The 72,089-nt window shown below is 34.3% G+C and overlaps 5 protein-coding genes across 7 annotated transcripts; 2 read left to right on the top strand and 3 right to left on the bottom strand.

The window, feature by feature from the left end:
- Positions 1-27,162: 27,162 nt before the first annotated feature.
- Positions 27,163-32,260, top strand: LOC115989655. 2 transcript variants are annotated; one of them, XM_031113470.1, is made up of 6 exons: positions 27,163-27,360; positions 29,221-29,326; positions 29,559-29,908; positions 30,615-30,710; positions 31,488-31,547; positions 31,686-32,260. In XM_031113470.1, exons 2-6 carry the CDS (start codon positions 29,224-29,226, stop codon positions 31,725-31,727), a joined length of 651 nt encoding a protein of 216 aa, XP_030969330.1. In that variant the 5' UTR covers positions 27,163-27,360; positions 29,221-29,223; the 3' UTR covers positions 31,728-32,260. The 2 variants fall into 2 exon arrangements, with proteins under 2 accessions (XP_030969330.1, XP_030969322.1); XM_031113462.1 differs by having other exon boundaries at positions 27,210-27,360; positions 29,048-29,326.
- An 8,345-nt stretch (positions 32,261-40,605) lies between these two features.
- Positions 40,606-43,094, top strand: LOC115953392 (putative serine/threonine-protein kinase-like protein CCR3). The gene has a single exon (XM_031071054.1). It carries the CDS (start codon positions 40,606-40,608, stop codon positions 43,000-43,002), a length of 2,397 nt encoding a protein of 798 aa, XP_030926914.1. The 3' UTR covers positions 43,003-43,094.
- A 3,106-nt stretch (positions 43,095-46,200) lies between these two features.
- On the bottom strand, positions 46,201-47,111 carry LOC115953571. The gene is made up of 2 exons (XM_031071305.1): positions 47,044-47,111; positions 46,201-46,918 (listed from the first exon to the last, which is right to left on the bottom strand). Exons 1-2 carry the CDS (start codon positions 47,109-47,111, stop codon positions 46,201-46,203), a joined length of 786 nt encoding a protein of 261 aa, XP_030927165.1.
- A 4,687-nt stretch (positions 47,112-51,798) lies between these two features.
- Positions 51,799-63,850, bottom strand: LOC115989648 (phosphoinositide phospholipase C 2-like). The gene is made up of 9 exons (XM_031113451.1): positions 63,125-63,850; positions 59,543-59,739; positions 58,729-58,864; positions 58,418-58,648; positions 58,128-58,312; positions 53,740-53,857; positions 52,804-52,959; positions 52,621-52,707; positions 51,799-52,256 (listed from the first exon to the last, which is right to left on the bottom strand). The coding sequence occupies exons 1-9, from the start codon at positions 63,437-63,439 to the stop codon at positions 51,957-51,959; spliced, it is 1,725 nt and encodes a 574-aa protein (XP_030969311.1). The 5' UTR covers positions 63,440-63,850; the 3' UTR covers positions 51,799-51,956.
- Positions 63,851-66,068: 2,218 nt separating this feature from the next.
- Positions 66,069-71,299, bottom strand: LOC115989630 (phosphoinositide phospholipase C 6-like). 2 transcript variants are annotated; one of them, XM_031113425.1, is made up of 9 exons: positions 70,780-71,299; positions 69,757-69,956; positions 68,741-68,876; positions 68,423-68,656; positions 68,103-68,320; positions 67,862-67,979; positions 66,974-67,126; positions 66,797-66,883; positions 66,069-66,535 (listed from the first exon to the last, which is right to left on the bottom strand). In XM_031113425.1, the coding sequence occupies exons 1-9, from the start codon at positions 71,098-71,100 to the stop codon at positions 66,242-66,244; spliced, it is 1,761 nt and encodes a 586-aa protein (XP_030969285.1). In that variant the 5' UTR covers positions 71,101-71,299; the 3' UTR covers positions 66,069-66,241. The 2 variants fall into 2 exon arrangements, with proteins under 2 accessions (XP_030969285.1, XP_030969294.1); XM_031113434.1 differs by lacking the exon at positions 70,780-71,299 and adding an exon at positions 70,383-70,522.
- Between the last annotated feature and the right edge of the window lie 790 nt (positions 71,300-72,089).

Below are 72,089 nucleotides of genomic sequence, written 5' to 3'. Positions count from 1 at the left end.
ATGTGTTGTGTTGTGTTTACTGTTTAGTTTTTAGGTTGTGTAGGTGGTGTAGGGTGTTTAGTGTTTTGAGGAGTGGGGTCCAGTGTTCGATAGAGGAAAGGAACACATGTGACATGGCGAGCAAGCATAGATTCTTCAATCTTCCTCCATAAAGGAAAAGATCTGGTTGTTTGTTTCTATGGGTATTTAGCTTTCTGCTTTTATTACACCAATTCAGTACTACTTTTGTGAGAGAGAGATGGATAATTTAGATAGATGCCTCGCCCACTGACAACCAAATGGGGGCAATGAATTGAAGTATTGAACGATGGATACTGGCGCCAAGGGTCAGTGTCCAGCTTTTTTAATTTGGGGACTCTTTTCTTTTCTTTTTTTGAGCAAAAAGATACGCATGTGATAATGTGATGCAAAACGAGGGAACTAAACTTACATCGTTTAAAGGGGACCCCAATCCCAAATGGCTACACTCTCGATCACCACCACACGTAGATGCTTTGTCTCACTATCAATCAACTTATTATTGCTCTATGTTTTCTTTTGTTATCGTTAGCTTTTGTGATGGCCCCTATTCAACAACCGACGTCCTAACTTTGATATCTCAGTCTGCGTTCTGTATTGCTTTATGGGTTTCTATCGCTGCCTTTTTTTTTTTTTTTTACTATTTATATATATTTATATTATACTATCTAACAATAACATTGAACATTACTTTGATTTCAGACAATTCCCAACCCCAGGGAAAAGGGCACTCAACAGTTCTTGAATTCCAGTAATTCATAATTGGTTAAATTTTAATTTTGTCGGTTGGGTTGAGTCATTCACCTTATAAACAAAATAAGTGGATCAATCTGGGTTTTCCAGCCAAATTTGTTAACAAACATTATTTTAATAACTCTAATTAAGATGGTTGACTTCTTAAGATTAATTTAAAATCATATATAATTTACAATCCAAAGTTCTGTTTGGATACTGTTTCTTTTATTAAAATTGAAAACTTATTACTAAAAATAATATAGATAAATGTTAAAGTTAATTAAAATAATATAGTGAGGTTTATAAATAATATCAAAAAATACAGTAAAGTAATAATAACAAAAATAAATTAAATAGTAAAATAATTTTTATTTTTTATTAGAATGTTATACATTTCAACACTTTGACACATATGAAACCCAAAAAATAAAAAATTGAGACATTTTAAAACACAATTTTGTTGAGGTATCTCCCCCACTGCCCCAAAAGAACTTATTGCCAAAACAATCAAAATGACTGTACGTAGCAGTTCAAAAAAAAAAGAAGAGAAGAAGAGAGAGAGAGAGAGACTGTACGTAGGATGGGAGGCCCACTAGACAAGGTCTTCGGGACCTTTTCTTTGATTGGACCTGTTGTTATCAATTTTGTTGTCATAGGCACAGCAGACGGGTGTGAACAAGGACAAAGCTGAGGTGAGCGGGCGAGGTTTCTTATATTACATAATTAATACTCATTACTCATTATGCTTCGCTTAGTTAGAACAATATCAAAACTTATGATTCAATAACTAATGAAAAACAATCATTTAAAATGTAAATTACCAAAAAAATTTGCTGACTTTTTTTTATTAATTTATCGAAGGGCATCATTTGGAGGTATATTGGCATGTGTGTGTATATATTTATATTTTAACACTTTGACATTGGTTGAAAAATAATTGGTATCTTGTATTTTGGCGTTGGTTTGGTGTACTATAGTTTGAAATCGTGGAAGAGATAAGAAAAATTCCTTTAGAATAATGTGATATGTATATACAAATTCAACTATGTATGTAAAAGTAAAACACAACTAGCTTTTGACTAAATGCTAAATACACATTAGCTGAATTAGTATGATTGTCGTTTTCCAAAACAGGACTAGTCCTTTACTTGCTACCTCAAGTTCCTCATGATGGTGGGAGCTGTGCCTTGGATAGTGAGAAGAAGAACCTGGTTAGCTGTAGTCTTGACATAAAGTTGATTAGGACCATTTTCTCCCTCAACTCGTTAACTTGGAGCTTCTCACTATTAAAGCAGTCGACATAACTCCTCATATATAGCTCTCATGGCCCTTAACTATGATTAAAAGGTGAGTCATTGGCTTTTAATGGGATCGACCTCTGATGAAATGGTTGATAAGACTGTTTACTAAGATCAACAAAGGTAAACATAAAGTTATAAATGAATCAAACTATTTATAAACAGCTAAAACTTAACTCTAAAAAAGACTTGTTTATATTAATTTGTGTAGCATACGAACCAAGCTCAAGTTTAAGTCTAGGCTCGACAATTAAATAGGTCAACCTTAATCTTTTCTTTTTTTTTTTTTGAGAAAGAGGTCAACCTCAATCTTAATAATGTATTTATGAACAACCTCGTGAATATGGGGCTCAATTCAACTATATAAAATATTATATTTTTATATGTATATTTGTTTTTAAAATATTTATATGAACATGAGATTGGATTATATAAGTTTGTAAATAAGTTCATATGATATTAAATTATTATTTATATTCAATTGATAATATAAAAAGTTCATTCGTAATAAAAAAATTCATAGATTTGGGAAGAGTAAAGAATTTTAGTAAATGTTTTTATATATATGAGAAAAAAAAATAACTTTACTAAGTAGTTTGTAAAAAAAATTGAATTTATTCGACAGAATAATGAACAAAGCTTAAACATATAATTTTGTAGAAACTCCCCATCAAACAAGGTGGTGATTTTTTTTTTTTTTTTTATAATCTTGAATTTTTTACTAATGATATTATAGATAGAGGGTGGGAGAATTATTTTTTTCGTGGTGTTGATCATGGTTGTAAATAATAGATTTAATTAACATTGCTCATCTAGGCAAAGAAATAAACTTTATTTGCCATCCTTCTATCTATACAGTGACCAATTCTATCTAAAATATGTCGATACGTTTGTTTATTTATCTTGCCAGTGATTAAAGGAACGCCTATACAATTACTTAAACAAGACTATTAAGTTATTTATTGGAGAACATTTTGGAGGAAGATTTAGAGAGGATGAGGAGTCCTACTACATATCACTGATTTTGATTAGAACAAAGTTTAGTTATAAAACTAGCTATAGCAACTTTACTCAATAAAATAAACATTACTACATATTTTGAAAAAAACCCTTAGTCTACAACCAATTTTGCTAGTGAAACTGGTCTTGTGTCTTTCATCTTAGAGGGGGAATCCAAGATCACTATCGACACCCTGGTGGGGGCCGACACGAAGTATGCTGATTTTGAAAACTTTAGTAGAGGAAGCTAAGATATTGTCAAGTCACTCTGTTGATGTGAGTTATAGTCATGTTAGGAGACAACGTAATTGTGCCACCCATAACACTGCTAGATATGTTAGCAAGTATACGGTGTGGATAGAGGATGTTTCTTCACATTTTTTTGCTGTAATTCAAGCCGATTTGGCTTTTCTTGGATAACATTACAGTGTTTTTTCTTTAAAAAAAAAATATATATATATATATATTTATATATAACACTAAACTTTGTCCGATTGATTATGGTGAACTGGATAACTTGCCTACATAATGACAAAAGTTTTGAAATAAATTCATAAAATTACTACAGTCTCCAATACACTTCTTTTAAAGAAAAGAAAATATCATCCCTGAAAGAAAAGAAATAAAGGACGAGAGAATTAGACCAATATCCCATTCCAAGTGGAGACTTGTTTGATAAAAATGGATAAATGATCAATACATAAAATAAAGTGGAGAAGTGACAGCTTTTCAACTTATTAGATGTTACAAGTGAGAGAGAAATATTTCCATGATATCTCATTCCGAGTAATAGCCATGGAAGGAGATAGACACAAATTTATTAAACTTCATAAATGATAAGAACGTGTTAAGAACCTTATCATTTACCTAATACTTTTTTAAATTTTCACGTCTACAATTTAAATCCTCCATCATTTGTTGTAACTATAAAATAAATGATAAGGGTGTTTTAATAAAAATTAAAAATCATTAAAACATTCTTATTAAATATTAAATCTAATAAAGATAAATTTTTTTTTTTTTTTTTGGGTAGAAATTTTTACAAGTTGATCTAGTCTCGTGGAATTACTGTTTTTAGCCCTCAGTCTTGCAGGTGATATGATAAATTAAAAAAATATATATATATATATATTGACTATTAACTCTTTTTTTTTTTTTTTTTTTTGAGAATGTATTGACTATTAACTCAAGACTCAATAGACCTATGATAATAATCTATAAATGTCCACCGAAAGTAAGAAAATAATTGTTTGCATCTAATTTTCCAATTGAGACCAATTCAGTATTAACAAGTGGCTCAGGATATGCAATGACTTGCACTGATAACCCCTCTTATTATAAATTAATAGGATAAACTCCAAGGAAGCCAACCCATGAATTGCATTGGTTAAACAACAACAAATGGCAATCGTACAAATAGACTCAACCCAATTTGGCTTTCTTCTCTCCCAGTTGAAAGGTAAAAAGAAAGAAAGAAAGGTGTTGATTTTGACGTGCCTTTTCGTTTTGTCCCATTGTCTAGTCTACTCCCCCACGCCCCCACATTCATTATTCTTTTTCATTTCTATTCAAAAAGTAGATGTTACAACATTATCCTTTTTTTTAATTTCACACCTTCATCCTTTCTTTTGGTTAATCAAATGATTTTTGAAGAAAAAATGTGGGTACTATAAGCACTGTCATGTAATTTGTAATTTTCTTCAAAGATGAATAAGTCCGTATTTATTCCGCAAAAAGAAAAAAGAATGAGTCTTTATTTACTGAAAAAGAATAGATCCTCTTTTTTGGCACTTCTCATTGTTTGATCTCTTTGTATAAAGCTCCTCATTGTTCTGTCGATTTTTATATTTAGACCAAGAAAAAGGTTTTTAAAAAAATTAATGATATATTGTAGTTGTCAAAAGAAAAAGAAAAAAAAAAAAAAAAGCATGTAACCCTACCGTAATTATGGAATATATGCATAAACTAAGTCTATAAATACTATTTTTTTTTTCAAAGCTATTAAAGTGATAAATTACCAATAATAAACAATAAAGTAATATTAATAGTGTAGACTTATATGAAATTAATATTTCATCTATGGGCATTGTAGAAAGGATAAAATATGATCATAATGTTATCAAAAAAAAAAAAAAAAAATCCTAATCATTCTTCTCCGATCTTTCTAGTTTGATGGATCTGAAATTTTTTTCTATTGTTACTACCCGTTATCATTTTTTTTCCTCAAAAAATAACCCTTTTTTTTTTTGGGCATATTGTAATTTTGTAAGTCATCTTTCCCACTTGAGTGAAGGGCCCAAGGCATAAATATAATAACATCTTTCTTTTTTAGAAGGAATAATAACATCTTTCATATGGTCTTCTAATGAATAAATAATTCTAAAGTTCACTAATTTTTGCTTAAAGTAAAATCATAATTTCACAACTTTATGCAGGGGGGATAAAAATAAATAAATAAAAGTTGACCACACACACCTATCTCTATCTCAATCAACTTCTCTAAAAATGATCTCTCTCCTATAATGTGAAGTGTTAGGATGACTATGGATCTTGGGACCTAATCGTAATCTTGTGTCGCTTTCATTTAAATATGATTCATATATACGGTTGCCCTCTGAATGGCCTCTAAGGTCATGCGCTCCCCAAAAAGTTCTATGCTTGTGACATCTCGTTTGGATTTACATTAACCAACTTGCACAAAAATATTAACCCACTGCCACGTGGAAGACTTCTAAAGGCCCGTGTGAGCCACTCTCGGACAACGTGTAGATGCGATGTTAAAATCATGAGCGCGTGGGAATGGGATTGAAATTTTCCCCCAGGACTGAGCGGTTTCCAAGTTCCTTATTGGTGCTACACCCACAATAATGGAATTGAATTGAGAGCAATGGAGGAGAAAGAAAGAAAGAAGAGAGAAGTGTGTAAATGTGTTGTGTATCTAAGACTCAAAACACCCTGATCATGATAATGAATAATAATCTCACTTTCCACAAAAAGTAGTTTTTGCTTTGCTTAAATTAGAATGCTTGATAGTTGATGATACCCCGTTTCGGTTATCTCTCTCTCTCTCTCTCTCGAGCCTAGACCAAATCGAAGATATTATTATTTTTATTTGTTTTAAGGAAATCAGACATATTTATGGGATCCTGTTTTTTCACTTGAAAATGCAGGCCCTACTCAAAATTCATAAATGGAACAAACTCGAAAAAATGAATGGAGGAAAAATTTTAGAGTTAAATAGTAAAAGATTATTAATAGGCAAAACTATAATGTTAGTTCTTCAAGTTTATTATGTGTGTGTAATTGGTCTCGTAAGTTTTAAGAGAGCACGATTAGTCCCTCAAGTTTTAAAACTAAGTTGCATTAGTCATTTTATTAACTACCGTTACTTATGTGATTAACGAAACAATGACTTAACATTTTTTTTTAATGGTGTAGCATTTTTTTATTAAAAAGTTATAAAATAAAATTACATGTAAGAAATTCACAAACCAATACCAAATTAATACCAGTATTGCAACTAATTCACAAACCCACATTTCTAAAAATTTTGCAAAAAAAAAAAAAAATCACAAACCCACCTAAGGGTCGTCAATGGGCCGGGTCAAGCCGGCCCGGCCCATGGGCACAATGGGCTAGGCATAATGGGCTATTAACTAGTTAACGGGCCGGGTCAGACTAGGCCAAAAGAGAAAACCTCAGCCTATGACCTTACCCATGGGTAATGCCCATTTGGTCTTTAGCGAGGTGGGCTATCAGGTTGGGCCTAATGGACTACCCATGTACTTGTGTTAGCATATTATTTTATTATTTTTATAAGGAAATAATCAATTTTTTATAAGGAAATAATCAATCTATTTTTTTTAAAAGAAATAATTAAAGAATTTAATATTTAATTACAAATTTTTTTACAGTCAAATCTATTTAATTTTTTGTTTTGTTGATGGAAACCTATTTAATTTTTTTATTAAGGCTTTAAATATTTTTTTTATTTTTATCTTTAATAAAAAAAAATGTCAAATGGTTAATTCAAATTTGCTAGACTACTAGAAAAATATATATTTAGTAAACTAAGTTTAGCATAATTACTTTGAGTATCTTAGTGGTTGAGGGAGTTCTCTTAAAAAATTACTCTATAATATCTCAGGATTAATCCTTCATACACTTCCTATATATTTTTGTTATAAATTATGAGTTATTGGGTTGGGCTGGGCCAACGGATTAGGCTAATGGGTTTGGCAACAGGTTGGGCTACTGGGCTAGCCCACCGGGTACCCATAGGCATAAAAACTAGCCCACGGCCTGACCCACTAAGCTAGTAGGCTACCCATGGGTCTTAATAACAACGGGCTAGGCCGTCCATTAGCCTGGTAGGCTGTCGGGTTTCTGGGTCGAGCTGTGAGCCATGAGCTATTTGATGACCCTTAAACCCACCCACAAGAGAGAGAAGGGGACTAATCTGCCGTCGGTGGAGACCCAAGCCCTAGCTGCTGTTGGCGACAGCCCAAGCCCTAGCCACTACTAGCAACAACCACTAACTGGAGTCCTTACTTCTCTCGCACATTGGAAACAAACAAATCTATTACTATGTCCAAATTGGAAACAAATTCTAGTTCATGACCTTATTGGAAACAAACAAAAATGAAGATTTGTTCACCTCATGATCCACCCCATGAACCTCATGGCGGTCCAATATAGAAGGGCACACTAGTGAAATCACCACACCAGCAATGTTGTGCATTTTTGTATAAAAACGTAACCATTAATAATATAAAAGAAATAAAGAAAACCATATAGTTTCTAACTTTTTGGTTTAATTGTACTCTAACTAGACTCCCATGGCAACCGGAGTTTCGATTACTTCAAGTGCAAATGCAATAACGCGTTGTTTCAAACATAAGACTTACCTATAGGTTCCAAAACCCTTTTCTGCCCTGTTCTAAATTAGATTGGAAATATTTAATGTTTTTAATGTTTTTGCTTTTCTTTCTGTTTAAATATATGGGGATTAACTTAATCAATTTTGATGATTAGGATGGAGAAATTCCCTTATGTATGTAAATGTTTGTTTCCAATCTGGACAGAGTAACAGTGGGATTTGTTTGTTTCCAATGTGCAAGAGAAGCAGGGATGCCGGTCAGTGGCTGTCGCCGGCGGCGGTTAGGGCTTGGGTCTCCACTGGCGGTGGGTCAGTCCCCTTCTCTCTCTCATGGGTGGGTTTGTGATTTTGTTTTTTAAAGTGTGGGTTTGTGAATCAGTTGCAATACTGGTTTTAATTTGGTATTGGTTTATGAATTTCTTACATGTAAATTTATTTTGTAATTTTTTAATAAAAAATGCCACATCATTAAAAAAATGTCAAATCATTGTTCCATTAGTCACGTAAGCAACACCACTAACGACAATCAATAAAAAGACTAATACAACTTAGTTTTAAAACTTGAGGGACTAATTGTGTTTCCTTGAAATTTAAGGGACCAATTATACACATAGGGTGAACTTAAAAGACCAACATTGTAGTTTCGCCTTATTAATAAGGATTTTACTAACAACATCCTTTAAAGAATCAGTTTTTTATATATAAAAAATTTATAGAAAATAAAAAAAAAAAAGTTATTTTTTTCTTTTTCCATAAAATGTTTCTTAAATTGGTTCAATAATGGATGCCCTAAAGACACTAGCTAATCAGACCCAATATAGTACTTGTTTTTAGAGGTTTTAGAACATTCACATCCGGAATCTTCAAACTATTCTATTTTACTATCTTAAAACCTATTTTATCATTTATATCATACCATTTTACAACACTCTCAGCATCCTAACTTTTATTTTTCTATTCAACTCATTAAAATAATATAACTACCTAATAAAATAATACTAGTCCAATCTCTCTCCCACCTTTCTCCTCCATTAGTGTTTATCTCTTTCTCACTATCTCTCTCTTTCAGCCACCATCACCACCACCTTTGTCACAAGAATCCCCCCACCACCACCATGAAATAACCCATCAGATACAGATTGACCATCAGATACAAACCCACTGACCCAGACCACCCCATCAGATTCAAACTCCCACCAATACAAACCCATTAGATACAAACCCACCAATATATATTCATATTTCTGAGCATATTATATATAACTGCTAGACTTACCAAAAAAAAAAAACACCCACCGATACAAACCCATCAAATACAAACTCACCGATACAAACCCTTCAGATTAATCCACCATCACAGATTACCCTAAACCCACCGAGCCAGACCTACGTTGCCACCATTGGTCTCTTTACAGATCCCGTACTGAGCGAAGAACGAGTTGAGTTGCTCATTGCCGCCAGACTCCATTTTCTTGATTTGAATCTCAGACTAGGAGTCTATGGTGAGGGATCGAACGAAGGAGATATGGAAGCCGAGGCCATGGTGCTTGCCAGAGCACTCTGAGCACATGAACACGCCGTACAACACCGACGCCCATTGTGGATTCTTTTGCAAACAGTCCATGCAGATCTTGTTCCCCGCTTGCGATTGCAAATCCCATAGCCGTCTCAACACTGCCATTTGGGTCCGATCCAACCATTTTCAAATCAGATTCTACTAAACCGAATCCAAAAAAATTTAAAAAAAAAAAATCAGGGCAGAAAGAGAAATGAATTGAAATGAGAGAAAAAAGCTTTTGGAAGAATCAAAGAGGGAGTGAAAAAATAAATAAAAATAATAAGAAAGGAAAAAAATTGAGTGGCTGAGGGAGAAAGAGAGAGAAAAAAAAAAAAATATATATATATATATATATATAACTTATGCAAGATGCTACAGTACCATCATAAAAGTAAGACGGTATTATAGCAGTATTGGAAATTTTTTTCCAAGTTTACAAGTTTAGAAGACCGGATGGAGTGGGTTTTTTGTGCTTTAATGGTAAAATAGACCAACATATGGCATATGGCATGCTAGGTGTGAATGCTCTTAGTTCAGAAGCAAGTGCTACTATTATAATCATGCCCAAATAGAAAAGCCACATTAATCACTCTAACCATTTTTTTTCTACCATAAAATCAAAACCATACTTTTTAGAATTATTGCAATTAATAAATGATAAAATGATGTTAAAGGTGAATAATCTATGTGAAAATTATGTTGTATTTGCTACAACTTGTGACTCCAACATGTTATTAGAGTTTTAAAATTCAAGAACCAAAAGAGCTTAGTAAATAAAACTTAGGAACTAACAAAATTCACATCTGGGTCTTTATAATTTTTTTTTTTTTTACACAACTTAATAGGCTACTTTATCTATTACAAACTCATTTTACCATACACCCTACATCTCATTCTCTATATTTTCATACAGCTCATTAAGAAATATATACCCTACCCAATAAAATAATATAATCCATCTTTCTCTCTCTTCTCCCAAATCTCTCTATTTCTCTCTTTCTCTCCGTCTCTCTCTTCCAACCACCTACCGCCCACCATCCAAACTTACACTCTGATCAATGCATCCACCACCCACCACCCATCCAACCACCGAAACTCAACAAACACCATCAACAGAAACTAAAAAATCACCATAAACCAATGCAAATCTAACCACCAACAACCAAAGCAGCCACCACAACCAACCACAAAATCACAATTGCCACCACCATGCCAACCACCAAAACCCATTAACTAAAAAAAAACACCAAAATCCATTAAATCAAAAACCACCAAAACCAAAACCCAAATGAAACCCTATACCAAAAACAACATACCCTATAGTTTTGAGACAAGAACAACACCACCAACCACCGAACTAGCATTACCGACCACTGAAACTTTGAAACCAATCCAAGATCCACAACTCATCGAAACCCACCACTTACAACCTATTCAAACCCAAGCCTCAAACGCTGATTCAAACCCAAGACCCATGGTGGCAAACCCACGACCACCATAGAACCATCAAAACGTTGATTCAAACCTAAGACCTAAAGCAAACAAAACCCAGAAACGACCCATCTTCAAGCTGCCGCTGTTGTCATCTTTAATCTTCAAGCCTCTGTTGTCGTCGTCGCCATTGTCATCGAGAGAGACTTAGCTAAGAGAGAGAGAGAGAGAGAGAGAGAGAGAGAGAGAGAGAGAGAGAGAGAGAAGAGGAGAGTGAACTTTTTTTATTAAAGGAGGAGAGAGAAAATTACTGTAGAGAATAAAAAATTATATTAAATTTTAACAACTGGCTATAGTAAGTTGGTATCAATACGAACTTACTATAGCAAGTTAGCATAATTTTTTAACTATAGCAACCAAGATGTTGCATGTTTTTAATGGATTGGGTTGTAAAATAGAAATTTTGGGGGAAAGGGGGGATACCAACTTACTATAGCAAGTTAGCATAATTTTTTAACTATAGCAACCAGGATGTTGCATGCTTTTAATGGATTGGGTTATTTTGGGGGAAGGGGTGGGGGATTGGGGAGGGGGGGGGTTAATGCTCTAAGAGTATTAGCATCCGGTTTCTACAAATTATCCTATTTAGCATCATAAAAGTTACTATTATATCATACCATTTTACAACACACCCAACATCTCAAAACTCTTTTTTTTTTCTTTTTTTTTCCATTTTATTTAAATATTCTTTTTTATTTGTTTTTACTATCTCTCTCTCTCTCTCTCTCTCTCTCTCTCTCTCTCTCTCTCTTCCCTAATGCAATTAAAAACCACAACCAATTAGCAACACCAAAAAAAACCAGACCACACTCACACTCATCAAACCCACCACCACCACCAATCACCACCCACGGCCAAAACATCACCAAAACCCATTAGCAAGCAAACCCAACACCGCCCATACCCACGGCCAAAACCCAACAACGATCTCACAACCAGAACCATGCCGATCCAGCAACCACTAGACCTACACTGATCTCACAACCACCAGGCACCACCATGGCAACAACCTACCCCCCCACCACCACCATGGCAACACCCGTCAAAAGCCACCCAAAATCAAACTCATTCCAAAAATCCAACCTAAACCTATTGGAACCTAGTCATAATCACGATTACCCAGCCACAACCACGACCCCACGCCACCACTGCACCTCCACAACTAAAACCCCTATGCCACCACAACACATAACCCCACAACCTAAACCCACCACGCTGCCGCCACCCACCGACCCAAAACCCACTCCTACACAAATCAAAACCCCACACCTACACCATCAAACCACATCATAGACCAGCACACAACCCAAATCAGCCCATGCCCATGCCCACGCCCACGCCTACCTCTGTCGCTACCACCACCACACAGATTTTGGGTTTAAGACAAGGGGGTTCGGGTTTGACGAGAGGAGAGAGCAGAATAAGTGAGAGAGAGAGAGAGAATAAAATATAATAAAAAATTACAGAAGCTTGCTATAGTACCATCATATATTTTAGGATGGTACTATAGCATAAGTGTAAAATTTTTTACTATTGGAAGACTGGGTAATGGGATTTTTTTGGGGTGCTTTGACGCTAAAATATACCCTGATATACCATATATCATGCCGGGTATTGATGCTCTAATAATGTATAGGAAAATGTCTTTTATCTTTTACATACATATCTATCACTGGGAGTTGCGACATATGCAATTGAATTTGTAATATTGAAAATGATCTAAATAAACTCAATTTTTTTTTAAATGCAAAAAGGTTATTTGATTGGATGGAATTGTTGTGAAGGTGTTGACTTCAATAAAGTCAAGCAAACAGGCTCACATGTATAATGTGTTTATTATTATTCGGTGGAATACAATATTATTATCTTTATATTATTAGTGGTAATTGCGTTAAAAGACTTCTATCTAAATATACATCAATGTCAGTTTCTTTAAGATATTCTCTCTTCTGTGTGTGTGTATGTTAAAATACTTAGTATTCTAAAAAATAAAATAAAAAACACTGTTTCTTCTCTTTTAAGAGGAGAATCATGATTTAAATTCTCTTTTCCAAATTTTGTATCTATAAAATTATCAAAGAAAAAAAAAAAAAGAGAGAGAAGAAGAAGAAGTAGTGATGACTACATCTACAAGCATCTTACTAGGTTTTGATATACAATTAGATTAAACCATTGATATAGTCTTAGAAATAAGGAAAAGTTATATAATATATATATATATATATATATATAGAGTTTTTCTTTATCAATTCAATTGTTACATACATCAAATAAGGAGAAGAGATTCGAATTTTAGTTGTCCCAATGGTGGCTCCGGGACAAATATTTAGGGGGGTTAATTAGAAGATACATTTTGGGTAAAAAAAAGTAAGTCTTGCAGTCTATATGATTTATTTATTACAAAAATTTTCATAGTACATAATAGCAAGAGAATAAAAGATGAGAAGTGTTACATTCACAACATTTTCACAACACTTTTCTAACAAAATTTAGATCATATATTTTTATTAGTTATAATTTAAATTCACTACTGAAACTACTTTTTTCCATCAGTAACAGCTAGTAACAATCAGCCACTTAAATTTTGTTGTGAGCGTATTATGAACATAGCGTTTCTCATATAAGATAAACTATAAGTTCATTGTATATTGTTTATTAATATGGTGAAGATACTAATTATTATTGTTAAGATTAACTCTTGGAAATCATCTATTGTTTGTAAATACAATCAACATATGAATTATTGTTGTTAAGTGAACTCTAAGCGAGATCTAAATACAATAAAATTTTATGTATTAGTTTATTTTAAATTTGTTAAGATCTAAATGATTTTTTTAAGATTTAAGATAAACAAATTTATATTTTTGTTGTTAGGTTTACTATTTTTCCCTCTTTTTTTAGATCAAATTGGTTTGTTATTGGGTTTTTTTTTTTTTTTTTTGGTTTAAAAAGACCAAGAAGTTGTCAATATGATTATATTCAAGTTCATTTCAACTAGGCTTAAAAAAAAAATTAGGTTTAAGGGGTTCAAAATTTATTTTAGGAGCCTCAAGTAAAAAAAATTAAAAAATTATATATAAATTTTCTTTTGGGCCCAGTTCAGGGAGTTCAACTTAGGGGGTTCAAATCTGTACCTAGAGCCGCCTGTGAGTTGTCCTTATAAAGGATTCCAAATAATACCACTAAAACTATAAATTTTTTGAAAAAACAAAAACAAATAGAATTCATAAAGAATACTCGAAAAGAAAACAATAAATAATAGCTTTAGTAAAGTGTAAGTTTTTAAAAATTTTATTGATGATATATATATATATATATATGTATATGGTTTATCCTGTTTGGACTTTTGGACACATACAAATATTAACTTCCAGATTTTTTTTTTTTTTTTCCCTTTAAAAATATGCTTCCAGGCTTTCCAGTTTCCACATGTCACTCCATTTTTTGTTTGGAACATAGATGTCACGCCATTATGTGTTTGTACTATACTGTAAATGATTGTGCTAACTTCAGTCAAAAGAAAAAACTTTTGCTAAATTTGTCAACTCATGGTTTTAATTTTTAATTTTTGACGTTTTGTAATTTGTCTTTAGTTGACTATCCCGCGCTTAACTTTAAAAAAACGAGTTTCTCAACAAAAAAAAAAAAAAAAAAAAAAACTTTAAAAAATCGAAGGCTTTAAAAATATGGTCAATTGCAAACAGACCATCAATACTTGAAATTATGTGTGTATTTAAACTATTATAAATGACAAAATTCATCTCTTTATATCACTTCCATCAACCATGACCGACGAAAGAAGCTTGATTGCTTCATTGTAAAAAGATTACTATTTTTTTAGTAAATATATATTGATTTTAAAATTTACTTTCACATTTTAAAATAAAATTTAATAACTTTTCTTTTTTCTAAAATTGAATTCTAAAAAAAGGAAAAAAAAAAAAAAAACTCTCTCTCTCTCTAAGAAAAAGGCCAAAAAAAAAAAAAAAAAAAAGGGAACTACCTAAGAGTACAAATTTGGTACACCGATGAATTGAGCGTGCGCCGCGTGCCTAAGATCAACTTAAGTCAGGTTAATCTCCTAAGTTACGTTGTTTACTCTTACCTTAAACTCGTCGGATGGGATTTCAAGAGTAAGAGTTAGATATTTCTCTTCGTTGATTTTATTTTTATTTTCAATTTAAAAAAAAAAAAAAAAAGAGAGAGGAAAATTCTAGACTTGACATGAAGATGGAAGAAAAATTAAGTTAGATATTTTTTCTTGTGCCTGTGAACATAGTAAAAAATATGGGGTATAACATTTAGGTAAGACTGTAAATGAACAAAGCTTATTCATAAATAACTTAGGTTTGGATCGAAAAAAGTTTGTTTATAAACTAATTAAGCTTAAATCTTAGTTTCAAGCTTGTTTAATAAATGAGTCAAACTCAAGTAAAAAAAATTGTTCATGAACGAACTGTGAACATTAAGACTCGATACAAAACAACTAAGTCTAGAGTGTGTTTGGATATCCTTTATGGCTGAAAACTGAAAACACTGTAGCAAAATAATTTTTAAATGTGTGAATAGTGTCGTGAGACCCAATTTTGAAATTGTTTTTACTGAAAAAAGTATTTGTGGGTCCTATAAATAGTGCACGAGACCCACTGAAAAACGTGAGACGCACTGAAAAACGTGAGACGCAGCTGAAAAGTGCTTTTTAGCACTATCCAAACATACACCTAGGCTCATTATGGGTTTGGTAAGAAGCCTGATATAAGTTCCACAATTAAACAATTATTTTACTAAGATTTTAAGTGATTGAGAGTTGGAATTGCTCGTCCAAACCAAATGGGCTTAATAATAAGCTTGATGTAGACTTGGTAATATACTTGTGTTAAATCTTAGGCTCGAAGGCTTGATATTGAGCTTAAGTTTAAGCTTGATATTAAACTCGAATTCGAACTCAATTTGACTAATGAATCAAACTGAGCTAAGCTAAACCAAGCCAAGTTCAAGCTTTTAGATTTGTTGACGAGCTTGATCTCAAAAATCATTTTTAGGCTTGGTTTGAGTTCGAGCTCGAGCTAAGCTTGAACATTATACATTCATTGTCGAGCCAAGGTTGAACACTCACTACTTAACAAAGCTCAACTTGTTTACGATCCTACATTTAAGCTCCATTTGGTTTATTGTAAAAATATTTTTAAATTAATTTTTTATAATAATAGTTTAAAATAACTGTTAATATTTTACATTAATAAAAGAAAATCTAAATTAATTAGTTAATTGAAACTAAACTAAACATGGCATAAATCTCCAAACATTTTTTATGACTGAAATTGATATTTAACATGACTAAAATCTTGAAATGGTTAGTTTCACATAAACAAAGAAAAGCAAACAAGACTGGAAAGGGAAATCAAAATACATGTGAACAAAGAATTTGAGTTATGACTTTGAGTATAGTTGACGTATGTGTTAGGAATATGAAATAATTATTATAATCCCTTTAATTAGGTAGTTAGCTAGTTGGTTGAGATTATGATGAGTTAGTTAGGATTTAAACACATGTAGCTCATTTAACACATGGCTTAATTCAAAGAGCACCTGTTGAATTAACTAGCCAATTATCTTGAGCCATGTGGATCAATAACATTAGAGCTAATCTCCTATAAATACATGATTGTAATTCAACATTAGATATCAATTGAAGAATGAACCTAATCATTGCTTAGTGCATTTCCTCTCTCTTTCTCTCTCTTTATTTCTCTATGGAGGGTGACAATATCGAATTAAGTCAATTTTCCTTCAATTCTCCTATAATTCCTATCCATTCCCATTAGGAACCACCAGGTTCCTAACAGTATGACACTTCATTTTGGTGTACTTCAGCACACAAGATGGTGTACACTTATGGATTAGGCATACAATTATTTGGTTTCAATAAAGGCTCAAATTTCTCAATTTTAGTGTCTATTTGGTATGATTAAATTTGCCAACTTATTTTACTATTCAACTTATTTTTGCTACTATTCATGGGTCTCACTGTACTTTTTTGTACTATTTATGGGTCCTACTGTACTATTTCAGCTAATTTTTATTTTTATCTATAATACTTTCAGCAAAAAGTTTTTAGTTTCAGCAAAATAAATGAATCTCAAACAGACTCTCAACCCGCTCTTGTTGTCATTTTGGGAGTGCCCGTGGGTGCAGTGCGTACATGAGAATAAAAAAAGAATAGCCAATCACAAATAAAATGCATAAAAAGAAAGAAAAAGTGATCATGCATCATTCATGAAATGGAAAATGAAAACTAAATGAACATAACATTTAGAGAAAAGGTAAAGATTGTGAGAAGGAATTCGTACCTCTTCCTCAATTACTTGGAGTAAACAATTCATCGGCCCCTCAATTTTTCATTACCACGACTCAATTCTTAATCAGGTATGAGTTCAAGTCCAAGATAACAAAACGCAAAGAAACGATTAATAGCTTTCACAAACATAAAATAAAATCGAAATCTTTTGGTTAGGAATAGGATGTTTGCTTTCGAAAATAGATCTATTCATCCTTATGTCGGTATTCATTGGGGACTCTAGTTTCCACCTATGGTCACCATGTACACTTATCCTTACCTCATAATTTCTCCATGCCATGATCCCCATCATTCACCTTCATCCTTGCTTAAGGGTGGCAAAGTAAGCCCAGACCCATTTGTCCACCTAAACCCACCCATTCTAATTGAACCCAAACCCACCCAATTATTAATTGGGTTAAATGGACATCAACCCAATTAGACCCAATGATTATTGGGTTTTAACTAAGAACCCATTGAACCCCATTTAACCCAAAAATAATATACTCAAATTCAACCCAGCCCTTTTCATATATTAAAAAAAAAAAAAAAAAAAAAAAAACCCCAACTCTTAGACAAAATTAGACTCTAATTTTCTTATTTTGTTTCCCTAACTTTCTCGGCAACCAAATAGATTCCAATTTCATTAATATCTTTAACAAAAGCATTAAAAGAGAGCTCACTAGAGTCCATTTCTAGTGGTTCGAAGCATCGAAGGAAGCATTTTCCAAACCTTGAGAGAAATTATAGACGGAATTGAAGCTGGAAACGATTGGATGATTGACGAGAAGAACCTGATTGGGGTGAATCTCGTTGATGACGACAACGCCAGCCAATGCATCAACGTAAGTCGAAATCGGAAGCTCTCACTCTAGCAACCACTCGTGGCTCCGCTGCGAGATCTGAACCTTAAGCCTTCGATGATCTGCCATTGATGGTGAAGCAAAGGAAAATTCGACAAACATGGACTCGGTGGACACGACAAACATGGACTCGTCGAGGCATCCCTAAATGTTCTTCGGCGAGTCAATAAGGTACTTGACCCGACATGCGATGCCATAGATTTGGGTTCAGGCCGGGTTAGGATGGATGATGAGCTTGGGGCTTTCGAAGGAGAAGGAGGAGAAAGCATTTTTTTTTTTTTTTTGGGTGTTGGTTTTTAGTTCATAGATAATTGGAATCCAATTTTCAAAATTCATTTCCTTATTTTTCTAAATATTATTAGCAACCAAACGGTGGACATTCCTCTATTTTCCTCTTTGTGCTGTTACTGTGTTTATGGGCATTTTGGTAATTTTGATAATTGGGTGGGTTGGGGTTTACCCATTATAATTGAGTTGGGTTGGGTTGGGTTTGGGTTAAAAACAATTAGTTAAATGAGTTTTAATGGGTGAATGAGTTTTATATACCTAACCTGATTATGTCCACCCGAAACCCACCCATTTGACACCCTATCCTCGCTCAAGGTCAGGTCAACATGCAAAATCTCTAGTAGGGGCTATTATAAGATGTTAATCCAAGACTACCTTGATCCCAATTCCCAACCATTTGTCTCAAGAAGTGAGTTCTCAGTGGGTATAAGCCATGACAAAATGAGACGTCTTTTTCATTTATTTATTATTATGAATTAAAAAATAATAGGAGGGAGTGACGAGAGTGGCTTCTCTACCTAAGCGTTATCATAGTAGCATCTTATCCGTTGGATCCTAACCTGTCTAAGTTCTTTATTTGTCTTAATTTCATTATTTCCGGCCTAGGTTCATACATGGACGAATTAAACAAATCAGAATATCTCCTTTGAAGAAAAAAAAAAAAAATTATATATATATATATATCTATATATATGTATAAAAAAGCTTATCCCCTCAGTCTTAAATGAGATTGAACTCAAATGCTCCTTTCTTGGACTAAGTCCTAGAGTTAGGTAACGACGTAAAGAATCTTGAAGACAATTCATCCATCACATAAATATGATAAATATTTGAAGGTTATTTAATAGTTTAATATCTTTAAATTAATTTTTTATTTAGTTTGTGAACATTACCCTCCCTGCATTCCAAACTCATTTCTTTCTATCCAACAAATAAAGTTGAACTACCAATTTCAAGCTATTACTTCTTTAATCTCTCAACATCTTCCTGCTTGAAATAACTATTTATTAAGTGTTTTTTTTATAACCTCTGATGGAACATTTTAATTTAATTTAGAGACATAGTACAATACAACAAGTGTTAACAATGGTTATTATTTTTATGAAATGAAACTGAAGTGTTGTTTTCAACCAACTTAAGCATCAGATGATGACCACAAATTTGGCTGAGGCTTCTTGTCCAAAAACTGGTCTTAAAGGTGTCAGCCTCAATGAAAGTGCATTATTGGGCTTAAAAATTTTGACGGGGGAAGTGGGGGCAAAACATGACTTGTGTCCCTAATAAACAGCCTAAAACTAGTTAGATTTATAGGGTGTATTAAAGGAGAACCAAATGTTTGGAGTTTACGCTTTGGAAGGTTAACGATAAGATAGGTCACTTGGCCACGATGTGACACCATTCTTTTGTAAAAGGGACTTGAATGGTGAGATAAAATAAAAGGCTGAGAGAAAATTATGAAAATGAAAATGGGTGGGTCTCGGTCTGTGGGGGGACTCAACGTCCTTCCTGATTTTGTAAGATTCTTGATGAACATATTCAACCTTCCACTCACTCCATTGCTGAAAACCACTTAGCCACTTTTTTGATAAGCAACCACTTAGCCACTTGCTTTGCTTAAAACGAATTCCATTCTATCCAGTGTATCTAGAATATCTTTTGGGTCTTAGGATTTATTATTATTAGTATTATTATAATAAAAGCCAAACGAGTTTAATAAAATTAATTAGAGTTTACTTTTAAGGGTTTATTTATTTATTAATTATTACACTAATGAGTTGCAAACAATTTGTTGAGTTTAAGGAAGTTACGTAAAGTAATATCTTACTTAAGTTCTGTTTGGATACAGTTTATTTTGTTGAAAATTAAAAATTGAAAATAATAATAAAAAATTTACTATTCACTATTTTTTTACTGTTCATATGCCTTAGTGTTTCATGAACAGTGCACCGGCGCTAGTCTTAAAAAAAAAAAAAGATAAAAAGGAAAGAAATGTAGACGCAGATATGGGAAGCGCAAAATACACTTCCCAAACACACTCTCTGTGTCCGTTTGGATAACTTATTTTTTACCCGCTTATTTTACTATTTAGCTTTGTGGGGCTAGAGAACTTATGACCTGGCCCACTTTCCATTAGAACCCAAGGCCCGTGCCGAGGAGAGTAGTTGCCGAGGACAAGTAGTGAAAGACCAAATAGCCTAGAGATGCAGCCGATGATGACCCTGTCCTCGGTGTCCCAAGACTTAAAAGGGAAGAACGACATGTCATCAAAGGCAGCCTCCAAAGCGCCCCCAGAAAAAAAGGCGAGTAGAATGGGACTCACATGAGGGTACGGAGTGGGAGTGGTTCAAGGAAAAGACGTCACCTCTGCATTGAATGCGCCAACAAATGTCCTAACCATATTGATGGGAAAAGACTCCTGAACAGTGTGGTTTCGGTTATTGCAACTAACAGAAAGTAGGGGGAGGCGGCTGATGAGACAGGTACTTGAGTATGTGCCTGCCTGATCAACAGATGGAGGGTTAGGATCAACCGAGAAGGACTATATAATGTAAAGGTTTATGCGCCAAAAAGGGGGGGGCCTGAAACCAAGGTACCCAAAAAAGAGAAAGGAAGAATAGGAACATTAAGCTTCATGGACAAGATCCACGGACAACCTTAGCTCACCTCTATGCGTCCACCATGAATACCATAACTACCCATCGTCCGGTGACCGAGGTCTAGCATTTCAAGCCCACGCTTTACAAATTATATTGTTTGGGCCCTTAACGTGCGAACCCAATACCATTTTGGGATCGGTACAAATTGAGTCCTTACAAGCTTATTTTTGTTATTATTCATAGGCCACACTGCACTTTTTGGTACTATTCATGGGTCCCACTGTACTATTTCAGCTAACTTTTACCTTTATCTACAATATTTTCAGAAAAACGTTTTCAATTTTAGCAAAATAAGTGGATCCCAAATAGATCCTATATAAAAATTTTGGATTTTTTTTTTCTAAGGAAAGAATTTTATGTTAAATTTGATAGAAGTCCTTAGAGTAAATTGCAAATTACGCCCTTAAAGTTTGAAGGTGATTGAATTTTACTCCCCGAAGTTTCAGAATTTGAATTTTATATCCTAAAATTTGAAGTGCTTGGATTTTATACCCTGATGTTTTATAATTTAGATTTTATCTCCTAAAATTTGAAAGCATTGGGGTTTTATACCCTAAATTCTAAAACTTTAGAGTGTAAAATCCAAATACCTCAAAACTTTAGGAAATAAAATCCAAACACTCTTAAAATATAGGGGGTAAAATTTAAATTCTAAAATATCAGGGTGTAAAATCTAAACATTTCCAAACTTTTGGGGGTAAAATCCAAATTCTGAAACTTTAGGATGTAAAATACAATCACCCTCAAATTTTATGAGTGTTATTTGTAATTTACCCAAGTCCTTATTACCAATAGTCAAGAGGTAACATTATTTAATTTTTTATTTATTTAAGTGTGAAAATACATCTTCACTATAGTTAAGGTGAGTCAAACTTGCCTTATTTAGTATTTTGCTAATAAGGCATACCTTGTAGACATTTTTTTTTTTTTTTGGACATAAAGAAGTGGTATTTCAAGTTCCAACCTTTGGCCAGATTGTAAGTTCAAGTTAACTCAACTATTAATGTCTCTAATATTATGCCATAAGTTGGAATTATATATATATATATATATATATATAAAACCTTTGGCCAAACTAATCCACTCCCTATTTATAACACTCTCCTAAAACTTCATAATTTGATAATGTGTTGTATACATTATTATAACTAGTGTATAATTCTGTGCATAAACACGGGTACATTTAAAAATAATCACAATTATATATATACTCTTCTTCTTCTTCCATTTTTTTTTTGGTAAAGGTTAATAATTTATATCCATTATAATTTGATATTACTATATTTTTCAATCACAAATATACCTAGGGGTGTGATGAAACGCATGTGCTCAAAGGCTAGTGGACAATGAAGGATTTGATATTGTCAATTTAGATAATTATATGAAGTTAAGAGCAATTAGTTTTTTTTAAAAGAAGTTAAAAGTAGTTTAAATTGTAATCAAACGTGTGTGTGTATATGTGTATATATATAGTTAATAAACTTGAGGATTTTTTTTTAAAATTTTTTTTGATAGGAAGATAAACATGAGCATGATTTTTTATTTTTTGTTTAACTTGTTTTTCTATTAAAAAAAAAATGGTAAACGTATACTTATTTTGAAGAAGTGGGTTAGTGGGAGAGTAATCTTATTTTGTAGGAAATATTTTAGATGAGAGTTAGAGATATATTTTTATAGTGTTATTCTTAAGTTTTGCCCCTACTTAAATGTAGGCTGTATGGGCATTTTGGAATTAAAAAAATGCCTAGTCCAAACAAGAGAAGCTTCTTAAATAATAATATAAATATACACACACACACACACTAGCCTCTAAGCACGCGCATTGCATATGCTTAGAAACTCTTCTATTATTTTTTTGGGTAAAAGTTAATAATTTGCATCTATCATAATTTGGAAATATATATTTTTATTTTTCAAACACATAAAAATGATAAATTTTAGAGATAAGCATTAACTGTAATATTTATTTTTTGAACGTGTTTGAAAGTGGTGTAGTGATATAGAGAAAAGTTTGGGTATATAGGAAAAATAAGATGAACGTGAAGGGAAAGAAGGCTAAATTTTAGGAGTTCTCTTTTTTATTTTTTAAATTGGGGTGTTTTACTTTTATTGGATGACAAAGGTTATCAGCCTTACAACTACTACACAAGACTTATGGAAAGTATTGATGGGACAAATATCAACATCAGCCATCTAGCATGCACGTGGAGGACAAGGATGAGAGGAGAAGGAAGTATTAAAGGAGAGATAGGTAACAGGAGAAAGGGATCAAGAAAGAAAGAGAAAATTACTGTAGCATTAAGGACTGACTTTGTAATCAAATCTAAAAGAAATATATAAGAACAGATCTCCTCGGACTTTGCCGATAACAATTTTCTTCATTATAAACTTGTCCATTTACATCTTCTTGTCGTAAAAATCTACTTTTGTGTTTGTCTGATTCATTAGAGCCCAATTTTTCAACCCATTCTCTACAAATTCATTGTTTTGGGTTTTTTAGGCCTCAATCCATCCATCCATCTATTGGGCTAGGGATTTAAATCTGGTCCTTACAAACGTAAAAGGAAAAAAAAATCCTAAATTTTAGGAGTTCTCTTTTTGAATTCAAAATGAAAATTTTTATTTGACATTTATAACCCTATTTATAAGAGAAGTTACTTTTCATTAATGATGAGGGTATTTTTGAATTACATAAAAACCTAGTCCAAATAAGGAAATCATCTTATATATATATGATTTAGACTCTTCAGTTTTTGCATCCAATAATTCACTTGCAATAAAAATTAAAAAATTATATGGGATACATGGCGTAAAATTGAACTTTAATTTAGAATCTAATTGAATTTAAACTTTTTGATTTTTGCACCTAATAATTCACTTGACACACAAATTTAAAAATTAGATCAGACATGTGGCGCAAAATTAGACTTCAATTTAGAATATGATTGGATTTTCTCTCAGATTTGTGTATGTGTATGTATATATCACTTTTTTTTTTTTTTTTCGAGAATGAAAACTTCAACCTTTATTAATCAATTGGCAAATCTGTCTGATAAGCAATTAATATGTGTGATGGGACGTCGTCCATCCATACTGAAAAATCAGTAACATGACGTGCATGCTTAGTTAGGTTGTGAGCTATCATAGTACCTTCCCTACGAACATGAGAAAAACTAATACATTGAAAAGATTCAGCTACAGCTTTTACTTCTTTGATTAAAAGACCAAACGAGGCTAAATGTAGCGAATCCTCCATCAATGAGTTCATTAGTTCTTCACAATCTCCCTCTAAAATATCCGAATCTAGCCCCAATTCTTGAGCAAACTCCAAGGCTCTTGCTGCAACCATAGTTTAAGTCTCTAGCACAGTAAGAGGCGGGGAAATGGAGTGAGACAAAGAGGCCATGACCAAACCTTTACAGTCCCAAATGATTACTCCTATCCCAACTCTGTCCAAAGTGGTAAACAATGTTGCATCAAAATTTATTTTGTATAAGCCATCAGGAGGGGCTGTCCATCTCAATGTCGGCCTCACTACTTGTGGTTGGACTAGTGATTGGGCTGCCTGAAAATCTTGAAGACCATCGCTCGCTGCAGCACTTGATCAAGTGGAAAATTTGGCGATGAGAAGCTAGCTTTGTTGTGCCTAAACCACATAGTCCAAGTTAGCATCGCAAACAGCTCAATGTCACACCTCGATTCCAGCACCGTGGATAGCAACTGAGCAAAGTCTGAATGTGAAGAGCCTTGTCTAAATTGCCATTGTGGGTCTACATCCCAGATTTGTGATAAGCTCGGGTAGAACCATAGTGCATGTATAACATCCTCGCCTTGGTTGGTTCGTGCAAGAAAGACAGGTTGAATCATTGATCACGCTTCTTCTTACCAAGTTCACTTTCGTTGGCATGCCCACGGTTAAAGAGGGTTTTTTTTAGCCAAATCTACATTAGTGGGACCAAGGGCAGCAACTAAAGAGTTATGATCCCAAGTACGAGAAAAGGGATCAATTAAAGTACTTACAGCAGCGTCTTGGAATTCTGTCGTCAAAGGACCGTGCACTCCAAAGTTGTTTATTATAGGCAGCTAGTTATCGCCCTAAATCTTAATTGATTCACTATTCCCAACTCTCCATTTCACTCCTCTTCTAATCATATCTTGACATTTCAAAATACTTTTCCAAGCATAAGAGCCTCCATGCCCTTCTTTTGCATCCATGATTGAACAATTTGGACAAAACCTCGATTTAAAAACTCTATAGAACAAAGAATTTTTATTATGCAACAAGCGCCAAGTTTGTTTTGCAAGGAGTGCTTCATTAAAAAGGGATAACTCTTTAAAACTCATTCCTCCTTCTGACTTTGGATCACACCTATCACTTCATTTTACCCAATGAATTTTTCGAGAGTCTCCCCTTTGCCCCCAGCAAAACTTACGTATAAGCCCCTCAATTTCATGAAAAAGGCTTTGTGGAAGCATAAAACAACTCATTGTATAAGTTAGAATGACTTGAACCACCGCCTTTATCAGAATTTCTCTACTTGTGACAATAACTTCTCTTTCCAATCCTGTAATTTCCTCCACACCATTTCTTTGATGTAATCAAAACTTGCTTTTTTGTGTCTATCAATAAATGATGGCAGCCCCAAATACTTGTCATAGTGCAAGATCTCCAGTATCCCTAAAGCTTCCTTTATTTCTGTTTTTGATGCATCTGTGGTTGACTTGCTAAAAAACAAAGTTGTTTTCCTCTTGTTTATTTGCTGCCCCGAAATACTTTCATAAGTAGCCAAAATTTCCAACAACTTTTGACAATCCTGTTGATTTGACTTGTAAAAGAGCACACTATCATCTACAAAATGCAGATGGGTTAGTCTTGGATTTCTTCTACCAAGGTAGAACCCCTTAATAGCGCCATCATTTCCGGTGCACAAAAGGAAAAGAAATGGTGATACAGGATTGCCTTGCCAGATGCCCCTTGTAGGATGGATTAATCCTTTTGGTTCACCATTTACTAGAATCGAGTAAGACATGCTTTTGGCACAAATCATCATAAGATTAATCCATCTATCTTTGAACCCTAATTTCTCCATAATTTTTTCCAAGAAAGACCACTCCACCCTATCATATGTTTTGCTCATGTCTAACTTAAAGGGCCATATAACTAGTTTTGCCATTTTTATGATTTTTCATGCTATGGAGAGTTTCGAAAGCAATAAGAATATTGTCACAGATCAAGCGGTTTTTTGTAAAGGCACTTTGATGTTCTGTAATGACTTGTGGTATAATTTTTTTAAATCTATTTGCTAATACCTTAGAAAAAAATTTATAAAATACATTGCATAGGCTTATAGGTCAAAGATCATTAACAGACTGTGGGTTTTTTATTTTTCGTATTAAGGTGATGAAGGTATCGTTGATGGGATGGGGAAGGGTGGCCGAATTTAGGTAAGATAAAATGGTTTTTTTGACATCACTACCTACCAAATTCCAATAATTTTGATGGAAGAGAGGGGGCATAACGTCAAGACTTGGGACTTTCACTTGGTTATTCTCAACATATGTAGTTCATTTTCTCACGTATAGCAAATAAACACCTGCGTGGATATTTAAGAATGGTCCCAAAGACGTAGTTGGTCAAACTTATGATTTTTATGGTTAGAAATCATGAGTCCATGAAATCACTAGACTAAACTCATTAATCATTATAATCATTATCATAAATAAACTCTTATTTACCCAAAAAAAAAAAAAAATTACAAATCCAATTTTCTTTTAGAAAGTCACTCTAATCACTCCCTCCTATCATTTAAAAAAAAAATACAAATCCAAAATATAATCCTGATTTCAAAATTCAATCTCATATGTATAGTAATTTTTTTTTTGATAATTCCATCATAGTCCGTCTTTTTTGTTTTTGGGATAAGATCACCATCATAGTCTCTTCTTGGACACCAAAATACTAGATTTTTATTTTGGGCCATAGAAGACTTATCGTAATAGGCAAAAAAAAGAAGGCCCAAGAAAAGATATGTGTATAGCAACCAAAACCCAAAAAAGACCGTTGCTTTCGGCAAAACTGTGTCGTTTCATGATAGCCTCAATCCACTCCAATTTCTCTTTCGCCAAATCGAGAAATGACAGAGATCCTCAGTCTCTACTCTCGAAAAGTCTCTTAACAGTAAACTCTCATAACCGGTTGCAGCGGTCGACTCCGACCACCTCAGCGGTCGCTACGAGGTTTTTTTTTTCTTTCCTAGTCGAACTGTAAATGCAAAATAGGTTTATGTATTGGAATGACAACAACCAAGCTTCATTTACTATTCATTGCTGCTCACTTAGACTTGGATTTGTAGCTTTCTCATTTATCTTATATTGGTTACGTATTTGTTTACACACTTGTACTTGTATTAATGCCTATTACCAAGAAATTTCAGTACAGCCCAATAATTTTGAGAATGATTATATAAATCTATGTAGCTAGGATTTTTATTTGCAATTTCATTTTGTTGTTGCTGTTAGATTTATATTTATATGGACTCTGTGATCTTTTGGTTATGAATGAATTGTATGTGTGTGTTAATAGTGCATGATGATAATAATGATGGTCGTGGTGGATTTGATTTGAATTATGATATTGATTTGAATTATGTTTTTATGAAATGACTATTGAGACTTGTTATGTTACCAAAATTTAAAACTTATTTGTTGTTTGGATGTAATGAAATTTAGAACTTATTTGGTTTTATTGAGTGATTATTATCTCTATGGTTAAAGATGATTATTTTGTAATGTTACTATGTTTAGTTACATTTTTTTTAAAATTTTTTATTTCTTAAATATAAGATGTGATTTTTTTTTTTTTTAAAACTAAACATTAGTGATTATAATTATTATATATTTATTTTTATAATTTAAAAATCATTAATTAAATTATTTATGACAAAATTGGTTTGACCACCGGTCTGACTAGAGAACCAAGAATCGCTTATTTTTCCAATTCTTTGACCAGTCCAGTTCTTAAAACCATTATTCCATCTCTCACATTCTCAGTATTTCTTCTCCTTTTTCTTCTCTGTCTTAAGGGGGCGTTTGGTTTGCTGTGATGTGCCCTCAATGTAATACACATTACGATTATGTGACATTAAGTTTTTTATTTATTTTATTTTTTCTAACATTACCATAATCTAAAATTATAAAATATATCACATCACCTTTTTAAACAATGTAATGTTGTATTCTTATATTGAGATTACATTAATGTAAAATTATAATAATGTAATATTACAGTGTAATGTAAAATCACAGCGAATCAAACGCCCCCTAATTGAATATAAGCATGACCCATTTCTCTCTCTCTGTGTGTATATATATATATATATATATATATATATAGGTGTAGGGACACGATTATTCACGACCCAAGAATGACATTGGGCTCGTATGTAAAGGGCCCGAACAACATAATTTGTAGAGTGTGGGTTTGAAAGGCTTGACCTTGGTCACTGGACAGCGGTCTAGTCGTGATTTTTACGGAAGCTCATACGAAGGTGGGCCTGGCGTGAATGACAAAACCTTTCTTCAGTGCGACCTATGGGGTTTTTGTCCTCGGATCCCGTCCGAGGAGTTTAGTGTTCTTCTCATTCTCCCTTTTTTAGGACTTCTCCCTCTGGGGGATCCCCCTCCCCCTTGGTTCTTCTTCCCTTTTATACTAGTAGTTACTTTTCTTTCAATGTCCACGTGTAAGTTTCACTTTCTAGGATGGAAACTTGTCCTATCAGCCCATACCTAGAGTGGTTGGGAGTAGACGTAAAAGTTGAATAGCATGGTGAAGAGCATGGGTCTGTCAGACGCAGAGTTCTTTATTACAGTATTGACAGCTTTTTCACTTGTCCTGCCCCTGTACTGAATTTGTCATTTTCTTTAGGTGTTTTGTGAGGTGCTAAGCATAAGATCGTCCTCGGCGGTATTCTTAGGCCTTTTTTGGACTTTCACTACGCGTCCTCGGAAGTTATTTTCCTCGGCTTGGGTCTTGGGCCCTACTGTGAAGTGGGCTGGGACCGCAAATAGGAAATGAAAATTATTCACTTTGCCTTTCAGGAAATGAAAATTGTTCACTTTGCCTTTCGCTCCTGTCACAATGGCTTATTGCGGAGATTTCAGCGACCACATATAGTTCGAATTCTCTCTACAAATGCAACTGCAGGTATTTTCTTTTTATCTTTCATTTGTATTTGCATATTGCTTGCTTTTTGAGACTAAGTGCTTGTGGTTAATGCATGTATATTAAGGAGAAATTTCATGGAGCTTTCATGAATCAATATGTGTTATTTTGTTCTAATCTGGGTCATGGTTTTGGTTTTGTTTTTCTAGATTTTCTCGGGTCCAGCTTTGTAAGCTTAAAAATTATGATTTTGGTGCATTTGATCTTTAAACAGGGAGTGGTGTTGGTGATAAGCAAACTGACTCAATAGAGTCTGCTGACGAGTTTGAGCGTCAGATATTTGGTGACTTTTCTGGGGGTAATTTGAAGTCTGATGCCTTTTTTGAAAAGCTTGATAGACTTGGGAAGGCTCGTGACAGGTCAGGTTCTAGAATGGGCGAAGGAAGTAATTCCCAGATTTTAGATGGCCTAGATGAAAGTTTTAATACATTATCGGATGGAATGGATGGGAAGTTGAAGAAAGCAGCCACGTATTTTGAATTTGATGAGCAAGAAATAGAGAAAGATGATTATTCATTTAGACCAGATATGAATTTTAGGCTCGGAATGACTTATGAGACAAAGGTATGTGCTATATGATATCAGCTGAGGCCTTTGTCTTCAGCTATTACAGTTTTTTAATAATCAAGGTTTTAGGCTAATTTGAAAATATTAAAGCTTACCTTTGAGCTACCTGGTTTGTTCAGAGTGTCTAATGTATTCTCTAATGAAATATGTTCAATCAGGGAAGTCATAGAATGTGAGATTTATATGTGGCATATATTTTTGGTTCACTTGTTTTCTATTTTGCTTTTGCCCAAAAATCTCATGAACTTGTGCATTTTTACATTTGAACATGCTTTTGTGTGTGGATTGTGGACACTTTGTTATTTTTCTCAAATTGAGTGAAATCAATGGATGTGCCCATTCTTGATCCATGAGATGATTGTTATAAAAAAATCCATGTTTTTGTTCTTTGTAAAGTTAACAGTTCTTAACTTTTTGATTGGGAGGGAAAACAATAAAGTCTACTGGTTATATATTTAAGGTAATTTGAAACAGTAATTCTTCCCTTGAAAATATATACAATTGGTTCAATGATGTCATAAGTTAAGGGTGTCAAATAATCCATAGGCCATTACCCACAATTTCATTTGGTATATTCTACAAAATATTATAGTTGTATGTTTTTGTTTCAGTTTATTGTTGCTGCTATGACCTGCTTTGCATTTTCTTTTTACCATCATTCATGCTGAATTGTCTTGTTTAAGCAGTCCCTGGCTTTATGCAGGACCTTGATCTTACGAAGCCAGGAGTAAGGAAACCCTTCAAAAGGACTGAGTTTGAAGTTACCACGGAGGAGGTTTTGAGAAAGGCTGACTTTAGGGTGAGTCTGATTTAGTACACTCCCTCTCATATGATGAGTATAGAATTACATTATGAATAGATATATATTCTTTTAAATGCAATCATGGAAGTATGATTGCCATGCTGTATAGTGGTAGGTCCAATCACATCCCATGCTTATCACTAATATTGATCAAGATCTAAACTAGAGTGATAAAATTCTAATGATTGTGATTTAAGATTATTGATCATGTAAGAGTAGGTGTGACCACTGGATTGGTGGAATAGTGCATTTCAATGTCTTAAATCTTTAAAGTTGAGCTTTTTCCCCATTTCTTTCATATGCCAATTTTAATTAATTGCATTTGGTCTTTGGGTCTAATTGTATCCCTTCCTCATATACAAAGGTAAAGAGTAAGGTCATGGATTCAATTCCATATGGGTTTGTGAGTTGCGTGAACCTTAAAAAATTGTAATTGATTCAGTTACTATTTTCTTAGGAAAATCGTATATATGAACAGTAAAAAGGTAGATGGAGGTGGGTGAAAACAAATTGTAACAGGGTTATATTGATTTTGATATTATGATTTTTCTTGTCTGCTACCAAAGACTGTCAAAATTAGGTTTTGGCCTTTTCTTGTTTGATCTGGTGGCTATTGAGATCTTTCTTTATTGCCCTCTGATTGAGCTTATATTTCTATGATATACATTAGCACTTTTTTCTCCCTTTGTAAAAATCATATTGACTACTGCAGTGATTTTAATTTCAAATTAGGCTATGTTTGCCTTCTTAATCTTCGTTATTTGTTCTATGCAGAATGTCAGATTCCTTGCAAACTTCATAACAGAGGCCGGAATCATTATCAAGAGGAGCAAGGTAAAAAGGAAGCAAATACAAAAGGAATGATGCCTGCGTCTTTTTGAAATTCATTAAGCTTCTAGGGATTAAATTTGATTTTGAACTGCTGCTGACAATGACGTGAATCTTCCTGTTATTTCCTTGTTCATTGTGCAGACTTGCATTAGTGCCAAGGCCCAGAGGAAGGTTGCTAGGTAGATCAAAACAGCCCGAGCTTTTGGTTTAATGCCTTTCACAACAATGGGGACAAAATCGTTTGTTTTTGGAAAAACAATGGAAGCTCGTGATGAGGATTTTGAATATGAAACTTATGATAGTCGTATCAGTGCTGATGCAGATGCTAAAGACCCTCTTTGAGCCTAGGCTATGAGGTGAATGTTAACTCTCTACACTCTTTTTGGCAATGCCACAATTGACACCTTTTTTTGGGGGGGCAGGGGGGTTGTTGGGGAAGAAAAATAGAAGAAAGTAAGGGAAAAGATATCTTGACAATTTGTTGTGTTGAAATTCTAGTGTATCCTTTAATGCAGTCATCTAGTTGGCGTGTTGTGTATCAAAAATTTTATTGGTACAGACAAACTACAATAATAACATAATCATTAGCCTGGTCAACTCTTGGCTGTAAGGATACATCATTTTGAGAAAATGAACCTCATTGATGGCTAAAATTCAGATGTCCAATTTGACATGCTGTATATTCACTGCAGTAGCAATTATTCTCATTGGCTCAACTGGTTTAAGAGATTTCTCTTTTTGACTTTATAGTCATTGTACCAATAGCATATCTATATGAATATATTCTCTTTAAAAACTAATAAGACCTGGCAGAATCAATGGATGCTCTCAGAGTTACCATATTTCATTGTTATTCTAGTGAACCTTGACTCAGACTGCTTGATCCAAAACATGGAAGATTTTCATTCCAATATGCTCATTTTTAAGCTCAACTTAAAAAACAATTGAGCTTTTTTATTTTTATTTTATTTAACAATAAGTTTTTGCCCCTATGGGATGGGGAAGGGGAGATTTGAACTGGTAATCTTTGCTTCATGAGCCGTGTCCCCAGCCAATTGTCCTGTTCCTGGGGCTTCTTTTTTTTCTTCTCTCTCTCTCTCTCTCTCTCTCTCTCTTAAAACCCAACTACAATCAACGCAAGATTACATTATCACCATTGAACTTTTAATGAAACTGAGTTTTATATAATCTTACACTCATGGTTATGCATTCCTGGATAAGTGGCGTATGACACTCCTTTTTTGTTTTTTGTTTTTTTTTTTTGATAAGTTACACATGCACTTAGTGGGTCTTGAAACTGCAATCTCACCCTTAGTCCTATTATCATGGAAGGAGGAAGTACCAGTTAAGCTATAGCTCATTGGTATGACATTCCTGTTTTCTGGCTATCTTTGCCTAACATTTGACTCTTCTTCTTTTTTATTACCCAACTACAATCAACGCAAGATTACATTATCACCTTTGAACTTTTAATGAAACTAAGTTTTATATAATCTTACACTCATGGTTATGCATTCCTGGATAAGTGGCGTATGGCACTCCTTTTTTTGTTTTTTTTTTATAAGTTACACATGCACTTAGTGGATCTTGAAACCGCAATCTAACCCTTAGTCCTATTATTATGGAAGGAGGAAGTACCAATATAGCTCATTGGTATGACATTCCTGTTTTCTGGCTATCTTTGCCTTACATTTGACTCTTCTTCTTTTTTATTTTATTTTAAATGGTATAAATTGGATCTCCACCTCCCCCCCCACCCCCCTTTTTCACCACATACAGAATAATTAGACTGCTACATATGAGCTTCCTTATTCACTAACTAAGAGCATTCCAATAAGCCCTAACCATCCCCAGATTTTGCCAAAATTTAGATAGTCTTCCCTCTGGTTCTTGCCTAAAATAAACTCACTCATTAGGAGCCAACCAATTTCTGTGAAAGTTACAATATTTCACAAGAAAAGATTAGGCACTTTAGCTTTTTTAAATAAATTCAAGCCATCAAAATTACTCTTTCATCTCTTTGATTCCTTGAGTGATTGAGGAGCCATGGCTGCTGGATCAAGGAAACTCCCAATGGGGTTTATGAAATTGAAGTAGCAAATGCATGTCTCTCTCTCTAATTGCATCTCAAGAAGGTAGAGTTTTTGATATGAGGTTCTTGGTTTTTGGGTTATGAGAATTTAGTTTAATTTCTGGCTTTGGGTAGGTTCTAGGTTTGGGGGACACATCAGTATTATGTATTAGCAATGAAATTATTGTATGGGTTTGTGGCTTAATTTGAAAATTTTCTGTTCTTTTTAATTTGGTGGTGTTGTGAGGAGTTGGAATTTGGTATTTTTGGTGATGATGTTGCATTTGTGTTGCCTACCAATTGTTAGTGAAAATGTGTAACCGAAACATGAAGTGTATTTTATTTTCCCCTCAATTGGTTGTGCTTCTTTCTTAAATTGAAATTTTTTTTGTTTTGTTTTTAAATATATATATTTTTTATGGGTAATAAAAAATAATAAAAAAGTACAGTGTTCACGATGGTGAACACTCTGAACTTGAAACAAATACATAGAACTCAAAGATTAACTTGATAGAAAGCTTGAATAAAAATACATTGTGTGTAACCCCAAATTCTAGAGTCTAGACCACTGAAACAGAGTACCAAAAAGAAGAGATTTTAAGAGACCTAAAGATCTCTCTTTATCTTCAAAGGTATGGGTATTGCTTTCCTGCCAAATTAACCACATCAGATATCCTGGAACCATATTCTAGATCTGTGACCGGTGTTTTCCCATCCAATTCTGCCATGCAAAAAGGAGAGAAATAACAGTCTCCGGCATCACTCACTAGATTCCAAGCACCTCATTCCATAGAGCTTGAGCAAACGTGTAACAATAGGTGATCCATAGATTCCCCATCACATCGACACATGCAGCACCGATTGACTAGGGATTGGCCTCACTTAACAAGATTATCAATGGTAAGTATCCCATCCCAAGCTGCTGTCCATAAAAAGGACACCCTTTTAGGTACCTTTACATACCAAATACTCTCCCAAGCAAAGACCAAGGAAATTCAGCAGTGAAGAGAACTAGACAACAAAGAATAGTAAGAGCGCACATCAAAACTTAGTTGAAGGGACTTCATGCCAAGTTAGTGTTATCATAAATATTTTCTTATCCTATGATCCTTTTGTGGTACTAAAAGTCCATGTTAGAACACTCATTTAGGTAGCTATCTGGATTGAAAAAATGTATGAGCAGATTTGGAGGCATATCTAAAATTGCTTAACTTGTCTGTAGTTAAGGAAAAATGCCAAGAGTTGTTGAAATTTAGGCATTGAATTTCTTGGATTTTTATCTAGGCTGCCGAGGAAGTCAATCTCCTAGTTGGAGTGTTAATTGGCGGCAAAGTAAAGGTTGCTCTTTGTCAATATCCTTAAACAGTGTGAATGCTATTAGGGGAATGTTTATTTATTTGTCCGGCTTCTGCTGCTCGTTGTCAATATCCCTTCAGGAATCAGGAATGTGAACGCCATTAATATGAGTTATTTGTTTTAACTAATTTTTTTTTGTATACTTAGTTATCTGGTTGACTACTTTTCAAAGTATATGATGTTTATTGGTCGGCTTTCCAAGTCTTAACAATAGTTAAAGATCTATAAGAAAATGCTTGTTCTCCTCTATATGCTTTCGCATTGTTGTGAGTATTTCTGGGTTTTTTTTTTTGTCAATGCTGTTTGTTCTTTTGATGTTGCACTTGTTTAAACCTAAGTTGTACTCACTTGATCAAAATGACTTTAGAGAGGCATGAGATGTTCCCTCAAAGAAATTTGGGTATTTTGTTTACTAAAAAGATTTGATGCTTTATTTTCATGTGGAAATGGAGTTGATTATGTCCATGAGACATTCTAATGTACTGCGGATGGTGAGAACTACTGCTTTTAATTAGATGAACACTTTCCGTATCCTCTAATTCTGTCCTCCATCCTTTTTCTCCTCTTTACCGTACTTTAAATATGGGCAATTTTTAATTGGCTTAAACTAGAGGTGATTTTAGAAATTCATGAATAACACTGTTTGAGTCAAACTATAATGCTTTATAGTTTATACAGTCACACTCTCTCTAACTACTTTCACTACAATCCTCGTCCAGCTCCTCTCTCTTAAATACCTCTCTTCTCACCCAATCCCTCCATCAGACCCAACCTCTCACACAGCTCTTCTGTGATTTATAATTTTTGTTAACTCCATTTGGCTGTCATTGATTTCTGCTTTAATTATGGGGTTCAATTTTATGCATTTTGTTGTTAATGTTTGAGATTCCATCAAACAATAATAATGGGTTCATTCGAATCTGTTGGTGTGGGCCGAGCACGTGGAGGTCAATTTGTAAAGAGAGGAATAAAAGTGTATAAACGGAGCTTTTTGAAAAAGCTGAGTGTTTGGTAAAAACTGTTAATAAGTGCTTTTTGAAAAAACAAAGGGTATATTTGGTAACTGTTTTTTTCCCCTTATTTTCTATTTTCAAAAATAATTTTTTATTTTTGAGACTAAAAAACTTGTTTGGCAACCCAAAATGGACTGAAAACAAAAACTGTTTTCAAAACTCAATTTGTGAAAGAAACTGAAAACATATAAAATGTTGTTTTTAGTTTCTAATTTTGAAAAGTTAATGAAAACACATATTTAATTTAATGAATTTGTCTTACTTAATGAGTTAGCATTAGAGTTCAAATCCTAGTAACAATATATTTTAGTATTTTCTATTTTTTTCTTCAAAAAACTTTTTTTTTTTTCAACTAACCAAACATGTTTTTGATTTTAAAAATACAAGAAAATTGTTTTCTTTATATGTCCAAAAACAAGTTTTTGAAAATAGAAAATAAAAACTATTACAAAATATAACCTAAGTGTTTGGCTAGCACTTATAAAAGTTGTAGTTTGAGTGGTAAATTACTAAAAAGAACAATATATATAAGGGAGTTTATTTTATTTTTAAATCAACTATTTCATAATACTTACTAAAAAAAAAGAAAAAAAAAAGAGAAAAAGCTACCTAATAATAATAATAAATATATTATTGCCATAATTATTTGTTATTACTGTAGGGAGTGGGTATGAGCACTTCTGCTATTAGATGAGTAGACTCAAGCCCAACTAGCCCAATACAATAAATTTATAAAGAATGAGTTTAAGAACTAGGTCTTAGTTAGGATTACAACAACTAGACACGGTTATGTATGGATTGAATAACAAGGATATAGACTAAAGCATGAAATTTTGTCCTCGGGCACTTCGTCTGAGGAACCTAGTGTTCTTCTCCTTCCTTCAATACTAGGTTACAGAGGTTTCCAAAATCATGCAAATTGCTATTGTCTTCTCCTTTTCTTTTTTCCTTCGCCTCCTTTTTCGATCCCCCATTCTTAGAGGATTTCTCACATTATATATTTCTTTTTAGTCGATCTTGGCCCTCTATCTGTTGATCATGCAGGTCATTACTCGAGTGCTCGTCCCATCATCCATCTTCCCAAACCCTCTATAAGTTGCGGCAACCAAGACCGCACTGTTCAGAGGTCATTTCCTTATTAATGCGGTCAAAACGTTAGTTGGGTGCATTCAATGCGAAGGTGACAGTTTCTCTTTAAATTGTTCCTACACCATACTCCCATGGGTATCCTATTATACTTGTCCTTTTTCTGGGGGCGCTCTGAGAGGTTGCCTTTGCCGGCGTGCCGTTTTTTCCTCCTGGGATTTGGGATGCCGAGAACAGGATTTTCCTCTGCAACGTTTCTGGGCTATTTGGGCTTTATTTGTTCGTCCTCGGCCATTTCTCCCTCCTCGGCGTGGACCTTGGGCTTAGTATAAAGTGGGCCGGGGTTGTCAAATTCTTTGGCCCCACAATTACCATTACTATTATTGGTATTATTTTAATAATGTTAGTTTTTTTTTAGCATCAATTATTTGTTATTCTAAAAATTTTGAACCAAGTATGTTATCTGTCTTACTTTAATAATATTATCTATTTTTAATAATATCAATATCACTATTTTAATAATGTTTTTGTCTTATTGAATATGGTGCTATTTGTTCTGGCATGATGGTCTGAAGAGGTTTCAAAATGTAAAGTTGGGTTTTAATTAAAACAAGTGGGCAATTTGGTAATTGAACCAACAATTCCTGAAAGTTGAAGTGACTTTTTTGCAAAATTGGTTGAAGGTCCTTTGGCTTTTTGGTGGTTTTGCACTTTTTGAAAAAACAACTTTCTTAATAAAGCAGTTTTTTAATACCCACCAAACACCTAGCATTTTAAATTTTGAAGTAAAAAATACTTTTTGTCATTTGAGAGTGCAAACAAACAGGCACTAAAACAGGTAAAATTGGTTGAGAGATTAATTGGGTTTTTTGGGTAGGTCTTTGATAGAGTTTAAATGAGCAAGTGTTGCTTGATGACCTATTTGAATTGAGGGGGAGGAAGGGAGAGAGCAAAATGGACAAAGAACAGTTGGCCGGATTATAGGTTAATTTTTAGGCAATTATACTCCCCTCTCCTCAATCCAAAAGGACCATGAGTGTTGAGAGAGAGCATGAGCTTGTGGAATTGTGTAGCTGAACTGCTGAAGTGCATGCTTAAAAAGTCTCTACTTTCACGTAGCAACCTTGAGTCTTCTCAAGCATCATTATTTGCCTGGATGACAGTTACTTTTGACAGTGGGGAAGGGAAGATTTGATACTTATTCCCATGTTTATGTCTGCTTTATCCTTCACATCTCATAGCTGTCTGTTGTAAAAGCCTAGCAACTTTAAAAACATTGAGATTCAGCAAAAAAAAAAAAAAAAAAAAAAAAAAAAAAACTTTAAAAACATTGAGGTCCTAATTTAGTGCCTAATGTCAAATTTTCTCTTCACACCGTGATTTAAACAAATATTTATTTGTTGGAAGTGAAAAAAAAAAGCCACGTAAAAATTTAGTAACAAATCCTAAATTTATATACCACTAAATTAATTAAATAAAACAAATCAGCTAGTACCATACGACCATGTGTCATCCAAACTGACATTACATTGATAAATTAAAAATTGTCATGTGTCATTTGGACCCATGGAGATAAATCTTCTAATGAGATAAATTGATATTATTCTTAATAAAATAAATAAAGCTAGAGATAATTATCCATGGACACATTTTTAAAAAGATTAATTTAAAGTCATATTGAGAAGATTACTGTAAATAGAGATATCACCTACCTCATTGATAACGAATCTTTGGAGCATGGAAATGCTGTAGAATTTCTACCTCAAAATTATTCAAAGATGTATTTATTCAAATCATTCTTCAAAACCAAGAAGTTGTAATGTAATCAAGTTCAAAAAGCCTCTAGAAATTTCAAAAATCCCCAAGTCATTAAAACTCTATTGATTCAAGCCTTTAAGATCTTGGAGAATTTCTACCCAGAAAGCTTTGAATATGAAGAACAAAAAGTCTTGAACAAGCTCATAGTCAATAGATTTATCTTACTTCCATTGTAAAGGTAATTCAATATTTCTTCCCATCAAAGTAGAGAAGATTTTGTGTTTGAATCAAGCTTATTGTGAATCAATTTCAATAGTTGTTTAACTAACATGAAAGTTTTGTGCTCACAATATCTTTTACAAAATCTCAAAATTCGTACCAAATTTGTCGAGGAACTATTGAAAACATTACTCGGCAAGTCAATGGTTTCCTTGTCGAGGAGTGTCACGAGGTGATGAGAATCAACATTATCAATTTTCTTTGTGCCATTCAGTCATAAAACTTATGGTCTCTGTATTTTACTATTGCTGTATATGAATGATTTTCTAACACACTAGTTAAAGGGTTTGTTTAGATATTATTTATTATTGAAAATTAAGAATAATGTAGTAAAATAATTTTTAAATATGTGAATAGTATGTGAGACCCATATTAGAAGTTATATTTACTGAAAAAGTTACTTGTAGGTTCCGTAAATAATACACAGGAACTATCCAAAAAAACGCAGATGCGGTTAGCAACGCAAATCCAATCCCACTCAACGTCTTTCCAATTATTATGTTTGAAAATTTTCAGGCAGAGTTCAAGTTCAGTGGTCCACACATGTATAAAACTAATGATCATTTCCTTTATATATATATATATATATATATATGTATATATATATATATAACTAACGATCATTTATATCTGTAATTAATGAGTCAACGCTAGGACCCAAATAATAAAGTTACTGTAAAAATGTAGCGAGTCCTAAGTCCTATCCTATTATCTAAGAAATATCATGAAAATACCTACACAACGTCAACATCTAACCTAATGATTAGATTTAATAGACATTTCCCCCGTGATTGCACAGTCTCTCCATAAATTTGTTAGCCAAAAAAGAAAAAAGGATGATGTTCCAAGTTTCAACATTAAAAAGCAACATCTTTTTTTTATTTTTTTTATTTTGAGAAAGAAAAGCAACATCTATTTAATAGTGAAAGATAACTCAGTTTTTAACATTAAAAAGTCCATTCCATTGTTCTAGTTTTTATTTTTAAAGTTTAAATTATAAAGTGGGGCCAAATGTAAGCTGTTCCGGACAGCTTTTATCCTAATATTTCAAAGGAGTCCAAGTTTGAGCTTTTGCTGCAATGCATTGCATATCCTTAAAAACTTTCAAATTTTCAACCCAGTTACTTACCGAATACAGACTAGATTGGTTTCCAATGACGATGAGGTTTACTGTGTTTTTCATGCAGCAATTTCATAACCCTGTGACTGCATTGACAATTAGTGATTACCTACTGAATATTTGCTGGCTATCACTACAGGGTTACCTAGTATAAGTTCTAGAAATACATAAAACTTTAAAACCACCACTTGTTAAGCCCTAAAAAAAATAATGTCATCACCAAACTCACGGGATCACACAGCTATTTTCTTGCTAGTCATCATAGTCATTTATTTTACTCGCTTAGAGTCTTTTGTCATTCCCGTTCTCTTTTATTTTTCCTTCTTCTTCCTCTCTCTCAATGAAGAAGAAAAAACTGCTAGTGTCACATTCTTTCAAATGACAATCTCATCCTTTTCACTCGCTATCACCGTCACACTTATCACATTGATATCTTTTTTGCTACAAACTGTTGTTTACAGCCTCGGCTCAGCCTCCACCACGACTATCACCTATGGCACTGCTACTGTCTGTGGTATCATTGCTGCTGAGCCTACCCAGAGAATCCAATGCTACCAAAACGGCCAAATCATTTCAATCCAACCAAACATCTCCTTTGAAGCCATCTCAGGTGGTCGCAGCTTCTTCTGCGGCCTCAGGTCTGGCGGCTTTAGCCTCATATGCTGGGACACTAGCTCATCTAACTCAAGCTTTAAACCAAAACGTATATATCACAATGAGATGATTAAAATGACTGATCTAGCTGTTGGTGATGCTCAAGTTTGTGCTAGAGAGGTCAACTCTGGTATGATCAATTGTTGGAGAGGGAATAGTGGTTCTAAATTTCCATCACCTGGAGAAGCATTAAGGTTTCGTGCAATCACATCTGGAAGTGGGTTTTCATGTGGGATTTTGAAGAACAATAGCACGGTTTTATGTTGGGGTAATGGTAAAATTGGCGCCGAGATTCAGAGACAGTTTGGGAATGTGTCAATGTCAACCTTAGTTGCTGGAAAGTCTCATGCTTGTGGTTTGACAATGACTGGAATTTTGGTTTGCAAAGGGAACAATGGTTCTGGTCAACTGGATGTTCCTTTTAGTTCCGCTTATGAGTTTTCTGGTTTGGCATTGGGAGAAAATTTTACTTGTGCTATTAAGGTAAGAAATGGATTGGTGGCATGTTGGGGAGGAAAAAACAGATTTGAATTTGATAGCAATGTGATTGAAAACGTTTCCTTTGAGTCCATTGTTGCAGGTTTGGATTTTGCGTGCGGATTAATATCGAGTAATTTATCGATGATTTGTTGGGGACCTGGTTGGTCTAATATGCCAAGTGAGCTTCCATTAGGAATGATAATTCCTGGACCATGCATTCAAGCTTCGTGTAACACGTGTGGTACCTATCCAAATTCCGAGGCTCTCTGTGAGGGGTCTGGGAATATATGCAAGTCTTGCCAGATTCAACTTCCAGTTGCAGTGCCATTGAAACCTATAACATCATCATCACAGGCAGTTCCTCCATCAACCATAGCCAGGAACAAGGTTCTATTGGTGTTTGTGATTGTTGGATCAGTGGGGGCTTTTGGGGGCATTTGCACAGTTGTCTTTTGCTTATGGGCTGGACTATGCTCTTTCTTGCGCAAGAATACTCATGATTCTGTGCAACCCACAACTACTGAGGCCAATGTAGATACTGCTGCTATGCCTCAAATTGGTTCTAACGTCCCAACTTCAAGATCAGATTCCAGCAAGAGTCAAAGCCCCAGGATGTTGAGACAGAGAAGTGGGTCATCAACATCATATAAGCATGCGGACAAGACTCAGATATTTTCTTTCTCAGAGCTTTCCACTGCCACCGACAACTTCTCATTGGAAAACAAGATTGGTGCAGGGAGCTTTGGTATTGTTTACAAAGGCAAGCTTGCAGATGGCCGTGAAGTTGCGATTAAAAGGGGAGAAACTTCTATCAAAAGAAAGAAATTCCAGGAAAAAGATAGTGCATTTGTTGCTGAATTGGCATTGTTATCTCGGCTTAACCATAAGCACTTAGTGGGGTTAATTGGATTCTGCGAAGAAAAGGATGAGAGGCTTTTGGTTTATGAGTACATGAGCAATGGTTCACTCCATGATCATTTGCATAACAAGGACAACATTAATAGAAGTAGCAGCATTTGGAATTCTTGGAAAATGAGGATCAAAATTGCATTAGACGCAGCTAGGGGAATTGAATATCTGCACAACTACGCGGTGCCACCCATAATTCATAGAGACATCAAGTCCTCAAATATACTCTTAGATGCAAATTGGACTGCAAGAGTGTCAGACTTTGGATTGTCACTAATAAGGCCAGAATCTGAACATGAGTCCATGTCAACCCAGGCGGTAGGGACAGTTGGATACATAGATCCTGAGTACTATGTATTAAACGTTTTGACAGCAAAGAGTGATGTTTATGGCTTAGGGGTGGTCTTGTTAGAGCTTTTGACAGGTAAAAGAGCTGTGTTCAAGAATGAAGAGGATGGGACAGGACCTATGGGCGTGATGGAGTATGCAGGGCCGCTAATATTGGCGGGGCAGCTACAAAAGGTTTTGGATAGGAGGGTTGGGCTGCCGGAGGTGACTGAGGCTGAGGCAGTTCGGTTAGTGGCTTACACTGCTATGCATTGTGTGCATTTGGAGGGGAAGGAGAGGCCTAACATGAGTGACATTGTTGGCAATTTGGAGAGGGCCCTGGCTCTTTGTGAGGACAACCCTGGTAGCCTCTCTCCTGCTACACTGTCCACTCATTCAGAATGATTCTTTTTCCATTTATTCTTATTATATTAGGGTAGTTGTTTTCCATTCAAAAATTTTCATTTTTGTTGTAATCACATCATCGATGTCCTATACTATTATTTTGTAAGATTAAACAAAATTGCAACAGTAAGTTAGGATGCATAGACACGGACACAGGTATAGGTATGGATACACCGTACACGTACGATACGTTGATATGAGCAATTATTAAAAAATTATAACATGATATGACAGATTGAACACGGTTATGACACGGGTTCGACATGACTACGACACCTTAAATGAAGTGTCCGTGCATCCTAGATAGTAAGTTCTAACGAATTTTTACTTAAAAAAAAAATAATGAAAAAGAGTTTTAATGAATTTTGGAGCTCAGTGTTCATCTATATGAAATAGAGAAGATTTCATTATTCATTCTGCATATTGTCCTGTTTTGGTGTTAAAAGCTAGTCTTCTTTTTAATTTTTATTTAAAAAAACAGCTGATCTTTTTCTCCTGTTTGTTGGCCTGGAAGAAATGGGACCATGAAGATTTATCAGTGATTCGAAGCAAATTTATTATAGCCGTGTTGTAGGATCTAAATCACGTTCATCCAAATCAAATTGCAGATTTTCAATGAAAGAGCATATGCTACATTATTTTGTGCCCAAGAAAATCAATTTGTTCTACGGTTTTTTATTTATTATTTATTTTTAAGTGGATCAAGATCTGACCTAGGTTTGCGTAGATTCGTGGATGTTTCAATTAATAATAATAATTATTATTATGCCTCTTTTTCTTCGGAAATGTAAATTGTACACACTTGGTCACAAACATAATACAAGCGCTTAATTTTTTTTTAAACCAAAATCCTAATTTAGAGTCACATGATTTCTGGAATTCAATCCCCGCCTACATAAAAAACTGATTGGTATCTTGGTCTGATGATAAAGAGCTATCATCAGAAGCGGATATCATAGGTTAAAACTCTCTCTCAAAAAAAAAAAAAAAGTCACATGATTTCTATGCAAACGTTAATTGAGTTATTAAATTAAAGAGATGGGTTCAAGTTACACCTGATGTAACTTCACAAGAGTTACACCTTTTTTGGACCATTGATTTGTATTAGATCTAAGGGTGAAAAAAACACTTATAGTCATGTATTTATTGTTCCCTAGAAATTAGTAACTAAGTCATTAATTCTTCTTATTAAAAATAGAAAAATAAAAACAGCATTAACTCGCTGCTCTCCATCATCTTCATCTTCTCTCCCTCTCTCACATGGTCTTTTTCTCTAAAAAAAAGGAAAAGAAAAACAGCATGCTTCATAATTTTGATAGTAATGATCAAAGTAAACTTCTTTGAAAGCCATGTTTGATTTCTTATTCCTTAATCAAAAGAAATCCTGCACAAGTAACTAAAATAGTGCAACCACAACTAACTTGAGTCGGATAAGGATTGAAGTTTCATCATTTTACGAAAATTCTAGCATAAGATAAGGATTTTTTGTCCTTTACCAAGTACTTAACGACACCATTCATGAACTTTGGAATAATTTTAATTTGGAATGAGAATTATTTAAGCAAAATAGGAACAAAGCTAAACAATCCAAAATCATTTTTTAAATTGCAAACTAAAAAGCTCAACAAAACTTCAATTGTTATTGTCTTTCTTACCTTCAAGCCCACAAGTGACGCCCACAAGATAGAACACAAGACCATGTGAGAGAGGGAGAGAAGATGAAGATGATGGAGAGAGTTAATGCTGTTTTTAATTTTTCTATTTTTAATAAGAAGAATTAATGACTTAGTTACTAATTTATAGGGAACAATAAATACATGACTATGAGTGTTTTTTTCACCCTTAGATCTAATACAAATCAATGGTCCAAAAAATGTGTAACTCTTATAAAGTTACACCAGGTGTAACTTGAACCCATCTCTAAATGAAATAGGGATTGTAATTTAGAAGGGGGTACTTAAAGAACAATATTTAAAGTATGAATCTAAGTTTTTGCCCCTATGTGTGTGTGTATATATATATTATATTTCTTTGCATTTAATTTCTTACAAATATGATTTCATTGATGATATAGGATGATTAATAGTGAAAATGAAAGCATAGATTATGGTTTTTGTTAGTAAGATTACACATTAGGGAAACTCCAATTATAAAAACTCTACTTAAACTAAAAGTTTAGGCCTGTGTCTAATTAAAAAAAAAAAAAAAAAGTGCTTAAACTTTTCAACTCATGTAAAAATTCATGTCTATTTTAGTATAAGAATCTAATTTTTTTTTTCTATTTTTTCTATTCATTTTTCAAAACACCTTACATTAGATTATTTATTTTACACTACATTTCATTAAATATTAATTTTTCTTGATATTTTTGATTGTTTCTTTTTGTTCACACAATAATTATTAGGGGCTGCTCAAGGCCTAGGCTGAAGGCCCCCAATTTTTTTAAAATTTTACCCTTTAAGAAAATGCCCCATTTTATCATAAAAAGACCCAAAATTGTAGAATGATGGTACAGATATTACAAATTTTTGTGTCATCAATGACAAAAAAATAAAACATACATTTATTTAATGGTTGAAGTCTACCATTTTCATCCATTTCCACATCAAATCATATTCATTATCACATTAATTTGTGTATTTTATGTAGTAAACTTTATAGTAACTTTAGCATTTTTCAAGATTGTAGGATAATAAGTGCTTTATATAAAAAAAATAAAAGGTTGTGTACCATTTTTCTCACCTCCAAAACGTCTCCAAAATATTATAGTAACAAAAGTTATAGCATTAGTGTAAATTTATACGGTTATGATGTATTTTTACACAATTTTGCATGGATAATATGGATGGATTTTGAGCCTTTTTTTTTTTTTTGAGAAGGAATACGGTCAACTTTTATTAGGAAAATCTAGCAGCTAGTACAAGAGAAACAAATGGTGGTGGAACAGCCTCCATCCACACTGAAAAATCCAAAATACTAATGGAATGTCTCGCTAAGTTATGCGCTACCCTATTACCCTCTCTCTTTTTACATGAGAGTAGAGTAATTGATTAAACAAACTAGCATTACATTTGATATCCTCAATTAATAAACCAAAGGAAGACAAGTGCTATTATCTCTCAAGGCATTTGACAACACTTGGGAATCTGTTTCCAATATTGCTCGGCTAAAGCCCAGCTCAGCAGCAAACTCAAGAGCTTAAGAGGCTGCCATTGCTTCAATCTCCATGGGTGTGTACTGCTGTGGTAGCAGTTTAGACATAGAAGCCATGACTAAACCGTTGCTGTCTCGGATCACTGCTCCAATACCCGATTTTTTTTGCTCCTTGAAGATAGCTCTGTTGCAATTCATTTTCACCACATCTGGTATTGGAGGACGCCACATAGCCCGAAGTAAAGTGAGGTCAGGTCGAATGATGGCAGGCGCAGGTTGGGTCACTACAAACTCAGCTACACGCTCCTTTGTCGAAGATGGAATTTGATGGACACTTAAGCATGGTTGGCTTAAACGCATCTGGTTCCTTTGGGTCCAAATTAACCACACCGACGTTGCAAACAACTCCATGTTGTGATCCTTTGTGATGAGCCATGAGAGCAATTCCTTGAAGTCCACAAAGGTGTGTTGTCTTCGGCAATGCTGAAATGGTTCTTCTTCCCACACCACATCCAGTTCGCTGCAATTCCAGAGAGCATGCAGAGCTGATTCGGGTTCATGTTTGCAGCGGTCACATGTTGGATCTTTGATGATAGTTTGCCTCACCAGATTCTCCTTACTTGGCAACAAGTTCCTGCAAGCTCTCCACACCAAATTCTTGATTTTGTTCAGTACCTGAAGAGACCAAATTGTTCGCCACAAAACCTTGTCATATGCCATCTGATCTTCTTCCCATTCGGTCTGTGTTTCAGCCTTCAAAAATCTGTAACCATACTTGCTTGTGTTACACTCCGTTGCTAGTGAAAGGCCAAAATAAGGTGTCTTCAGCCGCACACCTTGAGAGTGGAATCGACTTGATCAACTCAGTTTCTTCAGGGGTGAACAAACCTTCTAACAAACCATGATCTCAGTGCCTTGTCTCCATTAATCAAGATCTCCACTTTAGCATCAGCCATTGTGTCCACCCTAGGTGATTGAACTTGTGGCATGTTTTTCCTTGGCAGCAAGTGGTCTTGCCATATACTCACTGCCTTCCCATTCCCAATCCTCCATTGGCAGCCCCTAAGTAATACCTCCCTTCCATTTAAGATTCTCTTCTAGGCACTGAGATCATTTAGCCTCCATAAAGGTGCAATTTGGAAAGAAACGCGACTTAAAAACTTTGTGCAGCAATGAGTCCGGGGTTTTCAAAAGCCTCCATGCTTGTTTGGCTAACAAGGAGTCATTGAACATAGCTATGTCCCTAAACCCCATGCCTCCCTCCAATTTTGATTTAGTTAGTTCCTCCCACTTCAACCAATAGATCTTTCTTTTTTCTTCCCTTTGCCCTCACTAAAATTTCTTGATTATGGTTTCAATTTCTTGGCAAAGACCCAAAGGTATTTTGAAACACCTCGTAGCATAAATTGGGATGGCTTGTATGACTGCTTTAATGAGCACCTCACGACCGGCTTGAGACAAGAGTTTTCCTTCCCATCCTTGCAATTTTTTCCATACATTCTCTTTGATAAAATTGAAGCCTTCCTTCTTTTTTCTACCCACCAAAGATGGCAATCCAAGGTATTGTTCAAAATTCACAATTTCGTGTATACCCAAGGTAGCCATGATTTCTTGTTTTGTTGCTTCCATGGTAGATTTGCTAAAGAAAATAGTTGTTTTGTTTTTGTTCACCTTTTGCCTTGACTCCTCTTCATATTTCTCAAGGATAGTAAGGATTTTCCTGCAATCATCACCACTTGCCCTACAAAAGAGGAGGCTATCATCTGCAAACAATAAATGGGTTAGTGCTGGGCCTCTTCAGCAAAGCGGGAAGCCCTTGATTTCTCCCGAAATTGCTACTTGTTGGATAAGGCCATGGAGGCCCTCGGTGCAAAGTGGCGAATACCTCTAGTGGGTTGGATAAAACCTTGAGGTTCGCCATTGATCAAAATGGAGTAAGAGACTGTTTTAACACATGCCATGATTAAACCTATCCACCTTTCATTAAATCCCATTTTTCTCATGACATTTTCAAGGTAACCCCATTCCACCCAGTCATAAGCCTTAATCATATCAAGTTTAATTGCCATATACCTAAATTTCCCCGAATTCATGTTGTTCATGCTATGTAGAGATTCAAAAGCCACAAGTATATTATCATAAATTAATCTATTCTTGGTAAATGCTGATTGGTGCTCAGTGATGATGGTGGGTAGAATAGTTTTAAGTCTATTTGCTAGGACTTTGGAGAAGATTTTGTAGAGGACATTGCACAAACTAATTGGACAAAATTGAGTGACAAATTCCGGGTTTTTTTATTTTTGGGATCAATGTAATGAAGGTGTGATTTATTGGGTGAGGGGTTGTACCTATGCTGAGCCATGAGAGGACCGACTTGTTACATCCCTATCAACCACCCCCCAAAAGTGCTGATAAAATAATGGTGGCATGCCATCTGGTCCTAGTGCTTTGAGGGGGGCCATTTGCTTGAGGGCTTCCTTAACTTCATCATCTCTAAAGAGAGCAACAAGGGTTGCATTCATGTGGTCGGTGATGACAATATGGATGTGGTCCAAATCTGCTCCAAGTGCATTCGGCTTTGAAGAGGTGAAGAGGTCCTAATAGTACTTGATCATAAGGGCTGCAATGTCATTCGGATCCACCCTCCGATTATTTGATTCATCCATAATCCCACGAATAAAATTTTTTCGGAATCTCTTGGTGGATCGATAATGGAAAAATCTTGTATTCTTATCTCCATTCTTAAGCCAAAGTGTGCATGATCTTTGGCTCCACATTCGTGCTTCCCTATCCAAGAGAATGTTAATTTCCTCTTTGGGTGCTCTGACCCATGTGTTCACCCCCGTTACTTGTGCTTCTTGTTCAGCTTGAATCAAAAGTTCCTTCTTCTTGGCCAACTCCTTCCTCACATTTCCAAAAATGTTATAATTCCACCATTCAAGATCTTGACCACAATTATCAAACCTTTTCAGGATGTCACTGTCACTAAAACCGTGAGGGTAAGATAACCACGAGGCTTCCACCACTTCACCACAACGCTCATCTGTTAACCACTTCTCTTCGAATCTAAATAATTTCCTTCTTGATGGAATTTCCAAACCTAACAGATTAATGTATAGAGGCATGTGGTCTGATGAAGTACAATGGAGATGGTGCACAATTGTACCTGGGAACTTAAGAAACCAGCTCGCATTGACCGCACCTCGATCCAGTCTCTCCTAGATAGAATGTCCATTTGCGAAATGCTTGCTCCATGTAAATCTGTTTTCCACAAAGCCAAGATCAAGAAACCCACACTCATCTAACACATCCCTAAATAGCTACATTTGACCCTGATTTCTTGTTGCACTCGCAAGTTTCTCATCCTGTCTAACTATCTCATTGAAATCACCTGCACATAACCATGGGATATCAGGATGATGATTAAGACTTCTCAAACTATCCCATGCTTCACCTCGCCTTGAAGGTTTGGTTCGCCATAAAACCCTATAAATCTCCATTCGTTAGGGGAGCCTTTGTCAATCCAAGTATCAATATAATACTTGGATGAATTTGACACCACCAAGTTAATTGATGCTTTCCAAAAAAGAACCAAACCACCACCGTGCCCCACCTTTGGAACCACCCACTTATTTTCAAAGTCTAAGTTTTGTTGGATCGTATCTAGCCTTGCTTCTTCTGCCTGTGTCTCGGCAATGAACACAACAGAGGGATCTTTTGCCCGGATTATTTCTCCAAGCTCCTTCCTTGTATGCAGGTTCCCAAGCTCGCGACAATTCCATACTATGCAATTCATTGCAATTGGCGGGGCTGGGTGTCAGCCTCCACCAATGTGATATCGGCATCCTCCTCATTCCTTGAAACCTGGTAACATTTATTTGGTAACTTGGAATGGTCATCACTGAGTGCTGTTGTTCTTTTCCCCTTACTCGGTTTGCCTTGTGATAGTTCCTCTGTTGGTTTGTTGTTTACACGTACAATCCTAGTCTAACGTGGCCTGGAGGCTTGTGTAGAAACCCTAGGGTTCTTTTGGTTGTCATGTGCCTGGCAGCTGGTCTCTTTTGAATTCAAATCCTGTTTTAATTCCGTAATAATTGGTGAGGTAATAATGCCCTTCGGTTTTGGTTGTGCATGACAATCTTCAGTGGATGCATGTGGACGTAGATCAGGGCATGTGGGATTTTCTGGTATGGTAGGATTCTTTAATGAGTCAAACTCCTTTAAAACTACCCCTACCTCATTAAAGTGAATATCATCACTTCGCACAATTGAAGGATGGACTTCATTCTATTTTAATTTTCGAGCATCATTGGAGGTATCTGACGTTTGGGACATTAATTTCGTAACGTTTTGCCTTAACTCCATGGTGTCCACATCAACTAAATCACATCTTTGGTCATCGGTTTCTTCTCTACTCGACGGTGGTGCACGGCGTTCCTCTGCCTGAGCCTTCATCTTCTCTCTTAATTCCACGTTGGTTTTACTTCCCACCGTTTCCTTCTCTGCCGAGGTCTGATTTTTCGTTGGTGTAGACTTGTAGAAACCAGGAACTTGGATAACTTGTTTGTGAGAATATGAGAACAGTGCTGCCCTGAGATTTGGCCCAAATTGCTTCTGTTCTTGATCAAGCGATCCTTCACTGTTCAGCCATATTTCGTGATCCTTGTCATCATGATCAAAGTAGCCACAACAATGGTATATATTCGATAATCTCTCATACTTGAAGCTAATCCAAACTTGCTTTTCTTTACCAATCGAAACCAAACGTCCACGGCATAAAGGACCAGTAACATCTATTGAAACTCTAACCCGAATGAAATTTCCTCCCTCTGATTCCCTCGGATTGGCAGTAGGTATGACCCTTCCCAGCACCTCACAAATCTTCTTCGCTGCCCTCACATTCATAAACTTAATCGAGAGGCCATGTACTTGCACCTAAAAGGAAGTCCTATCCAGCTTGAGTTTGTCAATCGAGGAATTAGTATCGTATCCCTCCATGACTACTAGATGTTTGTCAAAAGTCCATGGTTCACTTTGTAGCACTCTGTCCACCTCCATTTTGTTATCAAACACAAACAATACTCTGTGGTCCCCCAAGTGACGTACCCTGAATCCATTTTTTGAACACCAAAGTGGAATGAAGGATTTTGCAATAGCATCAATGTTCATTTGTGAGGAATTTTGAAGCAATGCTGAACTCTGGAGAGCTCAATTCCTCATTCAGGCAACAACTTGGACCTTCTTTTTTTGATAAAGTAAGTCGGTTCCAATTTGAGGTCAGATCATCCATGGTGATGAGAAAGTTACCCCAAACCACAAATGGATACAAAGCTTCACTGTTTCCCAGTACCCCCGGAAAAAAACCCAACAAGCCTTAGGATAACTTTGTTATCCCAAGGAGTACTATTGCTCCTTTCTAAGAAAGGGACCTCTATTCTACTATATAAGGAAAACTAGTTGGAGAGCTTTCCTAGGTACAGAGAAACCTCTTATGAAATCAAGTTTGGATGGATTTTGAGCTTGATTGGTTAAAATGTGATACTTTTTCTATATACAAGTACTAATATGAGTGCTCTTAATTACTCACTTTTGTCATTATTATTCAACGTAGAACTTCGGTAGGTAATTCACTTATACGTGTATGTACACCCAATGGTTTTGAACATGCATCAGTGGTTTTCATAAAAATCTGTTTGAATACTCGCATGAAAATCCATTTTTGTAAGAATGTTCAGCTAATATTGGGCTACAATGTTCTTCTGCTGCAACTTTAATTTGTAATATACAACATGAACATCAGTTTAGGCAGATCTCATTTCAAATCGCATGAGAAGTCTTACATGTTTGTATTGGTTTCCCTTCTTATCATTTAATGGAACTACTCGGATACCGTTTCTCAACTCTGATATGGGTAGACATGTTTGGCCCCCGAAGTCAGGTACCCCTGTTGTGTCATACTCCAGAGCTTCAATCCGGAGAACAGCTAATTCAGGAACCCTCAGTGAGAACTCAAAGCTCTGATCCCATACTGGTAGCCATTCATCCTCAATTGCTCTCGTTTTTTTCCTGTCTTCATCTGCTGGGACTCCAGCAATTGCAACCTGTGAGAAAATTAGTTAGTCAATACATTTATTTCATTTTCATGTTCCAAGATCACCAAGACAGTCAGGTAATGATGAACACTAAGATTAACATAAGAAGATTTTTATTGGCACTAAATTCTTTTAGTAGACATCAGCGGATCTCGGATTTTCTACTAGTAGATATATTATTATTCTTTTATGATTGTGCTAAGAATAATACTACCGACACAACAAATTTCAATTTTATATTCTTTACATATGAAATAGCAGATTATGATTAGTATAAAATCATAGCTGCACCTTTAAAAACGGTAAGTCCTTAACAAGTTATTCATAAGCTAAATAAGTTGATCCATAAACTGAATGGCAAACAGGTAGTTACTTTAACAAAGAAGTCAGGTGGCGAAAATCGATCAAAGTGTGTGTGGCGGAATTCTCTACTCCACCCTTCTCCCATGTAGACAGTTACCTGGTTGTTACCATGAAGATAATTTAGATGAGCAAAGCTATTAAAGAAAAGGAAGGACACACCAAATACAGTAAAAGTACTGCCTAAACAACACACCCTCAGAAATTTTTGAACTGGTGGCGGTGCACTAGGATTAAAAACCCTATTATTTGGATCTCCTACACGCAACAAAAAGTCAGGCTTTTTCACATAACCGCAACCACCATTGGCTCTGAACATGCCTTTCATAATCCAAAGGAACTTCGCATGTCCCTGTCGAGAAAAAGTTGGTAAAAGAGCACAGGCAAGCATTTCTACATGTAAGTATGGGACATATCTAGGCTTAAAGAAATGAAGAATGGAAAATTAATTGAATTTATACAATATGAAATGAGCAATTGATCTGTAATCAGTTAATAATTGATTATAGCAGAATAGTGTAAAACTTGTCCTGGCAAATTGTTTTATGTTATTATTTCTTCTGGGAAGTTCAAACCCCTTTGCAGCTCAAAGGCACAAATTCACATTACTATATTGTTAAAAAGGTTGACTGTACCAATATGGTCTTATGAGCAATTTCCATATCATGGAGTAGTAATACTAAGTTAGTTCTGGACTCGTGGTATTTAGACTGGCTAATGCAGACATCTGTGGCATGCTGATCAGCTGTTCATGATCTCCTAGGACATAAGAGAACTGTAAAATTATCCCTATAAATGTCCTCTTAGAACTAAATTACTTAGTTTCATGCCCTGACCAATCATCAAATCATATCTTCAAGCTAAGGTGATTGGATGTACAGAATGGTGAGTCCTTTATTGAATGTCATAATGGGCCTAGAGAAGAGGTCTAGAAAAATGCCCGACACAATCCAGTTTCAATTTCATAAAACTAAATGCAACACTCTATATACATCAAGCTAATTTTTTGAAGCGAGGTGTACCCTATCTTGGAAAGTATGAAACCATATATGGCTGTAGGTGTATGATTGATTATATATACAACTTCTATAGTAAATGTAAATGGATACTATGTCTTAAGAAGAAGTCTAACCTGCATATTAAGTGCAACCATTTGAGCTCCATGCGTCCATCCGAGCATAGGATCATAATTAGATGAGTCCAAGCGCATACCTTTAGGGTACACCCTGAGCAAGTTTCTTTGGGTAAACCTAAAGAAGAAAATCACAAGATTTTATAATGGATCATCATCATATCATTAAGATGGTATAAAATAGTAGTATTCTACCCCTAGGTCATAGCAGGCCAGGTTAATTCAATTTGAGGCCTAAGGCTATTAGGCTTTTTTAATAATTAAATATCACATTAATAATATTTAATTTATTTCCATCAATTTAGTTAAGGTTGTATATTATAATTTCTAAAAAAATTATAATTAATTGTTTTTACTTTTTGTTACGATGCTAGTGTCTCATATAGATTAAGTGTAAGTTTAACAATGTGTATATAAGTTCTTGGACATCCTCTCCTTACAAGCCAACTTTTAAGAGTGAGTTATACCTATGTGTTTGTATCACTTTTAATATGATTAATTAATTCACTTGAGTGAAAATGATGATTACTTTTTGCCATTGGTGACAAAACAATTTATAAGACCATTATACTAAAATTCATAGTATTTCTAGTAAAGACAAAATTTATGTACAGTATCTTAGGTGTCATTCTTTATGTTCCCCTCTTAAGATTCTGTCAAGTGGCTACTTAATTTAAAAAAATATACTTCTATTCATGAAAAAAAAGCCACATGGTAGAATTTTAAGAGAGGAACCTAAAAAACAGCAACTAAGTACTGTACCTAAGTCTTGCTCTTCTAGTAATATTTAAAATTTTGTGTCTTTTAATACATATTTTAAAAAAAAATTAAGAAAAAAATCACTTATTGCCCCAACATTTGGGGTCCTTTCTCTTGTAAGGGTCCCTAGGCCATGGTCTAAGTGGACTAATCCTAGGGCCAGCCCTAGATAAAGGATCCTTATGCACACAACCACGCGTTAGAAAGATTCTTAGGCGTTAGTAGTTAGTACCCTAGACTGTATTGTACTTAATTTCCATTTGTTAAAGATATTAAGATCCAAGAGACTCAAAGCACATGTACTAACAGAGCAAAAAAAAAAAAAAAAAAAACTAACATACATTAATTCATTGTTAAAGAGCACTTCAATAGTAAAGATATAGCATTTATGGACTCTCTATAGTGGATGTAGATGGTTAGGCCGAACCATGATAAATTCTTTATTTTGTTTATTTTTCTTTTTTCTTTTCTTTCAATCACTCAATAACTTATTAAAGCCAATAGATCTAAGCCTTTAATTCTTTCTTAGAAAATTAAAACTCATCTACCAGCCAAGAGATACAATTACTTAAGATGTCGTGATTTCAGAAGAAGAAGGAGGTTGGATTTCCAAATAACTTCAAAGTTTCAAACTGGTGCCAATTTAAATAATAATAATAATAATCAATTTAATATTATTTTAAAAATTTTGTCCCCATATTTGGTATGCTCTATGTCTCTCCTTGTTTTGGTCTACGAATGGAACCTCCTTCATCACAATAGAATAGACTCATGGTCACCAAACCATCGTGCTCACATAAGTGTAAAGTGCTAGAAATCTATACGCATATGGCAGAGTTAGGATTTCAATTTAAGGGAAGAAAGATTAAAAGACAAGATTGAAAGTAAAATTAATCCAAAAAATAGAAATTCAATATTAATAACAAAATAAATAAGCAATTATATGCTAATGTAATTGTCACTCACAAGCTAATATTAATGTAAACTTTAATTTATTTTTTATACCTAGTTTTAATTTACTCAAGTACCCTCGACGTATATAGTTAATGATAATTAAATTGAGAAATTAACTTAAGTTGAATGTATAAAGTTTAATCACGTAGTTTGATGATTTCTTCAAATAAATAAATAAATAAATACAAAAGTGTTAAGGGCAATATACCTTCAAACTTGTATACGTATCTCAACTTTTCTTCCTCTATTAATCTAAGTAGTTAAAATTTTGGATTATAGCAAAAATTCAAAGTTTGAAACTATGAAAATGTGAAGAGATGGAAGAGAGAGATTAGTAGATGCTCTAAGGTTTCTTTTAGCAATAAGTAAGGTTTCTTTTAATTGTAAATAGTAGACAGTAAAATAGTGTCAATGGTAATATTAAATAAAAATAAATAAAAACTTGATAACTTAAAAGTCGTAAAATTTATTGTGAAAAATATTATGTACTGTTTTAATGGTATACTTCTACTAACGTGTACAAAGGCATAAAAGGTCTTTATTTATTTATTTATTTTTTTTTAATAATTGTGGGACCTACTATCCAATCTTGATTCCTGAGTCCTTGACAGAGCATCCCCAATAAGGTTGCTAAATTGACTAAAAAGTCAATTTAGCAACCAATACTCTCAAAATGTATTGTACAGCAAAGAAGGTAAATTATAAAAAAAAAAAAAAAAAAAAAAATTGAGTATTAGCTACTATGAGCTATAGATAGCAGCTCATTGTAGCTTAAAATTTAAAAAGCAAAATTAATTTTTTAATGTGTGGTGTTAAAAAAATAGTATTTTAATGTGTTGATGGTTGTAATTGTTATTTATTGTATTGTTTATATTATTTTGATGCGTTGAATGTTAAAATAAAACTTTTGATGTTAATTTTATTATAAAGTGGGATGTTAAAATAGATAAAGTAATGTTTTAAGTTGCTAAAAGCTATATTTTTTAACTTTCTTACTATGATTGCTCTTACCATGGGGAGAGCGAATATGTGATAAAGTAAATAGATGAAAATAGTATTGGTTTTTTTTTTTTTTTTTTTTTTTGGGGGTGCTTTTGAGAAGCTTCATGTTAGTGCAATGTGTGAACTACTTTAAACCATGATAAAAGACCATTATTATAAGCTCAAGGGGGGTAATTTCCCCCTCTCGCCTCCCTGGTTCCGCCCCTATCTCCAACAAATTAGATCCAGTTTTCATTATCTTACCCAAACCAAACCACCAAAACTTCAATTGGCACAATCGGGCTCATCCATTTGATGCAACAACAAGGACTCGTGTGAGTCCAACTTGGGCATATTTAATCAATTTGATAATTACTACTATGAGGGAATGAAGATTTGAACCTAATTCTTCTAATAAAGAAGAACGTGTTATTTCACTGAATTGTTAGGCTTTTAGTGCAACTTGGGCTTCTAGCTTAGTAAAGGTTTGGAGGAAACCTATACTCATGCTCAAACTCAATGCTCTAAGTAATTTTTTTTTTAATAATAATAATACAAAAAAGGTGTCATAGCATGGCATCACAAGGTGCTGCCACATCAACCCTAGATATACTACCAATCATGATAGTGGACTTGGCTCTGCCACATGTTGACATAGGAGTTTACCATATCAACCAGATATTAGTGTCATGTCACCTACCATGTCATCAACATGTAAGTATAAATACCACACCAACTACCATGTCAATATCTTGCAGGCCCATGTGTCACATCTCTAGGCCACATTTGTTCATATCTGCCAACATCTTGAATCACCATGTGATTGTGATTACTCTTGAGTCTTCTGAGGGAAGATGTGTCCTACAAACCACTTAGCACCATGGTCTACACATGATGTTTCCATTTGTTGATGTATATTATAGAAATTGGTGTCATCCATCATCATCAATTATGGTCATTCACTACAATTGACATCTGTCTTGCGCTTTTCTAGCTTGGTCACAATATACATTCAAAACCTTATAAGCTCAAGGTTTTATCTTAAGTTTGAGAGAAAGTGTTCGAGATATATTTACCTAAGTAGCACAAACCTATTGTGAGCCCATGTTCTAATAGATAAAAGTAAACTAACCTTACATTAGTCTAGGGTTAAACTAGAGTTCTCTACCATATAAACATTAAGTTCATTGTAAAAGAACTCTTCAATAGCAAAGATATTGGAGTCAAGGACTTTCTCCTGAGGACATAAGTTATCAAGCCAAACGACGTTAAATTCTTACTTCGACACTTTAATTCTCATTTCTTTTTTCAACCACAACTTTAACACCATTAATCTTGATTGCCATTATCACAAAAAAAAAATGAAAAAGCAAGTTTGGTTTTGGAAACGATTCTTTCCAATATGAATCCTTCAATGTTTAGTCAAATGTGAAACATTTAAGTGTTAAAAAATCTAATGGCCATATAAAAAACCATGTAAACCACATAAAATCAAATAAATGCCACATATTAAAAGGAGTTAGAGGATTTGATTTTGAATAGGAAGAGATCTTACATGTGTAGTTTTATGACCTAGAAAAGTACCCATGTCTTTGCACACACGTGTGCGCGCTTACACACACATATATAAATATATAGAGAGAGAGAGAGAGGGGAGGCTGTTTCGACAGTATTTTACAGAAATATTTAGTCACCTGATAATAGCAGCTCCATGTGTTTTTACTGCATTTTCAAGCTCTTGCTCGCTCAAGCTGAGACGTCTAACTGTATTAGTATCAATCAAACAGTCATCTATTCCACCTTTGGGCTTTCCTGCATGAATGGCAATTAAACTCCTGTATTCAGGGAAAATTTGGTCTTCATCCTCATCAAGCAGCACCTGCTGACAATAAGTGGGTAGAGGGCAATTAAATAATTAATTATTTGTGCAATAATTGCATATATGGTGGCTAAGCTAACTTAGCGTACTCCATTTCATTTGCACCTTGTCAGTCGCTCCAAGTTTCTTTTTGTATGTGTTTTGAGTTTGTTCCTCATCAGAAGATCCCTGCTTTTGTGAATCTTCTATTTCCATTGAACTCTCATCATCAAGGTATTCCTTTGGTGGCTTAGTTGATATCACAATTTTTCTCTTCAAAGATCCCGGTGAAGGGAACACCTCTAAATTTTCTGCATCATTGCGATATAGCATTTCTCCAAATGTTTTAGTGACCATCTACAAGAAAAAAACATGAGCAGTCATGAAAAATCGTTTCTTTAATTAAACCTTAAGAATGGAAAAGTTATTTTACTCACCTTGGCTACTTTATCTTGGAGAGTTTGTTTTAAGTGGTCTTCAAAAGTAATCACAACAGGATATTCAGAGGCCGAAAATGCATTTTCCTTAATAGCATGCAAACATTTGATGAGGTCCACAGGACGAGTCAGAGTCCTACAGTTTTAAAGAAAATCAATTAATTGAAGTAGAAGGGTACCTTTTTCATCTATCTAAGATGTGAACCATGTGAAAAGAATAAGTTGGATGCATTTGAAGATAAACTTCTCAAGGGAAAAGATCTTATAGGCATGGTTTTATTTTTCTCAAACATCATGTCATTCAGGCTTCTTACTACTATTTTTGTATTTGATCTTTGCTATCAAATGGTAGACAACTTTCTAGGAATGGATGATCTTGCTTGCCTTGCATTCTTTAATTTTTTTTACCAAAAAAGAAAAAGAAAAAGAAAAGTTGCATTGTGATATCTTGAATGTTTGCTTGGTGAATTTTGGGTTTATAAAGTGATTACAAAGAATTCCAATTACAACTAACCATTTTGGGTAGATGTCACTATACTTTTTTCTTGGGTCATAACAAATGGTATTAGAGGACATTCTCTAAATTCCAAACATCTAGAGATGTAATTATAAATTTACCCTCTTTTATCTAGAGGAGGTTTAGAAAGTCCATGCAGAAGCTAAACAAGAGTTTGCAAATTGTAAATTGCAAAAAGAATTTGGCTAGTATCACTGTATCACCAACAAAACGAAGCAGTTAGTAAAATTAAAGCAACTCTAGATAACACCAAGTTAAAGTTGGGCACTACTTCAAATAAAAACTAAAACATCATACCCTCCGTGACGAACTTCAACATCATTTTTCTTCGAGTTTGGCCATAAATCCAATTCAATTACTCTTACACCTCTTTTTAGTGCGTCTACGATGGGGCCGGTACTACTGTCACTGCTGACTTGATTACCAGTTAAGTAGGAGTTATGGCTTGTGTATAAGAAATAATGAGCCAGTGGAGCACTCATGTCGTGGTGCACCTGCATATAAAAATAGTCTTATCTTAGATAAGGTAAAAAAATGAACTTTGAAGTTGTTCTAACTTAAGTTTCTCTAATTCATTTCTAAAAAAATAAAAAAGAAGAAGAAATAGTTTTCTAATTCAACCAACTAGTTACATTTATCAATATGACACATGGTTGAAATACATTGTGTTTAGGGAAGGAGAACATTGTTTATATTACTTTGGTCATTACAATCACATATTTGAATTTAATTAAGGATAAGATACAAGCACCTAAAAAACTATACCTAAATTTTGTACTATTTCGTTTTGGTTTTTCCTAAAAACTCTTGCAAGCAACTAGACATTTTCTTGTCTCTCTTTTTTCCCATGTTGAATGACATGTAACATCACTTTATTTTTTGGATGGACCGAACATTTAAGAACATTGCCCAATATAGGCCGTAAAAACATAGTCAGATCCAATTTAATATAAGGCCAGCAACAATATGGCCGATGTTACAAGCAATGACCCAAAAAGAGATGAATCGTAAAAGACTTTGGTCATGGGACAACAAAGAAAGAAAAAGTCTGATTCCGGCCGAAAAAGAAAAAGAATCTGACCAAGAAAAAGATACTTTGGATAGTGATGCATACACAATTTTTGGGGAGGAGAAAAGAAAAACTTAAATAAAAAAAATAAAAGAATTTGGTTGCTTTTAATGAATCACTTGGGTCCATAGTGAGAATAAAAAATTAAACAAAAGATAAGTTTGGATTTGATTGAGGAAATCCTAAATTCTAGAAACCAATTTAGATCCAACTTGGATTAAAATTCTCTCTGATGATTTATTAAAAATAACTTCAGCTATTTAAATACAACAAAGTAACGTTAAAAACCTGAAATAGTGAAGCACTTCTCCTAAACTTATGGTCACAATAATTGTGCTTCTAAAACCAAGAACACCACTAACACTAACAATACAATCCAAATACAACTCAATTAACAACTTCCTATAGCTATAAACATAGTAATTCCCTACAAACATGAAATACCTAATGAGAAATCCCAATATTTTTATAGCACTCTCACAACAAATTATAAGTGTTAGGTTGTTGCTAGTGGTTAAAAAAAGTAAGTTTAGTGGTGTGTTCAAATTACAATTAATAACAACCTACTGCTTAGGATTTGTTATGAAAAATATTATAGACGTAACACTTTTCATAACTAATAAATAAAAGAAATATTATATTTACAACATATTCATAACAAATCTTAAGTGATACGTTGTTATTTACTATTATTAATAAATAAGATAATAATTTCAATAATAAATTTAAATTAAATCAAGTAGAAGTTTATCACCTAAAATTTGTTTTATAAATATTACGTACGTACCACTTTCTATCAAATTAATGGGTACGTAACAGATGGCAGACTTTATATTCAATTGTACAAATAATTGCCGGGCCAACTGCACAATTATGTAGACAAGATTCATAAACCAGGCATTCCCTTAAAAAAAAAAAAAAAAAAAAAAAAAAAAGGTAAATTTCATTAACTATCCCTGAGATTTGAACAAATAGCAAGTAAGTTCAAAACTTTTTAAACCTATCCAATTTAGTCCTAAACTCCCTTTTCTCTCTCCTCTCTTATCTGCCGTTCCTCTCTATGAAACTGACCCACCACAACACACAGTATCATCTAGACCAAAAAATAAAACCCACCACAACACATATCATCCCTAAGCCCTTTCATATATTCCACTGGATCACACATTTGATGAGCTACGTCGTCCATCAGGTCCTCTACACCACTCCACCGAGCCAAACACCGCGGTGACATTCTTGAAGGCAAGTAAGAAGGGCTTGAGGGCGATTTCAATGGTGTCGTCAGCGTGGCGTGGAGAGCCACGGAAGGTGTTTGATAAATTGACAATTGCTCACTGGAAGAAGCTACAGAGGGAGGAACGGTGATCGGCGATGGTCTCAGCGAGGTTGTTGGGCAAGAGTTGCTTGCCAGTTGCCACCACGATCTGCGTTGAATCTTGGTTTCTATACTCTATGGTTGAGGATTGGCTTGGGTATTTGTTGTGTTTGGTTGCTGGGTTTGATTTGGTATTTCTCTATGGGTTGGTTTTCTTTTTTCTTTTTGAAATGGTGGTGGTGGTTGTCTGTTTGGGGGTCTCGTTGATGATGGGTTTAGGTTTGAGAAGAGTTGCGTTTTGATGAAATTTCTGGGTGTGGGTTTATGAATGGTGTGTGTTTGTGTATTTCCTGTTTATGTGAACATTTCAAACCTGGTCTCTCTTCTACTTGGATGCTGTTTGTGTTTGAATTTAGTGAGTGTCCTTTCAAATCTGCATTGTTGGGTGGCTGAAATTGTTTTAGTGTGGTTTGCTTTGGCAGTGGGTTTTTGGATTGTTTTGATTTGGGTGGTTGTGAGCGTGGGTCTGCGATGATTTGAGTTCTAATTTGTGGTTGTTTGTGGTGGTTGGCTTTGTTGCAATGGTGGTGAGGTGGTGGTTGTGGTCTCAACTAGTAGATTTGTGGGCTGTGGTGGGTTTTGTTTTTTGGTCTGAGTTAGAATGAGAGAGGGGCAAGAAGAAGCGACAAAGGAGAGAGAAGAGTCAAGAGTGGTTAACGTTCTTAAAGCCAATTTAGGACCAAATTTTGCTCAGGACTAAGTTGGTTAGTTTTTAAAAAGTTTTGGACCTGCTTAGTATTTGCCCAAACCACAGGGATAATTAATGAAATTTAACCAAAATATAAAAACCTACCTAGCAAGTCAAGATAGAAACAGACAAGGAATAGCGAAATTAGATACTAATAAGGCTGGTGATATCAAATTTTTCACAATATTCTTTATATACATGGTAAGATTTCAAATGGCATAAGTTCTTATAATTACTCTTATCATCATATTAAGACATTAATTAATATGTAAAAATAGTTCCAAAAAAGAAAAAGAAAAAGAAAATAAACTTTACTAGTTGAATTTTCTTATTATAATTAGTATACAATAAAAATAATGTTAATGATAAGTCTATATATATATGAAAGTGATATTATCTCATGCATGACTTATCACCCTAGCAAGTAAAAAAGAAAATATTAAAATTTTTGTGTCTATAGCATCACCTATATAATAAGAGAGGTAGAGGTGCTACGTTCATAATATTTTTACAACAAATCATAAGTTATTAGTTGTTATTGGTTCAAATTTGAACTTAGCACTAAGATTACTTTTTTGCCTTAACAACAACAACCAATAACAACCTGCCACTTAAGATTTATTGTAAAAATATTGTATACATATCATTTTTCATATAATAATATTCATGCACATATAAAAATGATATATAATAATTTAGATCTTCTACTGCTTATAAACATGAAAATATATAACTACAGAAGATTACCCCAAGAGGACGGAGAGGGCCATTTTGATCGTCACTCAGAAGATATCGGATAAAAATATCCAGAGTAAGACCCTTCCTTGGCAAGAATTTGAGAAGCTTGTGGGTGCTGTTGAAGATGGCCTGAGCACTGTCCTTGCTGGCATTTTGTTCTCCTTGAACCTCAATGAGGAACCTGTGCAGGTGATCAACGGTCATGATGTCATTTTCCGAATATTGTTGAAATAGGATCTTCATACTTTCCGGAGGTTCAGCCTCCCTGAGCTTGAACATTCTCTTGAAACAGAAGCAGAACTTGAAATGCTGCTTATAAGCCATTTTTTACACAAGAGACGGGATTGAAACTTGTGGTTGTTGATGTTTCTAATGGCCTCTGTTACTCCCTTGCGCTATGTTTATATTGTGAGAGAGAGGAAGAGAGAGAGAGAGAAAAGTTTATAATGCTTCTTGTTTCTGTGTAATATCTGTGGAGTGAAAACTTGGGTACTTCTCAAGAATGGCGTCTGGGCAAAGTGAGAATATGTTCTCATGTAAATTGATATGTAATAAGGAAGGTAAAACAGTATACATTCCTTACTCCTTTTTGTAACCAAAGCAAGAAACACGCTATTATAATATTCAATGTAACCAAAGCAATCGGTATCTCTATGAGAATCAAACTATTCTAACGCTCTTATAATAATCATTATATCTACAGGAAACATGTAACTTCTTACACGCATCTTTCATCTATATTGTTGTTGTTGAATTACATTAATAGACATTAATAAAAAATGTGTCTTAGTATGATAATAAAGAGTAATTATTAAAAATAACTTCATAGATTGAAATGTTGAAACTACTTTTTTTTTAAAAAAAATTACATTAGTAAATGTGATAATTGAATGTGACATTACAATGGTGTGTAAAAGAAGTATGTAAAGAAAGTGTGTAAATAAAACTGATACTTATCTCTTTCTTTTCTCTGGATAATAAGGAAGAGATTGCTTGTGTTGGGTTTGTGCCGTAAAGAAAGCAGAATACAAGGTTGGGAATGGTGGGGCAGGGACAGTAAACACCCACCTCTAATTCAAGAAAATAAGAACCCAAGTTGCGAAAAGTAAGCTTCAAATTGAGAAGAATAAAAACTCCCACCATAATTCAATGGCCCCATATGCCCCCTTGCCCCTTGCTTTCTTTCTCTTTCACCAATCACCATACAGAAGACATCTGAAAAAGTTGGATAGCGGCAAAGTTGAATTCAATTCCATTCTAAAAAAGAGAAAATGAACGGCTTCTCCTGGTTCGACTTTTTGTCTGTACTCCATTTGATAATTGTGCCAGTAAATGTATCAACAATCACAAAGTGGGGTGTGAATATCAGTATGACATGAATATTGCCCCTTAGAGCATTTACATAACAATATGCAAAAAAATAAAAAAAAACTTAATTTTACACTATTCCAAAAGCAGCTACATTAGTCAAGTTAAAAATGTATAAATTTGCTAAATTGCTAATATTAGCTGTCTTTCATTATATTAATTTTTTTTCTCTCACCTCTTGCTCTCATCGGATCCCCTCTCTCTCTCTCTCTCTCTCTCTCTCTCTCTCTATGAAGATAATAATAAAAAATGAATGAAAAATAATTATTTAAATAAAAAGTAGGATGTATAATAGATAATATGATATGTGTGTTTTTGAAAAGTGATTGCGTAAAATAGAAAAAGTAAGTTTTTATACTAAAATAAAATAATAAAAAAATTGCATGAGCTGATGCAAATACTTGTTAGAGTGGTGTTGGAAAAAAAGGAGGAAGAAATGATAATGATAAAAGAAAGAATAGATAAATGATGAATTGAAGATGATGACATCATACACCCTAAAAGGAGGAATTGGAAATTCTTAGATACTAGCATTCATATTATTCATTACTTATGTATGGTTATACTAATTATTACTTATATATGGAAAGAGGTGACTACAATAGAACGAGGAAGGGATATTTTGATGGTGACACCTATTGAGGATACCTCCCTTGGACAAACTCATCATCTGAATATTCCAGACTCTTCTAGAATTGTACCACATACAATAAGAGAGTGCAAAACAGTGTTATTTCTATATTGTCTCCCTAATACTCTTATAACATTCCCCTTCAAGTTGGAGCAGATATGTTATATAAGCTCAGTTTGGAACAAATAGAATCTAGTCTACTCCTACATAATGCCTTTGGAAAATGATAGCAATGGCTCCTCTTAGAATCTTGTTTCTCACAAAATGATAATCTATTTCAATGTGTTTGGTCCTTTCATGGAACACATGGTTGGACACAATGTGTATAATGACTTGATTATAGTGAGATAGGACATAGGAATTAGGATAAGGTACTATAAAGCAAAACTTTGGAAGAAAGTTTTGTAAAAGCAAGTTAGTTCTGTAGCAGTATGTGCCATCCCCTTGTTTTCTGCTTCTGCACTAGACCGAGCAACTATATTTGCTTCTTACATTTAATGTTGCATGCCAATATCCCATGATGGACCTTCTATTTGAAGATGATCTTGCCTAGTCTGCATTCTTAGATGACAGTCCTAAAATCAATCATTTCTTGTATATTGGAGAGGTGTTTACAATAGGATGGAGAACATTCTGATGGTATGTATAGCTAAAAATGAAACCTCACCAGGGACACCTTATAACTGGAATATTTCACTCTTTTTAGAAGAGTATCGTTCATACAACACAAGACTACAACATAATGTTCTCTCTATTTTGTCTCTCTTAACATTTTTAACATACAAATACATATGTACTACGATTTGATCCATTTGATCTTCGCATTTAAAAGTTCATGTATTGAATATTCCACCTGTGGTCGGAACCAGTCCCTATGTGCATAATTGTGAATAAGCACAAACATAAGACTTTCGACGCAATAGGTCATATATACAATTTTAATTGAAGAACCCAAAAATCAAGTGGATGCTTAAATCCACAAATCAATTATAGTGGTTAAGAATAACAGCTTTACAAGCACCACAAAGAGAGAGAGATTAAAACTTACATGACAATAACAATTAACAAAAAACATTGGATAGTGGGAGAAATCAACCAAAGTAAATACACAAAAAAGAAAACCTTGCTCAGATAAACTCAAATCGCATAAGTAGCCTCACTGAGTTGTACTTCTCTCCTTTACGGTTAAAAAGGGGGATTGCACGGATCCCTGGCCTTAATTCCCAAACTGGCAAACAATTTTGGCCAGCAAAATCATCATTCCTAGAAATGTCATGCTCATTAACTTCAACTCGAAGCAAAGCTAGTTCGGGAACAGTCAATGGAAATATAAATTCTTCATCCCAAACAGGAGACCAATCATCTTGTTTTGTCTTTGTTTCCTTCATTACCTTATCGGCTGGCACTCCTGCTATGCCAACCTGTTGTACAAAGTAGCTTTGATAAATTCATGCCAAGCAGAATATAGAAAAAATCCTCAGAGCCTAGAAACTACCGTGCATATTACATTTTGCATATTTGCAAGATTAAGGTTTGGGATTACTTTGGAATAATGATTTTCAACATCAAAATGTTACCATATTCTACAAATCATTAGAAAAAAATACCTTATGCAATAAATTGAAGATCATAGGAAACGGTAGATTAATATTTTATCATGCAGATAAGGCACACAAACTTACCCTCGTGTAAAAATCTGGGGGTGAAAACGAATCAAAGTGTCTTTGTGAAAAATCCGAATGCCACCCGTCTCCCATATAAACCTTCACCTGTCAGGTAACATGATGAGTCATGAGAAAAAAGAATAAGTTAGCTATCAAGAGAATGCAGAACTGGCTTTACTTTGACAATGTGCTCACCTTTAAAGTCTTCTTCACTTGCAATTTTGCTTTGGGATCAAACACTGAATTATCTGGACCCAATTTCATTAAAAAATCAGGCTTCTTCACATAACCACAACCTCCATTGGATCTAAACATCCCATGCATCAACCAAAGATATTTACCATATCCCTGCAATTGAACCAAAGTCAGCCTTACTAGGGAAATAAGAAATAGATCCAACAAGTACCAAACTATGTTATAACCACTGTTAGCATGTAACTTTTTCCCTCTTGGAATTATTTTGTCCTTGAGCGTTCCAACCACTTCAATGACTAACATATGATGCTAGTCATTTTAAAAGTGATCTCCTCCCTCCACCCATTTCTCTATTTTAAAATGGATCTTTTCATGAATTGAGTTAAAGTTTAGGTAAAACTTCAATTCCTTTAAAGTGGTTACTGCCACTCTTCATTAATGACATGACAAAATTACAGACAAGATACTAAGTGTATTCTGACAATTAAAGATGATCTTTAGATACAAGCATATGAGAGAAAAAAAAATTTCCCATCTGTTTACCTTAATCGTTCACATTAGGGAAATTCTGCTAACCAGAGAAGATTTGAGAATGGGGAAAGTGAGGAAAACCTTTACCAAGACACTTAAATGTCATAAGGAACAGAAAATTTCTTAAGAGGAATTTCAATTCATGATAAAACTCAATATCTTGCTCCAATCTAACCGCAGGCAACCTTTTCATTTTTCTTAATGCTTATAATAGTATAGCACAACATTAACAAACACGGAAGTGAGGAATGAAACAAAATTTAAACATCTAAACACATTTTTTTGATAGCAACATCTAAACACATTAAGCTAAAATGAACAGTAATAAAAACTTTGGTGCATCAAATTGTACCAGACCTGCATATTAAATGCAACCATTTGAGCTCCATGCATCCAACCAATTAGCGGGTTGTAGTTGGAGGAGTTAAGGCGAGTACCCTTTGGGTACACCCTTAAGATATTTCTTTGAGTAAATCTATAGATGGGAATTGAAAGCATCAGTGTCAATCAGTTAGAAAACTTGGTAGAAACTAAAAAAACTAGCAGAGATTGTCAAAATATTATTTCAAAAGTCTTGTGCTAGAAAATTGATTAGTACCTAATAACATCCGTTCCATGAGATGAAGTAGCCTTTTCAAGTGCTTGTTCACTCAAACTAAGGCGTCTAACTTTCTCAAGTTCAACTTTTAATGCCTCCTTTAGACCACCCTTGGGTTTTCCAGCATGAATAGCAATTAAACTCTTGTATGTACATACTCCTGGTAGACGTGATTCACAGTCATCATTATCCTCATCAGGACTTGAATCACTACCACTCTGCAAGCCAATAGAGCAAGATTTATAAAATTAAAAACCTAATAGGTGGGCTACTAGGCAGAAATGAAGTTCAGATGTGGTAAATTTCATTTTTTAGCACACCGTAACAACTTCTTGATCAGTTGTGAGGTCTGATGGTGCCTTAGCCCAAGCATCTTCATCAGAATCATTTTCTTCATGTGGCTTATTTCCCTTTTCACTTTTAGCTTTCAGGTATTCCTTTGGAGGTTTGGTTGAAATAATAATCCGATATTTCAGTTCTTCTGGCGAATGGAACTCTTTTAAACGTTCAGGTTGAGGATAAAACAACATATCTTCAAATGTTTGCGTGATCAGCTAAAACATAAAAATGCAATTGTTAGACTATGATTCTAAATAAGGAGGGTGGTTATAGTTAATAGAAGATATTGAAAAAATAACCTGGGCTACTTTAGCCTGGAGATCTGGGGTAAGGTGGTCTTCAAGAGTGATTATGACAGGGTATGGTGATGCAGAAAAGGCATGCTCTCTAATGGATTTCAAGCATTCAATAATTTCCACTGGAGTAGTCAGGGTCCTACATTTATAAATGCACTCTTTAAACAAAATCCAGGCATGATTTGAAATTATATAAGAAAAAATCCAAAAAAAAGAACAAGGAATGGAGTTAACTCAAATTTCAAGTAAATGCACTTAATCAAAGAAAAAAAAAATGAAAAGAACAGATAAAAGGCAAATGGTCATCGATTCTCTCATTTGCACATTATGTTAATATTATTGCAAGAAAGCTATGAACATGACTGGCTATTACTGGTCCCAAGTCTAGTTAGCAGTGGTAGCTGTTTTTAAATAGTATATAAGATTTCTTTAGATAATCAATTAAGAAAAGCAACCTTATATATATATATATATATATATATGCACTAGTATAAAGGATCTATTATGGCACCTTCATAGTTGGCCAGGGTAGGGATCAACTAAACCAAGATACTTGACAAGGATTTACAAACCATTTCTCAAAAACATAGAAGATTTCCATAAATTTCAACAGGCTTCTCAGTCTCCTCTAACCAATTTTAATGATGACTTTCTGAATCCTCCAACCCCAAGAAATGTACTCCTACATCTACTCTCTAAGGCTTCCCTAGGCCGAAATGACTTGAATGATAACTTTCAACCACCATGACTGCTTTAAAACTGCACTTAACTGGCTAAAACTGATCAAAGTGCAACCCATAATAATTGGAATCGGATACAAATTTACCAAGTTGAATCTCCAATGACAGTGTACATCCAAAATGTCAAATCATACGCCGTTCAGTTTCACTGTCAACCAATCTTGGAGAAAGAGAATGCATAATGGTTTAAAGGGAAACTCTTGTACAATTTTGACATCTCAGGGATAATCAAAAGTGACACAATCTAATAAATTCAGAGCTAGGATATAATTCACATACCATCCGTGGTAAACATGAACACCATGAGTCGTGTCATCACTTGGCCAGATATCAAGCTCCACTACTCTTACACCTCTCTTCAATGCCTTTATTATTGGGACAACACTACAGTCGCTATTGATTTGGTTACCAGTCAGGTATGAATTATGACCAGTATAGGTGAAATAATGAGACAATGGGGCAGTCATATCCTGGTAAACCTGAAAGGAAATATATATCAAGTGTCAAACAGTGATTGCCTTGATAAGAAGTTAAAACTAGTTCTGGATCTCATACTAAATAACAGGACTAAAGAACGGAAATTGGAAAGAAAAAGCCACGATGGTGTAACTTTATTGGTCTTTCTGTTGTTAAAGCAAGAGAAGGGATTGCATAGAATAAGACAAACTGAAGTACATCCTCACTTATAAATTATAATCCAAAACATCAACAACTTTATGTAAATTTTATTTCCTCATTTTCTGATTACACTGTACATTGAATTATGGCTTCTTTAAATGTCAAATACCCAAGCGGCTTCATTAAAAACACTAAATCTTAAATCTCAAATTCTTATCAAATTAAGTATCCTAACTCGTTATCTTATTAAAGGGCAATCTATAGCTATAAGCTTTTGCATCACATACACTCATAAGTTGCCGTCTGAATTTGGTCCTCAGAGCATACTCAAGTAGAAAATTGACTACAAACTGAATAAATCATTGAGACGCACTTCCCAAATTGCTTAAATTGAACTCTTCTATGTGACCACCTCTTCCTCATCAATGTCATGATCTCTTCCCTATATTTGGCAACTGAGAAAACAGAGGAAATCGTTTTCTTTTTCTTCCAAAAAAAAGTAATAAAGTTTGAAATTTTATTTATCAAGAATGGAAAACTTAACTATCCCATATGATCAAATTACTAAACTAATCTCTTTATATGACACATTTTCTCAAAATCCAAGTTCTTTTCCATCAACAACTCTAACCCAAATGAACAAAACAGAGAAACGAGAAGCAGAAATGATAAAAGAAGTAGTACCTGATCTCCAATAGGGGGATTAAGGTCAGGAGAGAACAAGTAACGGTTAAGATCATCAAGGGTGAGAGTGTATTTCTTGGTGTACTTGGTGCCAACAGGGTAGCGCTTTTGCAAGAGCTGCTCTACAATCTGGCCGGCGTCTGAGGTGGATGCGCCACTCTCGCCTTGAAACTCAACCAAGAAGCGAGTCAGCTGCTCCACCGTCATCTGGTTCCCACCTTCTGTGTACTTCTTAAAAGCTTCCTTCACTTCTTGTGGTGGACCTGTCTCTTTCACCTTGTATTTCCTCTTAAAACACATACAAATCCTATACGTCCCCATATCTATCTCCCTGACTCTGAAACTCAAAATAGGTCAAAGCCTGAGAGGTTTGTGAATGTGGTTGTGCTTTGTGAGACTAAAAATTTTATAGGAGTTTGGGTTTGAATGGAGTAGTTATGAACTGTCTGTGTCTGTAACTCTGTTTCTTTCTTTCTGGAGACTTTTTGTTTTCTTGTTAGATGTGTATCTTTAATATTGTTTAATACTACGTCGTTAAGGTGTTCCCACACGTTTTACCTTCTCCTTTCTCTTTTGTTGAAATACTTGGTCTTCAAACACGCTTTACCTTCTCCATTCTCTTTTGTTAAAATATTAGTATTCTTTAAAAAAAAAAAAAAAAAAAAACCGCTTCACCTTTGGGGGCGGCCTTTCACTTTTTTAAATTACCATCACGTTCATGGAGATAATGAACATCAATTATGATAATTATTTATTAATATATTAGTATTTTAAGGGTGACCATATCGAGGTTTTATTATTATTTTATTATTTTAAGGTTATTGATAGTGATGATCCACGTTTCATAGTCAACCTGTTCACAAACTTTACATATATATATATATAATACTAGTTGATGGATAGCCATATTGTTCATCTCTCCCTCGTTTCGTTTAGAAACTAGATTTTGATTTTGATTTCTAGAAAGAAACTATGGAGGTGTTGTACTTTCCTAGCAGATCTTGCATGGACAAGTGGCATTCACGAAGGTTGCTTTGTGATGTGCACTTTTTTTTTTTCTTTTTTTTTTGTCAAAGTCTGTTTGATACATGTGTTTAAATATATTTTTTCAGTTTTTAAATAATATTATACATTTTTTTACATTTTTTTATTCACATATATTTCTAAAAAATACAAACAACGTTATTAGAACAGCGTTACCAAACGGCCCTAAATATCTAAGTTTGGCACATAAGATAAGATTTTTGTCGAAAACCTTTTTATCTTTTATGTTTTTGGATGGATCCCTGTCAAATTGTCAATAACTGGGG

The sequence above is a fragment of the Quercus lobata genome, chromosome 1 (genome assembly GCF_001633185.2).
Source record: "Quercus lobata isolate SW786 chromosome 1, ValleyOak3.0 Primary Assembly, whole genome shotgun sequence".
In the NCBI taxonomy this organism is placed as follows: Eukaryota; Viridiplantae; Streptophyta; class Magnoliopsida; order Fagales; family Fagaceae; genus Quercus; species Quercus lobata.
This window is presented reverse-complemented; position numbering and strand designations above follow the sequence as displayed.

What these genes read in the sequence shown, in the direction of transcription:
- LOC115953392 (XM_031071054.1), top strand. Translation starts at nt 40,606, where the DNA reads ATGACAATCTCATCCTTTTCACTCGCTATCACCGTCACACTTATCACA.
- LOC115953571 (XM_031071305.1), bottom strand. Translation starts at nt 47,111, where the DNA reads ATGGCTGATGCTAAAGTGGAGATCTTGATTAATGGAGACAAGGCACTG. An exon ending in AGATCATGGTTTGTTAGAAG is followed by an intron (nt 46,919 to 47,043) that starts GTTTGTTCACCC and finishes GTATGGTTACAG; the next exon opens with ATTTTTGAAGGCTGAAACAC.
- LOC115989648 (XM_031113451.1), bottom strand. Translation starts at nt 63,439, where the DNA reads ATGGCTTATAAGCAGCATTTCAAGTTCTGCTTCTGTTTCAAGAGAATG. An exon ending in AACTTGGAGCGACTGACAAG is followed by an intron (nt 58,313 to 58,417) that starts GTGCAAATGAAA and finishes TATTGTCAGCAG; the next exon opens with GTGCTGCTTGATGAGGATGA. An exon ending in TGGTTGCACTTAATATGCAG is followed by an intron (nt 52,960 to 53,739) that starts GTTAGACTTCTT and finishes TTTTCTCGACAG; the next exon opens with GGACATGCGAAGTTCCTTTG.
- LOC115989630 (XM_031113425.1), bottom strand. Translation starts at nt 71,100, where the DNA reads ATGGGGACGTATAGGATTTGTATGTGTTTTAAGAGGAAATACAAGGTG. An exon ending in CTGATCAAGAAGTTGTTACG is followed by an intron (nt 68,321 to 68,422) that starts GTGTGCTAAAAA and finishes ATTGGCTTGCAG; the next exon opens with AGTGGTAGTGATTCAAGTCC. An exon ending in AAGTGAAGAAGACTTTAAAG is followed by an intron (nt 66,884 to 66,973) that starts GTGAGCACATTG and finishes GTTACCTGACAG; the next exon opens with GTGAAGGTTTATATGGGAGA.
- LOC115989655 (XM_031113462.1), top strand. Translation starts at nt 29,194, where the DNA reads ATGAAAATTATTCACTTTGCCTTTCAGGAAATGAAAATTGTTCACTTT. An exon ending in CTCTACAAATGCAACTGCAG is followed by an intron (nt 29,327 to 29,558) that starts GTATTTTCTTTT and finishes ATCTTTAAACAG; the next exon opens with GGAGTGGTGTTGGTGATAAG. An exon ending in TCATTATCAAGAGGAGCAAG is followed by an intron (nt 31,548 to 31,685) that starts GTAAAAAGGAAG and finishes TTCATTGTGCAG; the next exon opens with ACTTGCATTAGTGCCAAGGC.